Source organism: Rhipicephalus sanguineus, chromosome 1 (genome assembly GCF_013339695.2).
Source record: "Rhipicephalus sanguineus isolate Rsan-2018 chromosome 1, BIME_Rsan_1.4, whole genome shotgun sequence".
Lineage (NCBI taxonomy): Eukaryota > Metazoa > Arthropoda > Arachnida > Ixodida > Ixodidae > Rhipicephalus > Rhipicephalus sanguineus.
The window spans coordinates 179,408,085-179,480,173 of NC_051176.1; the positions used below are offsets into that span (position 1 = coordinate 179,408,085).

Here is a 72,089-nt window from a genome sequence, read left to right on the forward strand (position 1 = left end):
GCTTCTGCATCAACTTGTTCGTTCCCAGCTATGCCACAGTGACTGGGAATCGATTGCAATGTAACGGTATGTCTGAATTGAGACGCCTCAAATTAGCATATTCGTTATGTCGCATACCAGATGACTGTACGCAGTTCCTTGCTTCATGTAATTGCTGATTAGTTGAAGGCGGCCGCGGCGGCTGCATTTTCGATGGAGGCGAAAATGTCTGAGGCCCGTGTACTTAGATTTATGTGCACGTTAAAGAACCCCAGATGGTCGAAATTTCCGGTGCCCTCCACTACAGCGTCTCTTATAATCATATCGTGGCTTTGGGACGTTAACCCCAGAAAAGAAAAATTTAGTTGAAGTGCCGGCTTGCAGTCGCAAAATAATGCGCATTCCGCGGGGCTCTGCTGCCCTATGTAGCGGGCAGCTTGTCGGACGCCGGTCAGCTCATCGGCAGTAGACGATGTACAAGTCTTGAAGCGTTTCGTGATGCCCATGTAAGCTACCGTGAGAGCTGCTGCTGAGGAGGTCTGTGTGACAGCCATCAGCAAAAATGTGCACTGTACATCCGTACATATAGGAAATGTACGATAAAACGAAATGCAAAGTCCAGCGGTTGGTATTTTCGACTTCTTTGGTATCCCAGGGATTGAAAGCCGCGAGGTCGGCTTCGGCATCGTCCAGAGAGGTATTGCGGGTATCACTTGCGGTGCATAATTTGAAGGCTGACACAAAATTTCGCGGCCGAGATAGCCTGCGGAATGGATTCCCGTGAATACGCGTAAATCATCTACCAAACCTCAACAGCGAATACAGCTTGGAAGGTAATTTATATGAATTTTGAAGTTCACGAGAATATGGGCGCGAGGCCCACCACTGGAGACGTGGGCGCTGCAATCGCTGTCTAGACTAGACAATCCGGAAAAGAGCTGTAAAAGTTATCGATGGCATGGTACTTTTCTGCTCCGTGCCACAGTGCGCTACGTACGAAATGAGCCAGGCGTGAGCTTTCACCTTTACCCTTACCCTGCTTTGCAGGAGCATGATGCCGCTGTCACCTGTCTTTTAATATTACTTCAAGGCCATGGGGTTAATATGGACACCGACCACGCATGTTCACACAAAAGCAAAACGTTTCAGCTTCCGCACGGGAGCCTTGTTCACAACGAAAAATGAATGCGCAAACAATCCTGTTATGTATGTTAAAATATGACGTAGCAACATTCGTACACGTGTCGAAAGTTGCCATCATTACGCCTAACCGTGTGCGCCGTTGTCTGGATTGTCAGAGGTTCAAGGTAAAGCCGAGAAGTCCAGTTATTTTCTCTCTCCGTTATTTTGCTTCTGCGTGCTCGGTCACTGCTGTTCGAACAAAGCTTCTTTCTTACATCATACACGTGCTGCTTGAATCATTGCTGAATGTTACCTGTTACCGACGAAACTCCTACCACAGTCTGCGTACACCCCTCCCCCCCTCCCCGGGGTGTTCATTTTAATTGTCCTCATGTGTTTTCCCGACCACACGGGTTTTCGTCCGACTCTCGACTTCAGACCACGGCGTCCCTTGCTTATAGATTATGTGTGTAGAATGAGCCCATAGCCAGTGTCATTTGTTCTTTTTGTTGTTTTACGCCGCAGGCGAAAACGTGGTCAGCTTCAAACACGGATTCACCTTCTAACAGCCGCGGCGAAGTGTCATACTCCTTATCAATGAAGCCGTAAAAGCTGGAAGCTGGTACTTTCACTCAAACTTAATGTTGCCATTTAGACCACGGTAAGCCACACCTTGCAGCATGCTCATTCAAGTGCGGAAAGTAATACGTTCGGCTGGAACACGGTGCATTTGCTATCGAAATCGAGCCCGATCGGGACCGTATTTTTCGATCGCGATTGGCCTTTTTGTACTAGCTGGAGAACTGAGTTAACCATCGAAAATTTTCATCTCTATGTGGCTAGATGGCGATCGAAAGTGCACCCTGTGACAACCGTAGAAAATTTGCACAGTAAGGAGCAACAGGCAATATTAAGATCATGCCGCAGAGAAACTTGTGCGCATGTTACCTACACAGCTACAACTCCGAATGAGGCACGCGCGTGCGCATGGCTCTCTTGCGTTTGCCTCCAATCATATCAGGAACGTTGCGGTTGCATGCAGCTCTAAGCATGTTTCGTTGCATCGCGCGTCATGTGCGCTCTCTGCATCCGGATGCGCGAGTCGCATCGGGAACACCTCCGCGCGTACTTCCGAGGACTGGCCTCAACAGACGTGCGCGAGCGTTTCTTCTCCGGCTGCGCATCGGATGCAGCCGCACCGCCGATCGCCTCTTCCGGCTTTCTGGCAGCGGAAACCCAAAGTGTGTGCAGTGCCCAGCGGACGAGACCATCGACCACATCCTGCTGCAGTGCCCGGGATACGATGATCATCGCCGTCGTCTGTTCGAAGCCTTCAGCAGACTGGGCCTACCACACCTGTGCCTGGACGAACTCCTGTTCCCCAGCGCACAACATTCTAAAGTCCTGCAGGCGTTCCACGCGCTGTTGGATTTTTTCGGCGACGCCGACCTATTTACGCGCCTTTGAGGCCCGTTTCAAGCCGTCTCGGGACGGTTTGTTTACATTTCTGCGGCGCTCCCTCCTCGCACAGCCGGGCGCCCGTCACGTGATGTAGACATCCTTCTCGCCCTTGCCGACCTGCTTGACTGCTCCTCTCTGCGGCGGCCCGCCTCGCGGTCTCTGCTGCCGGCGGCTCGCGGGATCACAGTGCTCTTTTTTTTTTTTCCTTTTTTCCTCCCTTCTCCCTTCTACCTCTCTCCTTCCTCCCCCACCCCCCCAGCCCGTGCAGGGCCGTTGAGGTGTCCTCACTCGTAGAGACAGTTACAGCCTTGCACTTTTCTCTTCCTATCTTTATAAGAATCACTGTGTTCCCACAAAAACGGAGAATCCGCTTGCGTCGTGCTTCACAGAGATATGTGTGATAAACGGGAATGTAAATTTGTGCGTGTTTGTCGTGTCAATCGTGGTCAGTTTTTCGATGCAAACCTACAATTGATGAAGTTACACGGTTGCAGGCATTTCTCGGAGCAAAAATACTTGCATTTGCCGTAAGCACGCGCTAGAGCCCATTTGGTGCTTCAATTCAACACAAATGGTTCATCACCTCGTACAAAAGCAGTGCGCTCGGCCCCCGTGGCTTCCATTTAGGTGGCCGCCCGTAGCAGAGACGTCGGCAGTCAGGGCGTTGTCTACGGCATTATGAGGAGCGTAACATTTTTTCGGAGTAGTTATTTCGTACAGTCAGTGACGAGGCCGCCACAGTATTTTAGTGATTTCGTCGAAGTGAAGTGCCACAAGAATAATAAAAAATTGGGGGACCCTTAAGCTTCGCCTTTAAGAGTTGAACGCGATAGCGAAATCCGGCCTCTAGTGCGCACTTCAACCACTAAGTGCACACTTATTAATGTGTGTTGTTAGACACACACGCACGCGCGGACAGACACGCGCGCGCGACGTGGTCAGGCCAGGAAAGCGGAGGTCAAACGCCAACAATGCCATGAAGATGCCTTGCTGAGAGCCAGGGAAGCTGAAATGAAGCGTCGCCGTGATAACGATCACAGGCGTCAACAACGCCAAAATGACGCAGAGCTTCGAGCTCGAGAAGCGGAGGCCAAGCGTCAGCGTCGCCAAGACAACCCTGACATGAGAGCGACTACTTGACATGGATGTCCCGCCGGCACTCATCAATTAGCAAGGGCTTTGCTGTAGTCGCATGGCCTCCGAGATGGCGAGCACACGGCGCGTTTGCCATTTCGGAGGCTATAATGTTTGCTCTTTTTTTTATATGTTTTCCGCTAGATGGACATAGTTGTCTATTTTGGAGCTTTTAGGAACAAAACTTCAGCGCAAATGAAGACAGACCACGAAGACAAGAAAGACAAGGACTGGCGCTTCTTGTCTTTCTTGTCTTCGTGGTCCGTCTTCATTTGCGCTGAAGCTCTGTTCCTAAATGCTATGTACCAACTAGGCCCAACAAAAGTTTTTACTATTTTGGAGCTGTTTGTAATTGTGTGTGCGTGTGTGTGTGTGTCTTTAGCATGAACGTAGTTTGATGGCCTCGCCAATGCGCCTACAAATCCCGAATTGGCTCATTTTCATCGTGACACCTGCCGAACAAAATAAAAGAAGAATTTCTCAAGGCTGTGCTTAGTTTGCATGGCCCACGGCAAGAAGTCCGAGAGCCGATGTGAGTGCGAAAGATGTGAAGTTGGTCTTCACATGCCTGTGTACTTCAAAGTTTTTTACACACGAAAATCGCACTGAAACAATTGATGCAGTTAAGCGTCGCCTTGCGCGACTGTGCGCTTCTGCCATGCAACATTAAATGCGTTAAGGAGACTCCTTCCACTACATGGCATTGATGTAGTGTTTTTTTCGAAGCAATTGCAAGTAACATTGTGGCTTTGTGGTAGGACACATGCTTGCCACGCGAACGGCCCGGGTTCGATCCTCAATGGGACCGAAGACTTTTATTGTTTATTTTATTTGCTTCTTTCTCGATTTTCCGGTCACGGACGGTTTTTCGCTCACAACCAACGACGCCGTCACCGTCGCCGACACCGGAATTTCTGCGACACGAGCTCTCAAATGGCTCGTTCACACTTGGAAATCCGCCGTACACATCGACCGGAATGCTCCTGTCGCCGAAACACAGTGTCGTTCGCACTGCACGCGCACCGCGCCGCCGGATAGTCATATTGCACCATCTGTCGAGTAAACCATCAACCACGGGTGAGCGCTGGATGGATTCACAGTTGCCCGGATGTTGTCGCGGCTCGCAACTACGCCATGCAACGACCATGCTCGTTTCAACGCTCTTTGCGACTAGGGCGTGCAAGGCAGCTACATCGCAATGCTCAAACTGGTGCTCGCTACGTTAAACACAAAGCAACATAGACAGCAGTACTCGTACATACCAGTCAATCCAAGCTCGTTGCCAATTTTATTCAACAAATCGTCCTTCAGTAAACTGTCCTTGTGCTTCGGGTGGCGTTTGTCGTAAAGGACGAGGTAGTTCCGCACCATTTCGATTAGCAATTCCGCTATGTGGACGTTTTTCGACTGCGACGTGACGAGCGTGTCGGACTTGGGCGCCATTTTTTCAAGTTCCGCGGCGAGCGGATCCGGCGGCGGTTGCCGCAAAAATCGGCCCGGGAGCGATCGGCGCGGAGAGGGTCGATTCGGCGAATCTCGCCGCCGCCGGACCGGATTCTGCGGCTCTCCGGTCGCCGGAATGCTCACTGTGAACGAGCCATAACGCTATCGCGTTAAAACGGAGACGTGAAGCGGCTACGGGCTGTGCGGGAGAGGGCTGGCGTAGCAATCCAACCTTGCACGTCACAGGGATGCTTCCGCATGGTGGCGCCACAGTATGTCCTCGCGCCCAATACGCAGCACCTCGCAATATTGGCATCATCTAAGGTGACTTGAAGGTGAACCCCAACTTCCCAGACGTCACCACTGTGGCCGAGCTCCAAGCTGGCGCAGCTAGAATGATGAGGTCATAGTCATCACTGCGCTTTTGCCGCGCTCGCACCAGCAGGCCGTTCTTCGGCGGCAGGCACGCACGCGAGCCCATGCCCGTAACCAACGTGTGGAAAGTGTGGAAGCCTCAAGAAAGTCGTTGCCACCAGACGACGATGATAACGACGACGACTACGGCGACGATGACGGCGCAGCCCATGCAGCAGGCGAAAGAACGCCAGCAGACGATGCAGGCAGCGCGTAAGTGCGTGACAGTTTTGTGCGCCGTTTCACACGTTAGATGTCGTTAGTTGCACCCGGCGGTTTGTTCTCGGAGCTCTCTCAAACAGAAGCAGAGAATGATCGGTAATAAACATACTGTAATTAATTATTTGTCATGCGATGCAGCAAGTGATGTGCCGCGATTTAACTAATAGGCCCCCAGCAACGCACCGCCGCAAAAAAGAGAAAAAAACATGGCTGATCCCTCCGTCATAGGAATCGGTATAACACGAAAGTGAAACGTGTCTTCACAGAAGTAGTGCTTATGATATATGAGAGCTTGTACAATGTCTATTCGTGTTTGGCAGTTAGAGCACCGTTTGACGTGGATGCACCCATGTTGACAGCATGTCTCTATCGCGACGACTAACGCCCATGATCATGATAAAACCGTTGAGGTAGCTGACGGTGTGAACATATATTTGGACACAGCGAATCGTGAATCGCGCGTAAGGATGATATCAACAAGCTCATAATCAACACTGGTACCCGGTATGCACTTCTTCAAAGCGTCGTCAATTAAGGAGAGAAACGGCATGGTGTGCGCTTTCTAGGAATGGGTAGCCGACGCCTGTGCTCATGCATACATAACACACACTGCACTTCAGCAACGCGGGAGGTAGAGGTTTGTAGCCTGAGCCGCAAACGCGTGCGTCCCGCTGGCCTCTGTCTCGCAGGCGCTGCTCTCGCTCCACCAAGGCACGACATTCGCCCGTCGAAATCGCGTCCTTTCTGCAACGCATATTGCAGCAGTTTTGTTAGTCGGTGCTCTCGCACTTGAAGCAGTCGGCGGCAGAGAAATCCCGTTCGTGCACGTGGAAGCTGCACTACTCCGATGAGCCGACGCACGCTAACACGAATCCAAAGGCAAAGAACGTAACTGCGTCAAGGGTGCCTCGGCGACGCCAGCGCGGCCAGTCAACCTCTCTGGTATCGAGACGCTTTAACCATGACCTCCGATATCACGTGCAATCTCGGAATAAGCGCTAGTAGGTGTCGATCGTGAAGCATTACTTCTTTCCACCTCTCACAGACGGCGGCACCGCCCCGCTCCGCCCGCCGCGAAAGAGAATGTGTGAAAGATATAAGGCGCGTTCGCGCCGTGCCTAGCATCTACTGAGTTGGCTTAGTCGGTAGAGCGTCGGGCGCTTGCCGTCGCGGCCGCAACGTCGTGGGTTCGATTCCCAGCGGGGTATCTTTTTCTTGGTTTTTTCTTTCTCACCCGTTGGCGTCCATTTTATCAACGTCATATCCGTGACGGATGTACTTGGTGGACCCCGGCATAAAACACTTTCGTGTTAAAAAAAAACCATGCCAGACCAATATTTGCTAGGGCGCGTTCCGAGGGACCGAAATAAAGTTTATTCATCCATCCATACATCCATGCCAGACCAATATTTTTGTGTTAGTATACCCCTTGAGGTTAAAGGTGAATCAAACGTGAATTAAAGTCAATTAAGGTAGTAAGGTTATGCAAGTGAATCAAATGTCAATTAACAGAGAACCAAAATTAAAAAGTGATTTGAAGTGTAATGAAGGTGATTTGAATTTTAATCAACATCCCGGCTACCAAGTTTCAGCATGTAGAACCAGTAGTGATGTCTGAGCGACCGAAAGAGAAAAATAGCAATATAATCGACTGAGAACGTCAGATGAGTGTCTCGCGAGAGCATAGATTTCCGGCTGTGCTGCGCAGAGGACGCACACTTATTTATAATATGCATGACTAGCTTCCCACTCTGTAGGCTGCTGCTAAATGACACGTTACAGCCTTTCGGCTGTCTCAGGCGCACTCTTACACAACCCCAGGCTTGTACAGACCCGTCTACTTCTGCGTACAGTGCGCGAGCGCCCCGCTCCGCTCTACGGGGCGATACTTGGTGGTGGCTGCAGGATCGGAGACCGTGCGTTTTTGGGCATACGCAGCGTAACAGACCTGCAAAGCTTCGAAGCATGCGTGGCAACTTCGATAAGCGCCCTCGTTTGACCGAACATGCACTAGACTTTACGGCCCTCGCGGTCTCGCTGTACCGCGATGCCATGACATGCATTGACGCTTATGGGCTGATTACGCACGCATGGACATTTCGCAAAAAATCGCGCTCGATTACTGAATGCTCGAGATATGGTTTCTTTGCCAGTGTCATTCCAGGGGTTATGGCGAAGAATTTAGCGGAGGTGTTAGGGCAGTTCTACTACACGCGTTACGTATGCCTTATTGTCTGTTGACATTATGTGAAACCACTGAAATTTAGAATAACAGAGAGCTGAACTAGTTGGTAAGTATTCATTATAAAAAGACAGGGCGTGCAAACACGGACACAAGAAAGAAGTCAGGACACCACAAACGCCGTGGTGGTGTCGTTTGTGGCGTCCTGACTTCTTTCTTGTGTCCGTGTTTGCACGCCCTGTCTTTTTAGAATAAACACTGAAATTTGGTGCAATTGTCTCACACCTAATGTAATAATATCTGGGGTTTAACGTCCCAAAACCACGATATGATTATGAGAGACGCCGTAGTGGAGGGCTCCGGAAATTTCGACCACCTGGGGTTCTTTAACGTGCACCTAAAGCTAAGTACACAAGCCTCAAGCATTTTCGCCTCCATCGAAAATGCAGCCGCCGCGGCCGGGATTCGATCCCGCGACCTTCGGGAATTGTCTCACACCTAGCGACATGACAAATCTAGCACGTTACCAACCCATACGCGTGCTTTGGCTGCCTACTTATGCAAGTAGGCAGCCAAAGATGGAAACCATTCCAGTCTAGCTCAAATTTTTGGCTCTTCGTTTCCAAAATCGTAACACCAAGATGGAAAAAAAAATGAAAGTTGGAGGAAGGGGGGCAATTCTAGGCGCCCTATTTTTGTACTGAATCAGGCATAATATCGGCGCTGCGCGAGATGCTACACTTCTACAGTCTTGCTAGTTGAAAACTTCCACCGCTCCTTTCCGAACTCCGAAATGAATGCATGAAATCTATTCTATGAAGAGTGTGCTGCTGAGCCAGTGCACGGCTACTCTTCGTCGATTCGAGAGAATGGCTCCTTAAGTTGCCGTGATTGTGCACTGCCCATATATTCTAGTCCGCTGTAGCACAAGTCCTGCACAATTCGTAGTACACGAAATGCACTGCTGGTAACAACATAAAAGAAGGTTTATCACTGCACGATAGTTCCCAATCAACAACGTGGAAGAGCGTTCGGGTGCATAATGGTTATATAACTGGCAGTTGCCCATTATCAATGTTTATTTTGTGTGCTTTGAATGATGACCAAACAGCAGGTATTCTTTAATTTTTACAATAAACCGTATACATTTTCAGGCTTATTTTAGCTGCTTTGGCAACTTCTGCAAACACACACACACACACATTATATATATATATATATATATATATATATATATATATATATATATATATATCGGTACACCACGTGTACATCCGTTAAACATCTGGCGTCGTAGACGCAACGACACCACATGTAAGAAAATGCGAGACTTGTTCATTAAAAGCAGTTCTATAAAAACATTTATTACATATCAGGTAATAATACTAATATACAGGAGGGACGGAAACAATGGCAGTAGGCAGAGACTACTAATATACAAGCGTAATTAAGATACAATCGTAAGAATGCTTTAGTGACACCACCACGGTCCCTAAGCATATGGCGTGTAACCTAAAAGGGATTATCTTAAAAGCAACCTTCGATAGCCATTTGGTAATGTATTTAAGAAGAGTCCTTCGAATCAGCTTCATGCGGGAGTAGACAGAGCTACACGTTCTTTCGCCGAGAAGTCATGAAACCACGTGAAATCTCCGTAGAAACTGCAAGATGGAAGAAAACGTGCACAATCATTAAACATGATGACAAGTTCAATTTTCTTAAGCAACTCACAGCAGCTGGCAGTACGCTCGTCAAGTTATCAAGACGGTAACACGGGCCGCTAGCACTAATCAACGACAAAGTACTGCGTTCCTCGGAATGCACCAAAGTGCTGCGATGAAATTTGGGAGTCAGTACGTGAGCACGCGTGTTCAGAAAGGCTACCTCCATGGCCATGCTTGACACCCTTGTTATAACGCCGCTCCAAAACACCGCGAAGAGGTGTGGCATCACCACTTCGAGGTAATGTTTTCGATTTTGGTAAAATAAATCCTATTCGTGCATTTATTTTACAAGCGCTTTAACATAGCTTCCAAGCCATCGTCAGCCAGTGTTTCGTAGAAGTTAGTATATTAGAGGAATGGGGCCTTGGTCCGCGATAGTGCCTTAAAGCATGACACTGCGCTCCAGTGATTTTTTGCTTGGATTTTCATGTTTCACAAAAGAGAACCAGTTTGTACAGCGCTTATTAGAAGCCATATTTGTTAGAACCACACCTTTAGTATGAGGAGTCCCAGAGAACCAATTTCTAAAGTGACGCGATGACGCGAACACGCGCTCACTGAGGAGATCTGTACTGCAGGTAAAAACAAGTAACCTTAATTTATAACGTAATATGAAAGTAAATCCAACATTAAAAAGTAGAAAAATACTTACAATAGCGGAGCAGAAAAATTCCGAGTTAAAATGGACCGACTTTGTTCGTGTTCTTCTGGTAAGAGTCCCTCAGCGCCCTTCGAAGATTCTTTCCTGTATCAGATTTCGGAATGCTGGTCACAAACTCGATGCCTCCGTGAAGATGTTTATGAAAAGCCGCTTGGTCTGTAAGGCAACAGAAAAAAAAAAGAAAAGAACGAGGGCCATTTGACTGCCAAACCGAAGTGACCGCAGTAGAATGAGCTGTAAAAGCAGTCAGAAGGAAGCGTGCAAAAAGCACTTGTCCGACGATTGCCGAAGTACGCGCAACTATAGCACGGTCATTTCCTTCCGTGCTTCCTCTGGCTGTGCAAGCTAATTTTTGCCGTTAGGCACCTTGCCGTCGAGGCAGCATCACCGCACGTCAAATTCACGTCGGGTTGCCCGGAAACACCTCTAAGCCAAGTACTAACTTGTGACCTATAGTAATGAAATAGAAACAAAATTTTAACGTGTCTCAGGTCTGGTAGCCGACAGTGCGCTAAAAGTCGAGGAAGGTTTCTATGTAGATACGTTTTGAAGGGTGTGTTCATGCGTTTGCGCGCGTCAATATTTCAATCGGTTTCATGTGCGAACTCAACAAACGGCGAAAATGGCATGCTGGCGTATACTTCAGCACGCACTGCCTGACGCCACGCCATCGTAAGATATTAACATTGAGAACTAAGCTGAAGAAATCTGCCGAGAGGATACGTGAAATTTACGGTCGAGGTGAGGTGAAGGGAAGCTATATAAAACTTATTGCACCAGCCTATAGTTATGTTGCCACACGTCTTCGGTCATACTGAGGACACAGGTTAATAACATCTTTCATCCCCCACCGCTACGATAAGTTTATTCTGGAAATGGCAATGTTGAGACTCCGGGTCCAGGACAAATTTCGCTCCAGTCACGAAACCCGCAAGTAGAGAGTTGGCTTCCTAGACAATATTTTGTTGCGCATATGTGAACTTAATTTTCCGCACGGCCAAAGCAAGTTCCTTCCTGTGTAACTTCGTTGGCGGTAGTTATTTAGCAAATTTAGGAAGTAGCAAGGCAAGAAAATCTGGCACTTCACGAAGTGAACTATGTAGTAAACGCTTTTGACATGGTGCACGATTTGTTTATATGAATAGTCGTATAGAGGCACTAAACCTACCGGCAACCAGTTTTGCGAGCTCGTCCTTGAGTGTTTCGCTAGCGGCGTCTTCCTGGAAAAGCACGACGAATGCCCGTGCAGCTTCTCCATACTCGCGGTGAGGAACGCCGGTCACGACGACCTCCTTGACAGCATCGTGCTGCACGAGCAAGTCTTCAAGTTCCGCAGGCGCCACTTGCTGATCCATACACTTGATTAACTCCTTTATGCGGTCCACGACGTAGATTTTGCCGTCCTCCGTGTAGTAGCCCACGTCACCTGCAGGCAAGTGGCGCACATATCACATGTTGCGCCCGCTGGAATATGCTTTTCGAACGCGACAAAGCTGCCATTTGGAAGCGCACGTAAGCACAGAGGCTATGTGTACGATGCGCCCGAGCCCTGCAGTTTATGTACAGTAAATTTAATCCTGAAAATGCATACCTACACAAATGGACAAACTGTTACATATAGATGTAAAAACACGGGCAGGTAGGCTGCGTTAGAGCGGGCTATCCCAACATCATGAAATTGATATCAAATTAACAAACAGAGAGGGAAAAAAGTCAAAAGCATTATGTACGCATACAATAATCAGCCTGCGAAGAATGTTATTGAGGTCCGAGTCAAAAAAAAAAAAAAGATAGGGCGGTCACCCAGATCATCCAGATTACCGCGGATGGAGTCTATACAGATATTTTTTCACGCATTGACATGCAAAAGGACTATGAAATATATTAGTAAATATCACAACATGACGAAGAGAAACAGTAATGTCAGTTACAGGCAGTTGGCTTGTGTCAACTAAGAAATCACGAAGCACGCTACTGCACGCGCCTGGTTGCCAGAGCGCGGCCACGGTAAAAGCACTTCGCTCATAGTGAGAGGTCGTCCGAGTATGATCAAACGATCGGGCAGTTGAATACGCTGTTCCTTGTACTGCGGGCACTCCATGATGACATGCTCCACTGATGGGTCGAAATTATCGCAGAATGTGGCCCCAGAAACCATATGTGTTTGAGGGAGCTAAAGATATTTCGTGTAATATTGTGTTGTGTGGCAGGAATCGGAGTCTACAAGCCGGCTCAGTCGTCTGAAGGAAAAAATTGTAGCGCAAAGCAACACACGGACAGACAGAGAGGACGGGACTGGCGCTAGTCCCGTCCTCTCTGTCTTAGCGCCAGTCCCGTCCTCTCTGTCTGTCCGTGTGTTGCTTTGCGCTACAATTTTTTCCTTCAGAAGTCATGAACCAACTAGCCCAACAAAACGTATTGCCGGCTCAGTCGTCTTGCTTAGTGTTTAAGCACATGCTACTAATGAGAACAATACTGCCTACAGATCCAGATTGGGCGAGATATATGAATTCAAAAGGTGCCATTGAAAAGCACCTGTCTGAATGAAGCCATCATCGTCGTACAGGTTCCTTGTCGCCTCTGGCTTGTTCAGGTAGCCGAGGCAGCAGTATGGGCCCTTCACGCAGATTTCGCCGTTCTCGCGAGGTCCAAGCTTTTCGCGAGTTTCCACGTCGACGACCTAAGAGAGGGTGGCAGATGTGAGTTGAATTACACAGGGTAAAAAGAACCATAACAACAGCACGAAGATTCACGGAAGAAAGAGCTAAGCAAAAAAAAAAAAAAAACATAGATTGGGCTGTGAGAGAGCACAGTAGCTTTTAGCTAGGCCAGTTGGCTTACGTACTACATAATGGCAAAACAGCGTGAACGATGGGACAAAGGAAGACCCAGCAGGACAAAGTGCTGAAGTTGCAGTGGGCAGTGGCCTCCGTAATGGCCGTCACCAGGGGTCGGCAACCTGCGACCCGCATGCGGCCCTCGAGGCAGTAATACACGGCCCCCGGCACGACGTCAGAACCCCCACCCTCTACATGTTACTTCCTCTCTGAAGGCCGATATGGCAGTTCTGAACTCAAATAGGGTTAGACAGGAACAAAGAAAGATCGCTTCCACTTGGTCTCATCCCGCAGTCCCGCATCTACACACTTTGCCAGACAACGTCTTCAACTTCTTTCTTTGCACAGGTCCAAAAACGGGGAAGAAAGATTCTTTGTGGAAATACTAGGTCAGGGAATCCAAAATACGGCAGAAAGGGGAAGATGCAAGCTTGCGATGAAAAAATCCGTAAACAGGGGGTGGGTGCTCGAGTTGACGTTTCGACAAGTGGACTTGTCATCTTCAACCTCCTTCAGTTCCAGCCTTGTAGAAGACAAGTCCAGTTGTCGAAACGTAGGCTCGAGCACCCACCCCCGGTTTACGGATATTCTCATAGGTCAGGGAAGGACCTTCCGCCAAGAACCTCAAAGTGTATGCCAGTTTTGTACACTGTTGTCAATTTACCGAATTTTTCCTCTTTGCCTGCAAAGACACAGACACCAGTGTGTCGTCGTACGTTTATTTTCTGTTGTCCACGTCCTTTGCCGCGCTACAACGAAGCCTAAGAAATAATCATCTGTTCACGCCCACGCGCGCTAGCCCAGTATGAATAAAACGCACTGCCGTTTAAGTGAGGCACCGCTGCTCCATCGCAAGGGATGACGTTGAGCGCGGAAGGGAATGGCGCTCGTAGTGTCTCCGCTCATATCAGGTAATAAAATTTTTCTTCGGTAATATATTAAACGCGAAGCATTTCTGAGCGAACCAAATGCACGTTGACCGTTTCCATCCATCCATCCATCCATCCATCCATCCATCCATCCATCCATACATACATACATACATACATCCAGCCGCCTACGTCTTGGCACTCTCGTGGTCGTCTCCTTAACTTAGTACATACCAAATGACGAACACGATTCACAGGTCATGACATAAATAACGTGACTTCTCTGTCATGTACGTCATAAAATTGTTTCCACCAATCCCGGGCGGCACATACCCGCACACCGCGGCCCATGGTGTGTGCAGGCATGCGCCGCAGGTGATTCTCAGTCTAATCAACCCAGACTTTGTAAACCTTAACCCAACAGTGTGGAGAAGCCCGTGTCACAGAAAATGCGGTGCCGGGACGGCGGCGTTGTCGACGGGTCAAATATCCCTATGGAAGCAAAAAATTACACCATCTCCCGCTAAAGGGGACCATGAGGCGATGCGAAGCCGGAGCACTTGCTAGATCGCGTTCCGTTGGCGTTCGTTGGGCATGCTACCGACCTCGCGTCGTGGAACGCGAAGAGGGACTCTACGCGCGTTGTATTTTCCATCTAGCCTGGCCGTTAATTCTCAGAGGGCGAGCGGGGAACGCGGTCGACAGGCGGGCGAGAGGGGGGCAGCGTAGGAGAGGAGAGAGAAGGGGAGGGGACGCGCATGCGCTCGAGCTCATCGCGGCGTTGCGCAGGAGAGAATATCGGCATGCCTAGCCCGCATTTCAGAGGAAGAGTGGAAAGGGGGAGGAGAGGGGTATGGGAGAGGGGGAGGGGAGAGGGAAAGTGGAGAGGGGAAGGGTGAGGGTGGGTGGCGAGGAGGTGTGTGGAGAGGGTATGCGCATGCGCAGTAAGGGTGGTCACGCCGCACACCACCACCACCACCGGATTGAGCTCCGCCTTAAGATACTTCGCATCTAATAACATAAAATCACGGCTCGAGTCGGAATCGAACCCAGGCATACTGCATGGCAGTCAAGTATTCTACCACAGAGCCACGCCAGTGCTTCAAACAGTTTGGAAAAAGGCCCTATACAAGCGTCGTGTCAGGACAACGCCAACTGGGGAGTCAGTGTCGGCTATCCGTTTTTATAGCAATGTAACAAACATTACAAATCTTATGACTCCTCAAGCCATAGTCAAGCGTAGCGCGAACACGTACGCTACGTATGATGTGCACATCATCGCCCCGTAGCGCGCTCTTCATGACGTCTCTGCTCTGACGTCTGCTCTAACGTGAGTTACGATGTTACGTCGGACCATGACTTACCCTTTACATGCTAGTGTACTCGGCGTGCCTGGTAAGCACACGATGTGCGCATCACTACTCAATTTGCGTCGAACCATCTCGTAACGCTTGGCTCAAAGCGAAAAATCCGTCGTAGGCTGCTACTACCTGCCTGCCTCGCATGATATTGATTCCCACAATGCGTGTAATCTGCCGGATTTCTTAAAATTTATGAAATGCTCTTTACTCGTTCGGAAGCACTTTTGAGACTTCTAAAAGACGTGGCTGCAGTATAGTACCTTTTAACTTTACTGCACGGCCAAAAAAAGAAAAAGAAAGAAAAAGAGCAGAAAGAGTAAACGTGTTCCGTACAACTCTGCGAAGCCAGTTACCCAACGCAGCCACGCATGCAGCAGCGACAGGGAAGAAAAACTTGAGCGGTCAGCGACCTCGAGACAATCATGCAATGTACGAATAGAGAGGGCTTCGTAAGGAGTGTTCGCACAAACTCAGATCTGCAGCTTGAGAGCCGAAGTAAAACAATGTGCGCAAAGCGGCGGCACAGTTTTGAAAAAGCAAGATCCAACAGTGAAGAAAAAATCGCAACACACTTTAGCGTACCTTTATGTGCGTCATTGGAACAGGCTTCCCAACGCTCTCGTAGTCATCTATACCAGCTGGGGTAACCGTGACAGTGCCACACGTTTCGCTCATGCCGAAAACTTGTACAGAAAGGAAGATAACAAAAAGTTATTAAAAAAATAATCACTGCAGGCTCCACCTCTATGAAATATGTACAACGCAGCTAGAACCTTAGTTGGCAGAAGAGAGAAAACTCTATCGAACGAAGGGCATCACAGTACCGTCTAAAATCTTCGTCGAGAAGCTGCACGCAGGCCGGCGATCACGCACGCGCGCCGGCTGGAGCTCAGGCAGTTTATATACCTTTCAAATTGTTTCTTTACTCGTGAACAGGAGCATGGTTCGCCGCCCCTGCGGCTGAACGCTCGCTATCGTGACGTCGCTAATATCATCGCTACTCTCGCTTGTGCCACGGAAGGTGTCTGTCGCGTGCCAACTAAAAAACGGCTATAAGCGGCATCACGCAAACCAGTGTTCAGCAGCAGAAGCGTTGAACGGCGCTCCGACCCACGGGCGAAGAAGCCGATCGAAAGGTGTAAAACCGGCTATCGGAGCCCACCTGCGCGCATGCGTGGTCATATTTCTAGCTTGCGGTTGAGGCTGCTAAACGGCACTCTGATGACGTACGTTCGCAGCTCCCGCGTCTAATTGCCCTTGTGCCCTATACCTTTTAATTTCCTTCGATCCTAAACGGTAGAAACTGCAGATCTGGATGAAGAAAACACAACGCCGACCAAAGTAAAAATATATTCCTAAAAAGGCGTTTCGGCTCCAACACGGGAGCCTCGTTCACGAGTCTCCCGTGTGAACAATTGTGAACAAGGCTCCCGTGTAGAAGCCGAAACATCTTTTTAAGAATATTTTTTTCTTTGGTCGGCGCTGTGTTTTCCTCGTCCATGTCATTCCCCGGCAAGGCGGGATTCCGCCAAACTCTTGACTTCATAAACTGCAGAGGTACGGCAGACCACGTATCTATATAAATTTTTCGAAGCCTGTGACAATGTACCGCATGATCCCTTACTGTTTTAATAAAGTAAACATGCTTAAAAAATTTCACGTTATTGCCTCGTTGAAACTTTTTTTCCATAAAATGCATGCAGCCGGTCACAATTTCAAGAAGTGTAATTTTTTTTTTTTACGTTGAACGTCGATCGAAGAGAACGAAAAACCGCTCTGAAACCGGCTACCTCAAAATCCCAAGTGGTCTACTCTCGCAGGGATTAAAGAAAAAAAATCGGCAAGAAAAATTCAACCCGAACCAGACACACAATACACAAACGTGCAAGTACTGTCGATCGATGTATGAGCGTCATCAGCGGCTGCCATCAAGCAACGTTCGCAGAAAGTTCAATCATTTTCCCCAGCCTTTGTCGGGAGCTCCTGAAGGTCTTGTTCATGACCTAGGGTCAATTTTTCGCCACATTTGGGAGTTCGCCCTTCCATTAAGCATATCGAGGGTAAACGACTCTTACCGTAGAATTACGCCCATAACTGGCATATTGAAACAACAAGCATGACATCAAATGCCGTTACTGCGTAGCGTAAAGCCTGGTATGCAATGCTCAATGTAAACAATCCAAACGAGATATAAATTTAAGTGCAAATGGAGGCTTGAAGTGATGAGAATGAAGCCGTTCAACAAGGAACATCGCTGGAGCCAACGTCTCAACAAGGGTACTTGACTTCGTCAGAGCCTCTTGTCGGAACGTTGACTCCGGAGACACGCCTTGTTCAAAGACGTCGTTTCAACGTGGATACTTGAGCCAGTGCCCGTAACACAGAAAAACGCACGTCTGGTTCTGAACGAAAGAATGGAAATAGATCGAAGGGCCCTTTATTATTATTTTTTTTGTTAGACCCAACCACTTGAAGCCAACCGATAATGAAGCCGAGAAAAGCATGGGGACGCCGTTTGTAGTTTTCGATTGAAGTGCAGTAGTTTTTATTTAATGCGTCAATGAACCAAAGTGGCCTAAGCAAAACCCGCCGCCGGTGGGGACTGGACCCACAGCCTTCGCAACGCACACCACTGCTCTCCTTGGCTCCGTTATTTGTTCGCTTCATATGGTTACGTCCGGTTTTAGTTACACAGTGACCGGTGTTGTTCTTGAATCCGTGACTACGAATCTTTGGTGTCCTTGCACCCGCTAGCCTTCCGTGCGAGCCACACATTGATTATTCATCTAATGCTAAACGCATGAATACTCTTTAAAACGCACATTTTGCAATAGCGTGTCATTTCCTAAAAGGGGACATCAAAAAGTGCTTGTTAGCACCGAATAAAATATGTAGCTTGTATTCAGAATTCTGGCCTCTAATTGTCCGTTTTCGAATTTCGAAATGATGCAAAACTGTTTTCTTTAAGGTGCTTTGTTCACGAGATATTGGTGCCTGTAGAGAGAGCAGGCTATACTCCTCTCCTCCGAAGTGACATGTGTACCCGAGACCATGCTAATGTCTCAAGCAGAAATATAGGTGAAAAAGTAGCACGATGATTACCTGCTAAGAATTAACCGAATGGTACAGTGCTACGTAACTATCGCCGCACTCTTAGCGTTGCGTGCATGAAGTGGATCTTTCCCTAGCAAAAATTATCCCACCGAAGCCATACAGTGTTTATGCCTGCTGTACAAGCTCTTATCATGCACACCGCGTCTTGTTTCTGTTAATTAGATCATGGAAATTTTTGAGCAGTACTTACAAAAATGTCATTACATGAAAACTGTTTGCAAGAGCTTACGGCCGCCGATGGCATTGCTCGACATATTGTTAACGAAGGGGTTTGGCCATCGCCAAACAGTTAAGGAAAAACTTTGTGAATTCGGTTTGTAGATCCAATATTAGACCAATTTTGTACAGCACAAATCTGTTCTCTGTTTATTTCTTACTAAGTATTAACAAGTGGTACGGCTGGCCCGAGATAAATGGTTTTCATTCTTCATAACAGACTGTTAGGTTAGGTTTAGCGGCTGGAAATAACCGATTTAAAACGTGTGCGTTTGTACCATGAATGCTCCTTTGTTGCCTCTTATACGACACGGCGTGTATCAAGCCCAGAAGCTGTCGAGCTTTACGCGGCTACTATAACTGCGGCTATTATAATCGCGGCTCTATTTTCCTCGAGCGAAAGCTTTTGGGGTGAGTATGCAGTAGTTCTCAGGACAGAAGGCAATATAGCTCTTGAGTGAAGGTAATGTTCGCTACAGGTGAATAAAACCTATGCGTGATGCGATATTAAGCTCAAGTGCCATCAGCAAAGTAAAATGACCTTCACTCTTTAGGCTGTTCGCAAGGCGTATAGATACCATATATACGCCTTGATACCATATATACGCCATCCAAACAGATACCGTAAATACGCCACGCCTAATTAAAGATCCCCTCTCGTAACGGGGCCACATTTCTTGCTTTTTAGCCTAACAAAACGACACTGCAGAAATGCACTAAAAAGGAAAGCTAAAGTTAATCCATGGGTCCTACCACCGAAAGAACTATAAGACATCGGCGTCTTATAGTTCGAAGGCAGTTTGCAGCAATGGCACTTTGCAGCATATCGCAAAGGCAGTTTGCAGCATATCGAAGGCAGTTTGCAGCAATGCAAACTGCCTTCGATATTGACACAAGGCACTTGAGAAGCTACGTTAGCTGTTACGGCAGCACATTAGCGCAATAGTGGCGGTGCTGGGAACGACGAAAATGAACCTACTATGGCGGAAGGCTTTCAACTTCAACTTTTCAATGATGCCTTGTGCAACTAGGGTGGGAGTGGTGGATCCGCCAATTAGCACCTTGGTCATGCTGCTCACGTCGAGGTTGTCTATGCACTTGCACTGCACAAGCTTCTGCGCTTGTGTCGGAAACTGCAGCATCACTGTAGCCTGTAAGTGAAAGAAAAAAAAAACAACCAAAGGACAGGCTCTTAAAGCACAATTTAATAACTCAATGACACCAGCTTCGGAAGGGTACCTAGCTGTAATAGATTCGCTGACGGATGTACGTGCTGAGCTCACGAAGAAAAACACTGTCTATACTAGTTTCAAGGGCGGCCGCTATGAGGCAGTCGCTAACAGTCTCTCCCTACCTTGAGCACTACGAATTCAATTCATCGGCCCGTGTCGCGTTTAATATACAAGTACTCGGCAGAAAACTGACGCTAAACAGCATCGTGCCTGGTCAGTCACAGGGAAGACGGTAAGCTCAGAAAACAAAGGGCTGATGGCCCCTCTTCCACTCTGACGATCGGGCCATACTCCAACTCCATTTTTTTCGAACGTGAGACCTATGCAGTGTAGCGCACTTTCAATTTCAAAGCGATATTTATTTAACCGTTCCGGACGCTTGTGTAAGACCCGCTTTAACACGCAAGTTACGATTCTGGTGTTGTTAAGAACTGCTTGACAGACGGGGGAAGAGTTAAATGTGTTTCGCAGTTATGGCCGCCGGCTGTCAGTACACGTTGTGATCTATGGCACTTTTCACCATTTATGCCATTATTAGATTCCCGTGTGGCCGTGCACAGAAAAATACGCGATTGTAGCTTCATCTTTTATTAGTAGACAGTTATCGTACAGAGGGACGGCTTGGTTTATCGTCGACAACTGCTTGTTCCTAGCACATAACAGCGACAAGGTGCTGTATTAGAGCGAAGCTTTCTTGGCTGTACACAGCAGGGTCTGGCGCAGCGGTTGTTGCTGCTGAATTGTCTGGCAGGTTAGTGGACGTGTTTACGACGGTCATATGTGCACCGATTGCCAGCTACAGAGGCAACGTTCGATCGCATACTGGGAACTTGTCCGGGCCTTCACAAGGCCCGCACCCGCCACCTACGCGGCCTTGACTACCACTCCGGTCGACCACCTGACTTAACGCGCTGGACGCACGGTCCTCTGCGTCGACCGCTCCTGGATTTTAGCAAGGAACTATTCCTCTTTATTTAGCTTATGCCGTAGGGCATACTGGCGCCAATAAAAAAAAAAGAAAGTACCAACAAACGCGCTTACATAACCCCTGCATGCTGACTGACAAAGTCAGTAAGCAGCTACGTTCTGCGTAATAAACGTTATGTACATTACAGGTATACGTATACTTTCATCATATTCAGCCAGGCCCAATTAAAAAAAAAGGAGTCTGCTGAAAGTGCTCCTTCACGTTGACCGGTCATCGCTAATTATATAACCGATATTACGGTTGGATAGCATCTGTTCTTATGAAGGGCTTGCAGGTGGGACTATTTTTTATTAATATGGCAGGACTTTGACAGGACTCGTTCCTGAACTAGCTAGTTCATTACCTGAAGAAAATAGGCGTCCGTGTTGGTCGGTCCGAGTCCTCACTTGGTCCCCGTACTTTTAGCGCCATACCCATTTTCCCCAACACTGTTTGGTTTGCTTGATTTCATTGGTTGAGCCGTTCGACATGCGCCACTGAGTCTGTTCCGTACAAAGATGCAAATTGATAAGTGCGGCTTACATTTGTGTCGCATGTCGCAGTACATGCACCTGTCACCATCATTTTTTCGACAATCGTGCATCGCCCGAGCACTCGTGACATTTCTGCGGTGACCTGCGCGTTCACCTAATTTTGTGATTGAACGGCTGCTCAGGTTTTTAGCGGTGAAGTGGGTCAAATACTGAGTGGGCGTGTAAATGATAAAAGCAAACGCAATTATGATAAAAGCAAACGCAACTGTACGCAGAATCTGCTAAGTACGTTGGATAAGCATGATTCTTTTATTAGTTTACCAATTCGGCCACCAACCTTGTGTCTTTCGATGGCCTTAAGAACAGAAACTGGGTCAGTGGGAGCGATGACGATTACGCAAGCGCCAACCGTGAAACAGCAGCTGTAGAGCCAGAGGCCCGATACGTGTGTGAAAGGGGCAGTGCCGAGCATCCTGTCATTGGCAACGAAAAGTCGCGCTCCTTCGTCCCTGAAACAGAAATCGAAGCACCATATATGCCGACATGCTCTTTCGTACAGAATTTCCCCTTCTGTCTGTCCGCAGTATCCAGTTTCTTTCGTTGCTGTTGTCGGTGCTGGCAGCAGTGCGTATTTGCTCAGCTTAGCCTAATCTGCAACTATGTGGGCGGCACGTCCGGGCTTCACCACTGAACGAAGTAGAGACTGGAACCGTTGAAATCATCGATCCACATACGTGTGTGGAAACCATGGTGGGTTCAAAAATACGGCGAATAGTGCGAAAACATCTCTCACATGCTCGCAATCCTGTGTGTATAATTTCTTTCATCATCGCGTTCACGTGGAGCAGCATGATGCATGCATGTTAGGCGTGTCCGCCAGGTAAATGTCTTCATTTTTCATGTACAGGGCAGGGGCGTAGCCAAGGGGGGGGGGGTGGGGGGGTTCAACCCCCCCCCCCCGAAATTTTTCAGTTTTGCTTGCGTATATAGGCACGCACACATATCAAACGCACGCACGAACATACATAAAGTATGGTTGAACCCCCCCCCCCCCCCCCCCGAAAAAAATTTCTGGCTACGCTCCTGGTACAGGGCTATGCCGGAGCCCGGGAAACGTGAGAGTGGAGGCAATGACTTAAGCTTCTACCATAGGCGAATTGCCTTTAATGAATTAACTACAATTTACATTTTTCCTACTTTTATTCGCAAATTTGAATATAAAAAACACCTATCTTTCACACAACTGTCCACTATTAGTACTTAGTAGGAAACGACCTATATGTATCAGTGATTATTTCGAAGTTTGAGAATAGAATCTGACTCACTGCGCTGTTTTCAACTCTATGTCGACGGGGGTATAGGGGTCCTTCAGGCCGTTACTGTGGCAATAAATCAGTAAATAAATGCACAAATAAACTAAGACAGGTAAATTTACGAAGCTTGACCAGCTGAAATGAACGGATTAAAAAAAACAAGGCACATCTCATCGGCAAGTTGCAACGAACGCGTACCCAGACACAACGAGCTGAGTGATGAAGTTTCGGTGCGACACCATGACACCCTTTGGCAGTCCCGTCGTGCCGCTCGAATACATGATGGCCAGCACACCTCGGGGGTCAATGCCAGCAGCCGAATAGCCAGTTGTAGATTCCTTGAGCTCCGACAGGCGGATCATTCCTTCGTGTTGACCTATGGTTATCAGCGTCTGCACAGTGGGTGAGGCACGAACTGATATAGAGTACTGACATAGAGGCGAGACACGCCGGCTAAGCGATTTTCAAAAGGGAAGTGTACCCGCCGGCAAATTTCCGTAGCAGCACGTATTCGAGGATACAATTGTTAGTTATTCTAATCCTTGAATAGCGTTGTCAATCGGGTTTGTTAGCCTGACGCCTTGCAATAATAGTTCAGCGCCGTGTTTGTGCCTTGCGTGTGTCCGCGTACCTAACTACTATAATATTATTCCAATGGTTGACTCTCGCGTACAATCGAAATGTAAGCTGTCCAGTTCGCCCAATGAATTTTAAGAGCGGAGCTCTTTAAGCTTTTCTTTGCGCCGGGCAGTGCGAACACGAACTATCATCATCATGAACGGGCACGCGCTTCCTTCGCCCTCTTCTTCCTCTCAGTCCTCTTCTTCATCCTCTGCTTCGCTCCCAAAACACGTGCGCCGATTTCGCCAGCGCGGGATGGAATAACTCTGATGGGCCAGGGAATGAGTACAGAGAGAGAGAGAAAGAAAAATAAAGAAGCAGAGAGAGAGAGAGAAAGAAAGAAAGAAAGAAAGAAAAAAAATTTCTCTGCAAGGCGGGATTTGAACCCGCGTACCCACGATCCGAAGGCGAGCGTCCTAACCACTCGGCTATCCAGGCACGTTAGCATAGCATAGCCTTGTATAATATAGTATAGGAAGGTGGCGGGAAAGGGAAGTGAGAGATGTGAGGGTGATGAGGAAAAGGAGGAGGGGAGAGAGTAAGGCACAGCATAGATAGAAGGAGAAAGAGAAAGAGTGGAAGAAAGGGAACAAAGATAGAATGAGAAAGAAAGACAGAAAGAGAGAGAATCAAAGAAAGAAGCACACCATAGGAAGGAAGAGAAAAATAGAGAGAGAAAGGGAAGGAAGAGAGAAAAAGAAGGTAAGAGAGAAAGAAATAAAGAGAGAAAGAGATTGAAAGAAAAAGGAAGTAAGAAATAAAAAGAGAGAGGAAGAAGGGCGAGAAAGAGAGATAGAAAGAACTAGAAATAAACAGAGACAAGAAAGACAGAAAAAACAGAGATGAGAGAAAAAGAAACAGAGGAAGATAGGAAGAGAAAAACAAACAAAGAAGGCCGCCCAGCTCCGCAATTTCTTCAGGCTTGGCACCACTACTGCGAAGCTGCCTTCATTCTTTGTTATCTTTCGTGACAATAGCTTCGTTGAAATGGCAGCGAACATTTCGGTAAGCCATTACGGCCTCACAAATTTATACCCACAGGCTGTAATTGGATCACCGTGCGGAAGTGCTGCAATGCAATGTCAGCTGGGTTTCATATTTACAAAAGCGAGACGGACAGGTTTTCCATGCTTTTTTTTTCGTAACGGGTTTTAAAGGATGAACGTTTTATAGCAGAAAAAAAATGTCGACATATAGTTTATGTTCCCGTGTCGTTTGTACAGCTGACGAACATGTGCAGCTCTTAACGAAAATTGATAAATATACTGCGACGAGCAGATTACAGGAAGTGTATGAACTGTCTACGTGAAAAGTGCGCGTTCCGCGTTAGCGAAAATAAATAAAGGAATACCTTGACCGACGGCACAGCTTCGCAAGCAGCCTTTGTCTTTTCGGCATTTGCGTCGTCACAAAAGACCGTGACGTAAACCTTTCAACTTGGGTACACCCTTATTTCCCGTAAATACAACACAAAGTCCGCTTATTTGAAATAAGGGTGGATGAAGGGGATATGTTCAAATATAACACCCTAAATAACTGGTAGGGTGTGGGGGTGTTTCTGCACTTCGCCTGTAATTATAACATTCAATATTATGAGACGCAAAAGGAAAAGTACGACAACAAAGGGTTGTTCGTAACTCACTGACTATATAAGCGCCACTATTAGGGTATGTGTTAACGGGCGTATATTACGCGGCTATGCTGCACAACTATGGGTTGTATATGTATGAATGAATTGTGTATTGAATTAAGTGAGTGTGTGCTGGCTTACCAGTTAAGTTTTATTAGAATCCTCTGTAGCCTTCTGTTGTCGCCGTTTTTCATGGAGGGTCAGCGATTTTTTAATAGTGTGTTTAAGTTCTATGGAAGAAACTATGTGATTTGATTTAAGTGCTTCAAAGAGAAGCTTTATTATATTTTTGAAAGCGAGGATGGTGGCCTAGATGGTGCTACTGACCCGCAGTTCGCGGGATATCCCGGCCGCGGGGGCCCTGTCAAGAATGTTTGACCCGGGAAGTCTATCGTCTCTCATAATCATATCATTTACAACATTATTATTAATATTTTTGGAATGATGTTGGCTTAAACACCCCATTTCACTTTTTAGGTGTTTCATATTAACTTAATGTCATAAAGGGTGTAAGTCCGTGAAGAACGCCCATAAGGAGGGTTACCTGCCTGCCCTTTCCGTGGGGTGTAAGGGTGTGAGTTATGACACCAAAAAACACCTATATGGGTGTGATATGGTTTACAGTGTCACACGACGAAAAGAAAAATTTTAAAATGATGACCATGACCTCAGCCCTCGTGAGCCGAGACTTTGGGAGAAACAAATCTATTAAAACTTGCATTTAATATGCGCATATCCTCGAAAATAATTTTTTATCACAAGAAACGTGCTCCCAGAAATAAACGCAGCCGTTTTACACAACTTGCCAACTCGAAAACCAACATGGCCGACGGTATGTCTCCGCGTGAGTACAGTGAACTGAAGCGTAGGAGCACGACTGACACCCCGGCTGCAGAAATGAGACGGCGGCAGCTAATTCGTGTAGTCACCACCTTGATCAGCAAAACACCGTGCAATCGGACGATCAACACCCGCGATACAGGCAACAGCGACAACAGAGCACAAATGAAACATGGCCGGCGTCCAGCCGCTGTAGTTAAAAGTAGCTTTCTTTTAGAAACTTTCGCGCGTGCTATTAAGTCATCAAACTAGTAATAAGTTAATCTAGTAAAGAATAAGATATTTACGAATGACAAAAGTTACGTATACATAAGTTAACAGCCATCTCCCTAAAAGGTCCCTGGCGTCGAGACTACGCATTCGGTCCGAAATCGAATGCGAATGCGTTCCGTGAACTCATTCGACAGGAAATGTCGTTTCACTCTAATGGCATTAGTTTACCCGTGTGACAGCAAACAAATGACATTCGCTGTAAATAGCATTAGGTTTGCCGTGTGACAGGGGTATAAGATTTCCTCCTTTAAAAAGACCCTACTGATTAAGAGACTGATTAACCCCTAGGAGGAGTGTCCAGTGAGACGGAATATGTCTACGTACGGAACAAATGTCTGCGTATTTGCGAGTATTGACCGGCATGGGTTTCGGTCTCTAGTGACCAGAAGCCGGCAACATTCGCTCGCACGTAAATGGAGCTGTGAGTGCAAACCACAGTTTCCACTGCCAGGCCCCGAGGGATAATAATAATAATAATAATAATAATAATAATAATAATAATAATAATAATAATAATAATAATAATAATAATAATAATATCTGGGGTTTGACGTCCCAAAACCACGATATGATTATGAGGGACGCCGTAGTGGAGGGCTCCGGAAATTTCTACCATCTGGGGTTCTTCAACGTGCACCTAAATCTAAGTACACGGGCCTCAAACATTTACGCCTCCATCGAAAATGCAGCCGCCGTGGCCGGGATTCGATCCCGTGACCTTCGGGTCAGCTGTCGAGCGCCACAACCACTAGACCACCGTGGTGGGGCAGGCCCCGAGGGAAGTGTTAAATTAAGCAAGCAGTAAGTGTAAAACAAAGTAAAATTAGTATACTTTGGCGGCTTCTGCATGACACCAAAGCTGCAACCTGGACACCGAAACTGCAAACGGGACCAGTTATATAGGATTCACTCATTGCCTTCCCAGTTCCATTGAGATCCACAACCACCCGCCTTTTTACAATTTCGTGCATTCTCCTAGGCTTCCATTTGCCGGTTACATGTGTCCTCTAGGAAATTGTCGCTGTAAAAAAGAAATAAAACAAGAAAAACAAACAAACAAACAGTGGGTCGTGTTACGTACGGGTCGAACAGACCTGGAAGACGGAATGTCCGGCTAGCCTGAACGTCGAATCTATATAGTAACGGGCTGAACTGCGCTTTCTCAATAAAATTTAGTTGGTAGCGAGCGCGCGTACCATGTCTTCTTTGTGTCCGTATTTCTTCGCGCTACGTTACTGCACGTCGAATCAAACAATGCCTAATTGAGATGGAACCTATAACGTGCCTTAGTGTCCAGTATTCGATATTCCGTCTCGCTGGATATTCATGCCACACGGAGACCTTATGCTTACTACAGTAAAATGCCATTAATTTAGATTCCACAGAACCGGAAAAAATGTCCGGACTAACCGAATTTCAGATTATCGAAAGTACCAAGAAAACAATAAACAAGTGTCTATTACATCAATGCATTTTCATTTTCTTGATGAATACGTAAATCCAGTACTTATTTTACGAAATAGCAGTGTAAAGCCGCAATTTTCGTGATGCATGACTTCGTTCACAATGTGACCGCGGCTCAAGACCCCCGTGTCTTAAAGGGGTCATGAACCACTTTTCCAAGTAATGATCTAATGGCCTCAGTATCAGAGTGTACTGCCTCCCGAATCGACTCCCGCAAAAATTTCTCGAATCCGTCAAGAATCAGCGGAGTTACGGGGGTTTGGCGCACGCTCCCAGCGCTTTCTCTCTTTTCTCGTGCCGGCGAGCGCACGGGAAGCTAGACAGGGAGGGATGGCATGGGGGAAAGAAGTTACGCCAGCGCGCGTCATGAAACGCGATCGCTCTCCCGCTGTGATTCGCTTGCGCGAGTGCGGCTACCGTGTACTGAGGAGTGCGGCGCCGGCAAGTGGCGGCACCCCGCGGCAAGAAGCGCATCTGATCCGAACGCGCTCTCGATTTACGTCGGCTATCGGCCAATAAGCATGCTATGTCTCTTGCGACGTACAGCGGACAGACGCCCCGCCCACCGACGAGAGTGAGAACCGGCCTCTGTTTGAAAAGAGGGTGCCTGGGGAAACGGCAACTTCGCGCTCCGCTTGTGGCCATTACGCGGCGCGCACGACTGTAATATTTGGCAGAGCAGTTCATAGCCGTGTCAGCTTTCCGCAGGATGTGTTTTTTCAATCAGCCCAATGGGTGCTTCATGACCCCTTTAAGCCGAAACGTGCTCTGAACCCATTCCTTAATTCGTACCACCACCAGCACCACGCGCAAGTGACGATAATTTTTAATGACTGCAGTTGATCGTTCGTCCATCACAGTGTAGCAAGGAAGTTTTATACAATGTAGAAGCAGTGTAGAAGCAATTTAAAGCAAGCGAGCTTCAGCCGCTGACCGCGGCTGAAGCTCTGCAAGCGCTTTTACCATGTTTGAGTTTTGCGACATTGCACGCGCATCGCCCGAAGTCAAGACAAAGCTACTGAGCGCCGCATCCGCTGTGGACATCGTGATCGCTAAAGGCACGGTGTAGCGTCCACGCAGTTCAGAAGGCACGCGCGCGGCCTACGTCCAGAGTCGAAACGAAACTGCTGACCACAGCGTGTGCTGCTGAATGAACCTGGCTCGCTAATGCACAGTCATGGATGGCGACTACGTAGTTCTGAAGGCATGCGGCGAAAACGAAACTACTGCTTTGACCCCAGTCGCTATCGACGCGATCTTGCATGGAGCCCACGCAGACTGCGTGCGCCCAGTAAAATCGAAAACGAAACAAGTTTGCCGCAGCCGCTGAAGCCCTGATCAACAACGCGATTGTGGCTAGATTAGGGATGACGACCACGCCTTTTTGGAGGCCCGCGGCCGTTTCAGCTCCTTTGCGTCGCACATTTGCGGCGCTTCGTGCTTGGCGTGCTCCGAGGATCCTTCGAACTAACTGGGTGCGGCCAAATGGGACCGAATTAACGAGACTTTCGTCATTAAACAATATTAAACAATTGACTTAGGTCATTAAACAACATTAAACAATTGCCATTAAACAATACATATGCTTGCCGGGACTACAGGACACGTCCGAATTATGCGATTTTACGAATAAGTGGGGGTCGAATTAACGAGCTTTTACTGTACTATATAATCTAGATAAGAAGGGAAAATGAGAAAAGTGTCTTGCAGTACAATACATCAAAATACGCACAAACAGATGGGCACTGCACGGTAGAGCCGAGCCCTCCAACCGAAAGTAATTTCATAATAGATAATTGGGGGGGGGGGGGGGGCTTATATATCGACTTGAAGCTCGACCTTTGGTAATGAAGCTCGCGAATGATAGGAAAACAAGAGAAAAATGACTGCAACTAGGTAACCTCAGGCCTATATCGCTAACGCCAAGCGCTGACAACAGCGCGTGATACTCACACCTCTAACAAGATACACGGCTGATAACCGCTACTTTCAGCACACGATGATCAGCTTCAGATCAATCTTTCTCCACAAGACATGTTACAAATCCAACATGAAATCATGGAAGCAGGGGCAAAAACAGCAGACAACAGGGTCATATTAGTTCTTGATCTCGAGAAAGCCTTTGACAACATCACGCATAAGGTCATTCTAGACAAACATCAAGGAATGCAAGTAGGAAAACGAAATTTCGCATGCATCAAAGACTTACTCTCGAACAGAACAGCACGGATCATGAATGGTAAGAGCCAATCTGAAGACATCAAACTAGGTAGAAAGAGCATACCACTGGGATTCTTTAACACAGCTATGCTGGGTCTGCCGGCGTAGCTGGATGCTACAGCAGATTTGCATCAAAGCTGATATGCGGATGACATTACGCCTTGGGTCAGGGGAAGCAGCGATGGCTACATTGAAAATACTTTCCAGACGTCCATACTCCATAGTTGAGGATTATCTCGAGAAAAGAGGACTAAAATGCTCATCGCAGAAATCGGAACTCCTAATCTAGAGATAGCTAGGCAGAAATAATAGGAAAAAAAAACGCAAGACGAATCAAATATAATGCTCGTCGCGGACGGCAGTCCAATAACTGTAGTGAACTGCATTCATATTTTAGAAGTGCGAGTACAGTCGAATGAAGCAACGGAGAGACGGTGACATTGCTAGAGAATGGCATTTAACAGACGATGCGAATAATACTGAGAATAGTGAACCGACGGTACGAAATAAGGGAGGCAGACCAGATACGCCTGGTGCAGGCTTTTGACATCAGCCGTATAATGTATGTAGCTCCCCACTTAAACCTCCGCACCATCGTAAAGGCTAAAATAGAGTCCATGATAAGGTGTGCATACAAACATCGACAAAAATCTGCTCGCTTTGGGAGTGCATAATACCTGTCGAACTCGTAGAAGCCCGGCGGATGGCATCGTACGAACGTCTGGCTTAGTCCACTACGGGCGGTTGAATACTCAGTGTTCTGGATATGCGATACGCAACGCAATATGGGACAGACTTACCCACGAAATACGGAAACACCTCCTAGTATTACTACCTCCTAAAAACATGCATCCGGATTATTAGAATAAATAATGAGGGAAATGCCATAAAGACCAGATACCAGAACTCCAAGGACGAGGTCGACGTTGATGCTCCGGAATACCGGAATATACTAAACATGAATATTGCGGCAGTTGATAAGGACGGCGATGACAGGGTCAGTGGCTCAGACAGACGGCGTGATTCGGACATTAGCGGCTCCAAAGCAGCAGTCAGAGGTGAGGCATACGGGCGAATCTTGCCAAAAGCGCAAAGAATTCTGGCCAACTTTATACTGACTAAAGAATGATTCAAAGTATACGGGCCCTGCGCACCCCTGTCCCCGGCAATGAGGCGGCTCACACCGTAGCTTAAGTACTCTCACGCCTAGCTGCGTAGGCGTCTGGGCTAGGGTCGTAGAGAGGCAGCATAGTTAGCTACAAAGAAGTTACACATTACCGACTAGAAAGCATTCGGTATCCACCGCGCACTCATATTCAATCAATCAACAAACGGTGGCCTGGCGCCTTCGTAATGCCTGTCTGAAACTGGTGACGGACAACCACTACCATCCGGAACAACGTACCTATCGATGTAGGATATGTATGTACAGAGAGGACGTATCGCACGTATTACGGGCAAGCACTCAGGAGACCTGCATGGATTGCCCAATAACTAACGAGAAGCAGTGCAGACCGTACTACGAAACGGGAAGCACGCAAACAAGTGTGTTCTGAATGAACATTTCGTTAAAGCAAGCTGACCTCCTTATTCTAATATGCACGAAAAAAAGGTCATTTATCCGCGTATATATTGTATCTAAAACGCAGCGAAATTCTGTAAAGGAAGCGTACCGCAAAAAATGAACAAGCGTTCATTTTTCTTTATTTGTCAAAAAGCCTCGTGATATGATCCGAGCGGGTACATCTTTGTAACAATATGGAAAAAAAAAAAAACGTTACGAGCTGGCTGTAAAAGCTAGCTATCCCCTCCCCCGCTCATCTTTTGTATAAATAATGTAGTCCTGATTATGTCCTGAACTCAAATAATGTCTTAGATCGTATGTGCAAAGGAAGAAAGAAAAGCTGAGAGAAGCTGGCACTGACGTTGGGTGAGGTTGCCCTTGGCGAAGACCATGCGGCCACCGGCGAGAACAGTGCTGTAAAATGCCACGATCAAGTCGGCGGCGACGGCACTGTGGATGCCCGCCAGGTCTCCCGTTTGGAAGCCCAGATTTCGCAGACCAGCCGCAACGCGCCGGCACACGTCCTCCATCTTCCGGTAGGAGTAAGTCTCACCCGTAGCGTCGTCCACCTGCGAATGTTAAGAGAGCGCTTACTGGAGTTTCCTGGGTGGACGACGCTGAAAGGAAGCTGTGATGTCCACCTTCTACTATCAATCAATCAATCAATCAATCAATCAATCAATCAATCAATCAATCAATCAATCAATCAATCAATCAATCAATCAATCAATCAATCAATCAATCAATCAATCAATCAATCAGTACGATTGAATGTCCCACATGGTAACTGCCCCATCACGTTTCATTGTTTGGTCAGAACGCACCTCAGATAATGACGCAATTTTTTCACGAAAAAAAACAAACACTAATCCTAAAGCAAGAAGGAGGTGGTAGGCAGGGGCGTAGCCAGAAATTTTTTTCGGGGGGGGGGGGGTTCAACCATACTTTATGTATGTTCGTGCGTGCGTTTGTATGTGTGCGTGTATATATACGCAAGCAAAACTGAAAAATTTCGGGGGGGTTTGAACCCCCCCAACCCCCCCCTTGGCTACGCCCCTGGTGGTAGGCTTGAGAATTCTGGAATATTGGCAAGATTTCATAGGACATGTGATCCTCTAAGCGCAGATAGCTTCGCGGCTGTTGTCCTGAACAAAATATGCAATAGCTCTATTAAGAGCCCATTTTGTCTATTTGATTCACTCCACATTGAATTTATTATGTCACGCTACAGAATAGATTTTGAGAATTGCACCATTGCCTATTCAAGGCTCGGAGTTTTTTTTGCATTGCGCGCGGCACACGCGGAGTTGATCGTGCGATCTCGGACTAACTGCAGAAGAGCAGGAATAAACTTTATTGGTGATAAATGAGTGGGAATGGGGGAGCCAGTCTTGACGGGGGGACCCAGGGGCGGAAACGCGCAATTTGCGTAATGTGTTGCCATCTGAGGGACGATGGGCAAACCAGCGCTCCTGCAACTTCTTTTGCGTGCCTACAGGCGTCGCGCGCGTCAAGCGCACGCCGGAGACTTGTTTTATGCGGAGCGATTTCATAAAACGGGCGGTCGGAAAACGATGTGCTTAATCGTGGACTGAAAAATATCGGAAGACGATGACCTGAGGAGACGGATTTCTCACCATTTATATTTGTTGGGGGTCACAACATCGTTATGAACATTATGACATATGAGAAATTTTTTCGCTGTTCTGCAACGGCCATAGCACAGCTACGTGTCCCGTTTAGCAGGGACGCTCACTGCCTGGATATGACAATGTTAAAATACGGAGCTAGCATGGTACACATTAAATAAACGAACATAGGGTTCTACGAAGAGTGGCATAAGGTTATACGCTTGATTAGAGGGTCAACAAATCAAGAAATGACAACATAGCAAATGATGAGATGATATGAAGCAAACGACACTCTTGAACACCATGAGCATGCAGAAAACTAGAAAACATAACAAAACAAAACAAAGACAGCATTTCCGAAGCACGCCAGTAAGTCTTGCTGCGGAGCAAATTCGTTGTAATCGACACAACGCTTTTCAGCTCTAGAATGTCCGATTTCCAAAGCACATGTTCAAACTGTAGGGAAAACGAAGCGGACAATGAGTATTAGGCAATTAAATGCGGTTTTTACGAGTGCGTTTACTTCACCTTACGCATCCCATAATACTATGAGTAAACAACGCGATGGTCACAACTTTGACCTCATGTAATGTATTTAGACTACACTGCAAAACGGACACGCCGAGAACAAATTCACAGCGGTTTAACAAATGATGCCAAGAGCATGAAGGCGACGTAGAAAGTTTTGCCAAAAAAAAAAAAGAAAAAAAGTAGCAGGCCCACCGAGGTAGCCAGGTGATCATGACATTGCATTGATGAACACGGGGTCGAGGAACCTGTCCGAGCCGCGTCGGCCACCTTTCCATGGGGAAGATCGTGTATCTGCAGGTTTAGGTGCGCCCTAAAGAAACCTTCGTGGTGGTCGAAATTAATCCAGAGTCTCTCACTAATACATGCCCATCAATCATTTTGTTGCATTGGCACAATTTTTATCGAGACTATGAGGTCAAGCTGAAAACATTCTGTGAGAACTGCACTCGACTTTCAGAAGCAGTACATGACCGCTCGAAAACAACAACAACAAAGAACATTGTTTTCAGGGAGGCTGTGGTGAAAAAAAAAATACCCGAGAAATGAGGATATGAGCACCATCATAAATCCATAATGAAGATGAAAGGCAAAACAGATGATTAAATATTGTGAAATAACTCTCCTTTGGGAAGCTTTACTGACTAAGTGAATAGTGAGAGGGTCCAGGACCTTCTCGTCACCTAGTGCTGGACATGCCGGCACGGGGTACGCACGCCCACGCCCACGCGATTTCGTAACTCTAGCGAGCCAATGAAAATAAATACCGTGAAATAAAAAAAAAAAAGAGAAAGAGATCCGCTACAGAATTCGCCCTCCGTTATAAAGTAGCAACAGCACCTTAGAAACGCACCACTGTGTTCAGGTCATACGGGCAGCTGTCAGAAAAGTAGGCTTTTATGACATTGGGGAGAATAAAAATAAAGAAATCGCAAATGGCTCCTGAAAGCACCAAATATTATCGTGTTGTAACAACAAAGGCGAATGTTAGACGTAAACATCACTTCTGATATTCTTAGTGGCTTGGATTGGCAAACTGCTCAACAATGTTTAGGAAACGAAGAGCGAGACCCCGAGACAGCCCATTTCCGAAGCTCATTTCCACCGTACCGGGTTTTCTCCTTCATTTCATTCTTTTTCCATGAACATTTCTAACTTCCCCGAGAAATCATTTCAAAAGGCGCACCCTTTGCTTTTCATTTGCATACGCGCATGTTGAAGTTGCGCAATCAATGTCGACCGTCGACTGAAAGGAAGCCGCGCACATTAGCAGAAGGTACACGCAACCCATTCTAAGAGCTTTCGTTTGTTGTCAGCTTGTATGATTGTTTCGTTGAGCACGCGAAGAAAGAAAAAGAAAGAAAGAAAGAAAGAAAGAAAGAAAGAAAGAAAGAAAGAAAGAAAGAAAGAAAGAAAGAAAGAAAGAAAGAAAGAGGAAACGAGGCAGTGATTTTAACGGCGCGTGCTTCTCGCCCCAGATCATTTCAGTACGCGCCCTGCTTACCTCTGCACAGAGAATGTCCAGAGATAAAGTTTAGGCTGTCAAGGGGCATCATATTTAGATAGCATGTGTACAACCCCAATAAGTGGTCTTCAAATTCACACATTCGTTGGTCGAGGCGAGCTTTAATCCTTTCAGCCCTGAATTTTTAAATTTTTGTCAGATACATTTTAATACGTATTTTCCTGATAGGACCTCAGAAGACCACAAACAAGAAATTGAGCAAGTGGTGTAAGTATTTATGTATTTACAGACATGGCCTCAAATTAGGTCATCAGGGCTCAGTGGTCATGATTACAGTGTTGGCGGTAACGCGTTACAAGTAACGGCGTTACCGGTAACGCGTTACTTTTTTCAGTAACTAAGTAACGTACTGGTTACTATTTCGGAACTGTAACGGGTAACGTACTTTTGTTACCATTTTTCAATAACGTGAGGTGACACGTTACTCGTTACTTTTCATTCCAATTATACTCCCAGTCTTACAAAAATTCATTAGTCTTGTAGGAGCGCCTTTCATAGAGCTCGGCCCGAAGTTATTTTGCCGCTGCGGCAGACTGCTGTCGGCCCGCCAAGCGTTGACATAGCGATAGTGCATGGGGTCCTTATTTGCGCGGGGGAAATGGCAATGGGGAGCAAGGTGCCGAAATTTTTTTAATGCATTTGCTATAGTTTCGGCTACCTTGCTATCGCGGTTCAAGTTGTCGTTGATTGTTGATGAAACGAAGCGTAATGCGGTCCTTGTAGCCGTCAAAAGCGAGCTTGCGGACATCAAGACACGGTGTGAGCTCCAGCACAACGGAGGATGACTTATTTGCAAATGCCTTCTGAACATAATCGCCGACTGAAGATGGTCGACTGTCTCGGTACCTTTGGTGCCGCATGGCATCGCCATGAGCGGGCTCAAGAAAAACCTCAAGAAAAAGCTCAAGAAAAACCAGCTCTTCCTGAAAGGGAATACAGGAGTACCGTATATATAGTGCGTCCGTCGAGCTCCTATTTAGCATATATAGGTGTGGCCGTATTCGCTAATAAGTGAGTCAAGCTGTGCGATTGAAGCTTTGAAACGCAGCTGTTGCTTATATTCAGCGGTTTGTAGATACATTACAAAACTGTTCCTGTACTACACTAGCACTGTATATAAACTTCGTGTTCAAAATTAGTTTTGCTTCTTGCTATATGCAACTGCACCTGTGTTTCTGTTTATTGAACTCCTGAGCAAGCGAGGATGACCTTGAAAACTTTCACGTACGCAGTCGCAATATTTGCGACAATTATGCAGGTCAAATGGGTAAGAAAAAAAAAGACTTGTTTATGTGCGCTAAGGCTTTTTCCCCCAATTATGCCAATTTAAGAATTCCTTTATTGCTGTAAAATTTGCGCACTGATTTTGGTAGTAGAAGCATGCCGTCATAATTCTGCAAGTTTGTTCACTGATGTTTTCATTTCGGAAAGCGTTGATGATGAAATCGATTACTTTGTGTTCAATGACCAATTCCGAAAGCTTCCCCATGTGCCACAGAGTTAGAAGCCATCTCATGTAACTATACAGGCAACTTTAGGAGCTACGGCACATTTGTGCAAATTATTCTTGCTTAATCAGTATTTGGGGTAAAATTTTCGTTTCGGTGACAACTTTAAAGGGGTCATGAACCACTTTTCCAAGTAATGATCTAATGGCCTCAGTATCGGAGTGTACTGCCTCCCGAATCGATTGCCGCAAAAATTTCTCGAATCCGTCAAGAATCAGCGGAGTTACGGGGGTTTGGCGCACGCTCCCAGCGCTTTCTCTCTTTTCTTGTGCCGGCGAGCGCACTGGAAGCTAGACGGGGAGGGATGGCATGGGGGAAAGAAGTTACGCCAGCGCGCGTCATGAAACGCGATCGCTCTCCCGCTGTGATTCGCTTGCGCGAGTGCGGCTACCGTGTACTGAGGAGTGCGGCGCCGGCAAGTGGCGGCACCCCGCGGCAAGAAGCGCATCTGATCCGAACGCCGCTCTCGATTTACGTCGGCTATCGGCCAATAAGCATGCTATGTCTCTTGCGACGTACAGCGGACAGACGCCCCGCCCACCGACGAGAGTGAGAACCGGCCTCTGTTTGAAAAGAGGGTGCCTGGGGAAACGGCAACTTCGCGTTCCGCTTGTGGCCATTACGCGGCGCGCACGACTGTAATATTTGGCAGAGCAGTTCATAGCCGTGTCAGCTTTCCGCAGGATGTGTTTTTTCAATCAGCCCAAGGGGTGCTTCATGACCCCTTTAATGTCAGATATAAATATGAGTTTTATAAAGCAGGTATTGTAGGTTCTTGAGGCGAAGACGCACTGATTAAGATTTGGGACTATGAAGTAACGGCGAAAGTAACGTCCGTTACTTTATTTCGGTAACGGTAACGCGTTAACTTTAACATGAAAGTGTTTTATGCCAGGGTCCACCACGGCTCCATTGACGCATTTCCGTCACGGATATGACGTTGTAAAATATAAAGACTATAAAGAAGACTATAAAGACTAAAATATAAAGAAAAAACTATAAGAAGAAGTTCCGTCACAGGGAGTCGAACTTACGACCTCTGGATCGCCAGCGCGCAGCGCGAAACGACTTCGCCACAGACGGAATGTTCTCCGCTACGCTAACGGCGAGCTATTTCAGTACACCATCTGCCGGTGGCGGTACTCAGAGATCGGCGGTACAGCGTGTTTTCGTTATCACTAGCAAAATGGCGCGAAGGGCTCGAACAGCGCGCTTTAAAAGTCGTCCCCCCGCGGATTAGCGCGCGCCTCGACAGGGCGCGGTCGCTCGTGCGGGCGCTTATCTCGTGAATCTCGGTGGTTTGTACGTCTTGCGCTCTGCCTGCAAGTTTCCGTTGAGAGCACGAAGGTCACCTCGCTCACTGCAGCGGCCGCTTTTGCGAAAGGAGCGCGCTGCTAACACAGAAATAAGTTACAACTGTGACAGTTCGCGCTCATCCTGTGTATGTTCGTTCCGCGCGTCCTTTCTGCTTGAGCAGCGTATTGCAAGTTTCGAGCGGCTTGCCGTTCTTCGCGTAACATTACAATTTGATGCTGTAGCATTCATTCCTTCGCACTTGGGGCGAAATAATGCACAACAAACGCTCAACTACGTCTATGAAGACACGTTTCACTTTCGTGTTATACCGATTCCTATGACAGAGGGATCAGCCATGTTTTTTATTGGTAACGCAGGGCGGTAACGTGTTCTTTTTTCTATAGCGTAACGAGTAACGTATTTAGTTACTTTTTTTTTTTCGGTAACGCATACAACACTGGTCATGAAATGTGAAAATGGCTTTTTATTCCTGCTTCTCGATAGAGCACACAAAATCTGAACCAACGTCGTATTTGATAGTGTGGAATCCTTGAAATGACTTCAGGACTTCGTCCGAAAAACGGCGCTTACCCGCCTAAGCTTGCCCCCCTCGGCGTCACCCATGACTTCATTAAAGCTTCCTCTTCTTTACGGCCCCCAACTCCGGAAAAATGCCCCAATGGCGGTGTCCATCGCAGTGGGGATCGTTGAAGAAATACTACCCCAAGAATTAGCAGCTTTGGTTTGGTTTCCGATGTGCTAGGGGAAATTTTGTGTGGTGTCGTCAAATGACGACGCCAGGGCCGAAATGGTTAAGTAAGAGAGAGAAAGAAAGTGGGAGATAAATGAATGTTCGCGAGTAGCGCGTATAGGCAGGACAAGTAGGTGGAACAGCAATCCTGCATTGGGGTAAGCAGAAAAATTAAGGGAACGAGAGAGAGACAGACAGTTTATTAGAAGAAGGCAGAGAGGTCGGCCTTAGCTTGTACGCTCTGGCCTGCTACTTTGAGCAGGGGCTTCGAAAAAAAGAAAGGGAAAACACGAGTGATGAAGTATGATAATGGGGACAGGAAGAGATGATGAGTATATAGAACAACCACGTAGAAAGCAGTGCTGATGTCCCGAACGCAGTTGAAATCTGAGCGCAATATCACAGACGATCGCTCGGTCCGGTTTCCCTTAAGATAACGCTGCTGTTGCTTTCTGCAGCTGTGACATAAGAGGGCATGGTCCCAAGATGTTCTTAATCAGAGACGTCCTTCGTCTAGAGTGCTTTAGAGTGGTGTGGATTGCGAGCGTTTGATTTTCGACTATAGGAGACGAGCAAGAAAGGTGTTCCTACGTTTCTTTTTGCGATAGAGGTATTGGATTCAGCGCTGTTGGTAATTCCGATGAAGAATGAGCATGCGCAGATGAGTATTCATTCTAAAAAGACAGGGCGTGCAAACACGGACACAAGAAAGAAGTCAGGACACCACAAACGCCGACTAACAACTGAAGAGACGCACAACGGCTGAAAAGAAAGAAGGCACGAAAACTTATCTGCGCATGCCCATGCAACAGGCGAACCTATCAATCCGGCACGCGTGGTGGTCTACGTGGAAGATAACTGTTAAGGCATTTGATTTCATCTTTATGCAAGTTAATCGACGGTTGGCTCACGCATGCACTACCACTATTCTCGATATGCCATGCTTCAATCATCAGGCGCGTTTCTTCATTTCTATGCCGGTACAACACTGCGCATTCATAAAATTTTGGCGTGCACTTACAATCTCGACAATGTAAAGACAGATTAGAAGGTGAGCCTCCTGTAAGCGATCTCTTATGTTCCAACAATCTCTGGTTGATGCATCGGCCCGTCTGTCCTACGTAGAAGCGGCCGCAGCTGAAAGGTGCGGCTGCTTCTACGTGGTGCCGGATTGGTGCCGGATTGATAGGTTCGCCTGTTGCATGGGCATGCGCAGATAAGTTTTCGTGCCTTCTTTCTTTTCAGCCGTTGTGCGTCTCTTCAGTTGTTAGTCGGCGTTTGTGGTGTCCTGACTTCTTTCTTCTGTCCGTGTTTGCACGCCCTGTCTTTTTAGAATGAATACTTACCAACTAGCTCAGCTCTCTGTTATTCTAAACGCAGGTGAGTGTAATAATCAGACATAAGGAGTAGAATGCTGTTCCTTCACTTGGGGAAAAACCAGGAAAAAAAAAAGCTACATTCTTCAGTTTCACTTGCCGACCATAAGATCATAAGACACGGCGTTGTGAAGGAGTTCGGATTAACTCTGATCATTGGGGTGCTTTAGCATGCACCTATATTTCACTAGACGGTCGTTCTCGCATTTCTCCCTCATCGAAATGCGGTCGCTGTGACCTGGACTCGAACCCACGCCTTGTACTAAACCGGGTAACGCCGCCGCCACTAAGCCACCACGTCGGAGGGAAACCAGGTAACAGGTCAATTGCATAGAAGGGTCAAGTGCAACCGATAGCGAGTTGAGTCAAGTGCATAGGTCGGCAAAAAATGTGGAGCTCACTCAGACTCACTCATGAAATATATTTTGCCCTTATAAATAATAAAATGCCCTATAAATAAATAAATAAATAAATAAATAAATAAATAAATAAATAAATAAATAAATAAATAAATAAATAAATAAATAAATAAATAAATAAATAAGACGACGGATGTTTGCACGAATTCGTTGGGTGTTTTTCAAGGAGCCCTGCCTACAGACTCGCTGTTTATGTAATTGCTTCCGTGACATACAAGTAATAAACAACCCTAGAGAAGTTTCCCGAGCTTTGGATACGACTGGTGTTGCATTTCCATGTCGTAGGCAGAGAAGCGGTGAGTGTGCCTCGTTTTTACGCAGGGTTATGCACAACCGAGGTCCGTTCAAACAGGCCGCGAAGGTCAGGGCGAGATGCTGTCCGCAACAAATTGCCAGTGATGTCAACTTCTCTGGTGCAGTTACGGGAAAAATTTCCCAGAGTGCGAAGTTCATCTTCCTGAGCCGCCGGCAGAGCCACAGACAGCATATAGGCAGGCCAGGCATTGGAAAAAAAAAAAAAAACCTTACGGCACATCGCTACACCATTAAAAACGTTCAAGTAGAATGCGAGCTGGCTACTGCAGAGTAGTATTTCACATTGCTCGTCTGCTTTGGGGCTAGCTGCATTAAAATGATAGAAATACAAGTAGGAATTTGTTTCGCGTGGCTGAATAATTAGACCAATATATCTGTTTGCCGAAACAATTTCAAAGAAATGCTATAGGAAATACATAATTGAGATGCGCTACCTTGTGAATGCTCTTGCGAGCCGCAGTGATTTACTGTTGCCTCTAACGCCATGTATACAGGGTTTTTCAGAAAAGTAATGTCAGTGATTATGTTGTGAAGCGCCTGTAAGTCGCAGGGCGCAAAGAACGGTTTGGATTAGCGGAGCGGGCAGTTAGCTTTCACATGTGTGGTAGCTTAGTTGTGTGCGACAATCTGGAGAATAAGGACCGCATTTTACGTAAAAATTCTTTTCATTTCCCGCGCAAACCTTAATGCAGCGCTCGTGGGAACAAAGGATTAGTTGTGTGAAACTCGGCAAGTCCGCAGTGGAAAGCTTTCCTATGATAAAGACGGCCTTTTAAAGGTAAAGTTTTGCTATGCGAGCACAGCTAACACGTCAAGCGTCTCAAACTGCAGGAATGCAGGATAAAGATTCCCAAGGGTGCTTCATTCCGCGTATCTAGGCATGCGTCCTTAGCCTAATGGCTAGAACATCCCAATTTTCGTTTGGAATAAAAAAAAAAAAGCACAATGTACACTTGCACTCGTACTTCACGAGATGTTTTACCGAGACTGTATACAGCATTAGAAGACGGCTGTTTTTAAAAAGCGAGACTAGTGCACATTCATCTGAGCTAGGAGATTTAGCAGCCCTACGCCCACATTACTCATATTTACAAGAAATGCACAAGTTCCTTTTTGGTGAAAAACACTTTTAGCTAAGAGCTCACAGAACACGACGTGAAACCCACAGCGAATAGAGACCATATTTGATTAGAGTACGTTTCTTTGCAGCAGACGCGCCGCGAAAGCCGTTACATCGTTCCACAAAATTGCGCTCGTTCGTTTTAAATGATGACGAAAGCGCAAAGAAATTGTCTGCAAGCTATTTATTGTTCAAGCTCTCTATCCGGCAAGAACGTAAATCAAACTATTCCACTTGTTTAAAAAACAAATACCTTGGCGCCTGAAGGATAGCTTATGCTGCGACGTAACGTCGGCACTATAGCGTTAGAGCACGGACGTCAGCGTTACTGAAACGCAGGGCACATTATTGTGCCCTGATGTGCATATCATAAGCAGCGTTCGTTGGCTTATTCCTGCGGGTAAAGCAAAGCTCGGCTTGCTTATATGAGCACACACGTTATGTTCATTACATCGTTATAAGAACGGTAGGCAACACTGCAACACCACTTGGCGTTAGACAAGCATCACTATACCGCAGCTGATGTTAAGTAACGGCCACCCCAACTGCTTATCTATAATACATTTACTTGCGAGTTATACCGGGTGGCTGGAGGCCGAGGGTCGTTGCAACTCGTTTGTCTGCTACATTAAAATCGCCATTCATAATAAACAGCATGTCTTCCTTTTGTTAAACACACGCACAGTGTCTTACAGTACAAACTGCCGTGATAGCCTCGCACGTAAGGTGTCGTGCGGCTAACGCCAAGTGCGAGGGTTCTATTGCCGGCCATGGCGGTCGCATTTAGATGGGGGCGAAATGACAGAAACACCTATGTGCTTTGATCTCGGTGCACGTTAAAGAACCCAAGGTGGTCGAAATTAACCTGCAGTTCACCCGCCACGACGTGCCTCATGGTAATTTCGTGGTCTTGTCGCCTAAAACAAGCTTTTCAGTGTATTTCCACTGTGCTTGGATTTCGCCTGTGGTGCATGCCCGCATACCACTGGCTGTGGTATGCGCCACACGTGATTGAAAGTTTATATCTACCCAGGAACAGCGAAAATAGAACGTGTAAATGCGACGTATTTATTTATTTATTTATTTATTTATTTATTTATTTATTTATTTATTTAATACCTCAAAGGCCCCTAAATGATGTCAGGTTGAAGAATGAGGAGGCATGGGAGACAGTGTGAGCTTGAGGGGGGTATACGGTCTTTTCGTGGTTGGTCCGGCTTCGCTTGCGGCCTGAATGTCCAACGAGACGGAATGTACAACGAGACTGAATGTCCAATAGTGGACATTCCGTCTCGTTGGACATTCAGTCTCGTTGGACATTCAGTCTCGTTGGACATTCCGTCTCGTTGGACATTCCGTCTCGTTGGACATTCCGTCTCGTTGGACATTCCGTCTCGTTGGACATTCCGCCCCGGTCACAAATTTCGCTTTTCCGTTTGGCAGTGTCTAGCGTTACGTCTAGACGTAACGATAGGAGCCGTTGCAGTTACGTCTGGACGCCCCAGTGATACGGGTACACCACGGACGCTGGCACGGACGGGCGCCTGCCCCGAAAGGACAGGCGCGTGGGCTAAACAGCGCGTGGCCGCGACAGCGGCCAGTAGCGCGTGACGGAGACCCTGCCAACTGGCCATTGAGCGTTAGCGAAATGGCCGCACTCGCGAAGCGAGGGCGAAGCCACGTTTAGTTTTCCGCGCCCGAAGGGCGCAGATGGCCTTCACTGAGCAACAGGAAAATAATGTACTCTATCCATCTTAACCCAATGAATGAGTTGTCCGAGAAATTTTAAACTAGGCCGCGTTTATCTCATCTAAATTGGACATTCCGTCCTATTGGACACTCAGTCTCGCTTGGACGTTCCGTCTCGCTTGGACGTTCCGTCTCGATTGAACCTTCAGTCTCGATTGAACCTTCAGTCTCGATTGAACCTTCAGTCTCGATTGAACCTTCAGTCTCGATTGAACCTTCAGTCTCGATTGAACCTTCAGTCTCGACTGAACATTCAGTCTCGATTGAACATTCAGTCTCGTTGAACCTTCAGTCTCGTTGAACCTTCAGTCTCGGTTGGACATTCCGTCTCGGTTGGACATTCCGTCTCGGTTGGACATTCCGTCTCGCCGGTCACGTGACCCATTGGACATTGTCTCGTTGGACATTCCGTCTCGTTGGACATTCAGGCTCTGAATCGTCCGGCTTGAGTGGCGATGTGCGGGAGCAATCAGATCGGCTTGGGGTGACTTGTGAAATAACTTATGAAAGAGAGAAAGGCGGGCAACTCGACGGCGTGATACAAGGCTGGCAAGGTTGGCTTGGGATTTGAGTTTCGATGAGCTAGAGTTGTAGGAATAGTCCGAAAATATGAAACGGTTCTGTACTGATTCAAGCATGGTAATGTGGTTAAGTTGGTATGGGTCCCACAGGGCACATGCATATTCGAGCTTCGGACTTGCTAAGGAGCAGTAGGTTAGAAGTTTGACTGAGGGGGGTGCTCATCGGATATTACGTCGCAGGAAACCAAGAACGCGATTAGCAGAATTTGTTATGCTGGTTATGTGGGTGTGCCATGATAGGTCAGATGTGAGATTAATTCCTCAATACTTGTAGGCGTTAACAGCGGATATTAAAGAGCCATATATTATATAATCGCGAGCAGGTATTACTTCTTTCGATGAAAAGAGAGAAGGGAGGTTTTTGATGCGTTTAATGACATGACCCACTTGCGGCACCAATCTTCAATTTGACTGAGGTCAGATTGTAGGGATAGAACATCGTTATTGTTAATAGGGCGGTATAGCACGCAGTCTTCTGCAAACAATCGAATTTGGAAGATCGTTAATGTGTATGAGAAAGGGCAGGGGTCCGAGGACTGTTCTCTGAGGAACCCCGGATGTAACAGGTGTGAGAAAAGAGTAGTGTTCGTTAACGTAGACAAATTGCTGACGGTTATACAGAAAATCACGTATCCAGTGAAAAACAAGATAATGAAGGCTTAGGCGAGACAGCTTTAGGAATAGGCGGTTATGGGGTATTTTACTCAAAAGCTTTTTCAAAGTCCAAAAATAGCGCGTCAACGGGGGTGTTATCAAGGCTAGAACTGATGTCGTTAATGAAGAGAGCCAGTTGTGCGTCACAGGAAAGGCCCTTCTGGAAGCCATGTTGAGTGGGATGAAAGAAATTAACAGAGCTAAGAAGCTTCGCTATATGTGAATGAAAAATGTGCTTCATTAATTTTCAACATGCACTCGTTAGTGAGATCGGACGATAGTTTCTCGAACCAAAGGCACTTCAGTCGCATCTATTTACAAGAGCGTCCAGATCCACCTGCATCTGGGCGCTCTTGTGGTTGCCTCATTTAACTTGGTATGCACCAAAATAGGTATTCACTGGTCACGACATGAAGAACGTGAATTGCCTGCCGCGTGTGTCATGAAACACTTTCCAGCAGTTACGTGAGGCCCATACCCGCATAACACGGCCCGTGGTACACGCGTATGCGCCAAAGGTGATTGACAGTATTTATCAACCCAGGAAGAGAGAGAAGGCAGAGTGAGGAGGAGACAGAAAGTTAGGTGGGTTGTCACGTATCGGGTTTGTACAGATGGAATTTGGAGTTGGAGAAATGGGTCGAAGCGGTGAAGGCGGGTGTGTAGTAATCCAGTCTGGGCGGAATGTCTGTCGGAAATCTACTGCGATTACACGTTGGGGTGTCATTTGTAACGCAGGCCAAGCTTTCGCAGCTGTATTTTCAGTGACCTTGTACTTCACAATCCTTTCCGCAGTTCCAAGAGCTTTCAGAGAGGTGGAAATTATGATTTATAGGAAGTGGCAAACGCGTCGATGAGGCATCTGCTTTCCTTGAAGAAAGACGGCGACGGGAACGTAGCCTACTGACTTTAGCGGCTGCTTCCCGTTAAGTGATCTCGCACCGTCTCCTCCAGGGTGGCCATTTTCTGAATAGTACGTGGGCACTTCTTCACTGTAACCGCTAAAGACTCGTCGCAGATTAAGCATTTCCTGATAGTGGCGGCCCATGTATCTGCAGCACTGGGTTCGACGCAGCGTTGGAAAACCTACTGTCCTGGCAGACGCCGCACAGGTGTAGCAGTTTCATGCAGCAGCGGCATTGGAAAGTCTGAGGTTTCCCACCAGAAAAAAGCAAGAAGAGAGGGACTTGCTCTTGAATGCAATCCTCACGCAGTGTAAACTGCCCAGCCGGGAAATCACAATGACAATCATTTGTCGTTTGACAAGAATCGGCTAATTTTGACAGCGGAGCTCTTTATGCCGGCCGTAAAAACTTTGGTGTGCGCACAAAACCACGGGTGGGCATGCGCCACAGGAATTGGGCAAGCACCCCTACCGAGTACAGCAGTTGCGAGCGTTAAACGAAAACTCTGCTCGTGAAAGAGAGAGAGAAAGAGAGAAGGCGATGGAAAGAAAGAGAAAAATAGAGATAACTAAAGGAAATAAAGACATAAAAAGATAGAAAGACAGAGAAAGGCATAAACAGAGAGGAAGAAACAAAGAGAAAGAAAGAGAAATGAAGAGAAATAGAGAGAGAAGGAAAGAAATAGAAATAAAAATAGAAAGCAAAAGGTACAAAAATAGACACAAGAAACAGAGAGAAGGAGGAAGAAAGAAAAAAAAATAAAGAGAAACAAGAAAGCCCACTCCGCTCCGCCGTTCCTTCAGGCTTGGCACCACTAGTGTGAATCTTCCATAATTTTTTTTTATAGGGGAAAGAACACACATACGTCGCCGATAATACTGGTGACTACATTAGATCGCAGGGTGGTGTGAGAGACCACTTGCAAGCCGTCAGTCTCCAGTACATTGCTTAAAATGCTCGGTCGCGACATGGATACATTCGCTATCGCTCTGTTGACCGAAACGTGTCCTAGAGGCGGCCGCCGCTGACACCGCCTCTAGAATTAAACTATTACTAAAAAATAAACCGGAATTTGAAACAACAGCGCTGTTCAAAGAGGCACTTCGCCGTCCCAAAAGAGTGAGAGCCCATATAGAAGGAGAGAGAGGGAGCACAATAGAAGCACATATGAGCGACAGAATCCATGGAGTGTATGGTTACTAGGGTGGGCGATAGAATAACATACAATCGAAATATGGCCTATTTACTTCGAACAAACCTTTACTGAAACAGTCCCCGGCGCATCATCAACGCACAAAACAGACGCATCAGCACACGTTAGAATGCACGAAAGAGAGCGGCGACAAGGACTCTCCTCAAGTGATCGCAGCACGCCGAACGACACCTGTTCTACAATACATGCACGATGGCGAAGTTGTCACAAATGAGACGAAGCAAACTCTGCGGAGAGTTCGCTCGCAAAGGTGCGCCGGTTAGAACCCACTTCGACAAGCCGAGCAGCGTGAGCGGTGGAAGAGAGAGCTTTCATTACCGTATTATTTTTTCCTACAGTCAATTCGATTTACCGACACCTGGTACAGATGGTTAGCTAACAAGGCCAGGTTTGTCCAAGAGAGCCGATGTGCGTACACACGCGAGACGAGAATAGGGTCCCGCCGCCCCTCACGCATTCAGCGCACGTGCGTGAAACCTTAGAAATTGAATGGCGGGCGCATTTGCACGGCGCGGGTCGATCGCGGCTCGTCAGGCCGCCCGATTGTGCGGCGCGCTCGCATTAGCAATTTCCCACCGGCGCGCCACGCACCGCCGTGGAACGGTGATAAATGCGCCGGCCAAGCCCAGCTCGAAGAATCGTGGCGGCACACAGCGTGGAAGAGAACGTTTTCCTTCCGGCCCGGCGCACCTTTCGCGTTGCGCGCGTAAGGGAGACTTCATTACGCGAGCGCTCGCAGATGAAGCAGCACTGCTTGCTGGAGCGCGCAACGAGGAAGACGATCGCACTTCCGCAACAAGAAAACCAATCGCGGCAGCACCACCTCTCAGCTTGATGGGAAAAAAAAAGCCACGCCGGTTTGCCCACGGAGAGCGCGATGGACTTTGCTTGTGCATATACTTTCATAGGCGTAAAACTTTCGGAACGTGCATTCCGCCACTGGGTTTCCATCGAACGGGCATACATATGTTCCTGCGACTGATTTCGAGCACGCGCACTAGAGAATAAGAACGCATTTGAAGGAATTGTCACGACAGCAAAAAAAAAAAAGTGCACTGCGATGGAAGGAGCTCTTACGTCAGGGCATGACGCAGGATCATATATCCTACACGTCAAGATATAGTGTACAACAGCTGACGCCGGTGCTTGCGCACCTTTTGGTTTCTTGCGCCGTGACGGCGCAGCCAAAATCAAGGCGGGTACTTCGCACTAACAGAAATCTTTATATTACACACTATCGGCGCTTACTGTGATACCAGCCCTGGCAGGCACCAGGTGCACAAGCACCTGGAAAACCAACGCAATGAAATAAAAATTAATTTTTCTCCTCGTCATTATCCCTATTACGGAAGGGTGTCTTTCCGCCACGCACGAGCAGGCGGAAGTTGGCTGGGGTAATGACTCCATACAGCGTTACATTGCCAGGCGGCATTACCAGGCTAAGTAAATGATTTTTCATTGTGTCTGTGCTGCGGAAATTTCTGTGCGGCATCCAGGTGAAAAAAAAAAGCAGCAAGAAAACGTATTTAACTTTTCGCATTCGTCACTCGGTGCGACACCTGTGCGATTCAGCCACCGGTACTTACATCTAAGGCTACAGTGCGTTCAGAGGTGGGTCACGTCGCGGCCACATATGGCTGCATGAGGCAAGTACACAAAATAAGTGTTTTATGCTTTTGTTTTCGCGTTCGACGTGACAGTACGCTCCTACACAAATGTAATCGCATAGTTCTAGCGCCCTAACGGTCGTTCTTCAAATCGAAGTGGTGCCCACGAGGAGTGACAATCATCGAAGCGGCTTCGTTATTCTAAAGCATGGTGGGTCGGGTGAGTTGATTGGTGTTATATAGTGTGTGTGTGTGTGTGTGTGTGTGTGTGTGTGTGTGTGTGTGTGTGTGTGGAAATGATCGCCGGAGCTTTGCGTGGCAAAACCACGGTTTGATTATGAGGCACTCCGCGGTGGGAGACTCCGGATTGATTTCGACCACACGGGGTTCTTTAGCATGCACCTAAATCTAAGCACACGGGTGTTCTTGCACTTGGCCCCCATCGTGATTCGGTGGCCGCGACTGCATTAATTAGGGCAACCCAGCGTAGAACAGACGTTACACAGGGCCGGAGAATCGCAGTGGACGTGTCCTGCGGATTTCTCCGGCTTTGTGCTACGCCATGGGGCTCCGGAGAGCGCTAAGTGCTGGAACAGACGTGCATGCGGGGGCGTTATGCTTAAGCACACGTTACTTACATCACAATTTCACATACCATGGCAATGCGATCCTTGTACTTCCTGCAGCATCCTCTGAAGAAAGTGCCGAGATCGACGTCCGGAATGTACACGTCCTGAACAGACGACCTGACAACGCCGTCTTCGATGACTGCGTCCATTCTGTTCGCGGTGGTAGTGGTGGCACCTGCTGCTCGAGCGGTCTGACTTGCGTCTTCGCATGGGACCGGCATGCCTCGGCCTTTCTTTCCTGCGAGTGACGCACAATCATCAATGATAAAACCTAGTTTAGGGCGGAAACGGCGGCCACAGCAGCTCGATTAAGCAGCCACGGTCGGCAGCTAAGTGAGCACCGTCACGCAAGAGTCATTGTGTAAGCAGCGGCCGAACACAAATACAGGAGTGCGCATGTGAGTAGTCAAGGACTTGCCGTAGCTTAGGGCACTAAAGAAAAACAAAAGTAATGTGCACGCCACAACTATAATCGAAATAAGGCTCTGGTATCTTAGATATTTTATGACCTTTATGACTTACAGCTTTGCTGACAACTTGTATGCGCTTCTACAAGGACGTCAGATAACGGAGGCAACAAATGAAAAAAGAAAAAGAAAAAAAGAAACGGTGTAGGAGGTGCGCAGGTGCGCGGTGTAGGAGGTGCCAAGCAATCGTATAATCTATTTCGGATTCATTAGCAATGGCTGTAATATCTCACGCTCAATTAGTATCGCACCTTCGAGACCTGCTTGGCGCCCGGAGCTGTTTGAGTACAGTTTGCATGATTGCACTTCAACATGTGGGAAACATTCTGCGCGCTATTTGATTAAGGTGTAGCGTTGGGCTTGTTGGTACGTAATTATGGCACACTGCAGCGCAAAAAACACACAACGGACGGTACACTAACGACGACGACGAGCGCTGAACTTGCAACAACCTTTATTGGAAAAAATTCACACATATTTATGCTGTCCGACGCAGACGTCATTCACTACACATGCGTAGGTGACGTGACGTCGGACAGCATAAATATGTGTGAATTTTTTCCAATAAAGGTTGTTGCAAGTTCAGCGCTCGTCGTCGTCGTTAGTATACCGTCCGTTGTGTGGTTTTTGCGCTGCAGTGTGCCATAACTGCGTGCTATGTTCCGCCCCCTCATTTTTTTCCCCACGCGACTGTGAAAAGCGGAGGCGGCGCCTACGCGGTGGGTTAACACAAAGTAGGACAAGAGCAGCGCTTACCCTTGCAAATACGACACTTTGTAACCCACGAACCTAGTTTCTATAGTCTTTTGCGAAATAGTCATGTGGCATAATCTAGTGAGTTTAATATTGCGATAGCGTAAAACCGGCGCAACGAAAAAACAAAACAAAACACGTACATGTAACATTATTCCTAGTAATCCTTTCAAAGAGGGGCGTCCTCCCACGTGCCGAGCACGATCGCAATGACGCATGACGCTGTGCTTGCGACCGCAGTTGACACTTGTCTGTCTACCTTCGTGGTAGCAGAAACAAAAACTGCTGTTCATAAGCCTTAGCTCTGGCTGCCAACGGAAGGTCTTGCTTAATATTTTCAGTGCAGATGGAGAGAGAGAGAGAGAGAGAGAGAGAGAGAGAGAGAGAGAGAGAGAGAGAGAGAGAGAGAGAGAGAGAGATCCACTCGTAAAAAAAAAGGAGGAAAAAAAAGCCTGAGTATAAATGACATAATAATATGATGTCATGTGATAAAAAGGAGAACGTATTCTATTTTCTCTGTATGGAGCTGCCGACCTCACGGATTCTGCTGTAAGAGGCCATCGTAACATTTTTCAAATAACTTAATACTGAAGGACAGTACCTTAAATTACAAGCCAATATATTTAACCAGTCTATACCCGGAAACTTCTCGAACACATCATTTATTCTAACTTCGTATCTTTTCTTGGATAAAACTTTTTTTTCTCCTCGTCAACACGGTATCAGGAAACACTCCTGTTGTGAAACGCAGTTGTTCTCTTTTACTAAGAACTTTCCCGGAGCTTCCGCCTATAATTTGATAACTGACTGCAGCCGTTTAAGATTACTCGAAAGCCTTCGACACTGTATCACACACTCTCCTCCTAAAAATGAGCAAGCTCAGTATAGATCTTAATATCCTAGACTGCATTCAATGCTTTCTAACTAACCGATTACATACGTCCGCGCTGATGATTTATGACTCTCCTACTGTTCTTGTTACCACAGGTGTTGTACCACAGTTATCGGTTTTCGGCCCATTACTTTTTCTTATTTATATAAATGACTGACCTGTGGGTACTAACTCCAGCTTAATATGTACTGATGGTCTAGTTGGTGAGCCATCATATTTGATGAAGCAGCGCCGCTATTTATAGCTTGTGCGACAAATTGCTCATGAATCTAAGTACCTTTAAATATGAGGTCATGGAAGCAATGCATCACAATAAAATTAACGACGACATTGCTTATATCCTTAATAAACCCGCTTTAAACGCTGTTACAAGTTACCGTTATAATGGCGTACGTATAACTCACGTCTCTTGAAATATGCACGTTGAACGTATAATTAACAACGCTACCATGCTTGGATTTCTGTGCCGAAATCTTTCATCAGTTCCCTCCGATTTAAAGATTAAATAACTCTAGTTAGACCTAAATTATAATATACTTGTTCTATTTGAGATCCACCTAGTTCCGCGTTAATCACCGCCCTTGAATCCTTCAGAACAGCGCTGCCCGTTATGTGCTCTCTAATTACTCCGGTTACGCCAGCGTTGCTTCAATGAAAGCTAACTTAAGTCTACCGACGCTTAAGTCATGCCGTACGTGGTTCCGCTTAAACCTTTTTCACAAAAATTTTTTACGCTGACCTAATACTTATAAATGATCTTTTCCTTGGCCTAGATTACGTATAGCTCCTGATGCATCATGAACTCTAGGTTAAAATTCTCCTATGACGCACTAACTCTTGCTATGCTTCACTTTTTTCGCAAACAAGCAGTGACTGGAAGCACTTTCCCCCCTTCGTTGCTGCAGTCGAAGACTCTGCCGGCTTCAAAGTAGCAATTAATAATTTATTGTTAGACCACTGCTCTCTGTAATGGCCTCGGACACTGAGAGTATGGAAACAAACAAACAAACAAACAAACAAACAAACAAACAAACAAACAAACAAACAAATAAATAAATAAATAAATATGTTTTGTAATCGACTCTATATCTTTGAAACCGCAAACACTGCAGCAACTGTCGCCAGAGATGAAGTGGAGGAGTATACTTGTTCATTAACAAAAGATGACGATAAAAACTAAATTCTGCGAATTCACGTGCCAAAGCCACGACATTACTACGAGGCACGCCGCAGTGTTGAGCGGGGCTCCGGAATAATTTTCATCAGCGTGTGTCTTTAACTTGTATACCTAAAGTTGTGTATTAGAACTACAAGGGGTTCTCAGTCGAAAAAATACAAAACGTCGTAACAACGTAACCGTTGACGCCTTTTCCTATGCCGCTATGGGGGAATGTAGCCAGACATGGAGGGTTACGATTGCACTCTCCGCCGTGGATCGAAGCATGCGCCGCATGCGCCGGAGAGAGTAGACGCTCTTATAAAGAGCGCCGTCCAATATGCGGGCACAAAAGATCAGTCGCGACTGTCGCTGCTGTGGGGCCCCTGGTGTTATTCGCATGTAGATGCGTTACACACACAGTGATTACATCCAAGCTGCAGCGAATATTTGCCTTGAGCACAGATACAGCGCAAAGGGGCAGGGTATAAGAAAGGCACATGGTGCGGCCCTGTTATACGTTCCTTTCTTATGCCCTGCCCCTAGGAGCGGTTTCTATACTGAAGGCACGAACCAACTAGCCCCAAACACATACGCTTCCGTAGTTCGTGATTCGCTGGTTAGGCTGTTCGGACGCAAAAAAAAAGAAGGGGCGGGGGGTGTTAGGAGCTCCAGGGGGCCCATGGGGTACTGGTTCGAGGCAGCAGGGATAGATTAGAAGATTTTGGGCTCTAGGCCGGTGAAGCTCTGCTCGGGCGGGCATGCAGGTCTGCCCTTTCCTTGCCCTGTACAGTGGAATCTCGTTGATACGTTTTTCACGGGAACCGGAAAATAAAACGTGTTACGCGAACATCGTATAAACCGAGGAGGTTAAAAAAAAGGAGGAAAATACAGATTCTCATAACTCATATTTTTTTCATATGAAACGTTTCGTTCATATGAAATATGAATAAAAAAGTCACAGTTTCGCCGCAAGGGCGAAGCAATGAATGCGATAGCAAGAAAAGCGGCCCGTGATGGCCGCGCTGCTACGCTGCAGAAAGATCTGCCCCCCGGCAGCAACTACCGCGCGAGCAGACAGCGGAAGGGCAAGGCTCTCCCTGCGCAAATATTAGAAGAAGCGAGCAAGCTGGCCGACGACTTTTAAATGCCCCCGTTGCGCTCCTCGCGCCATCTCGCTGGTAATGAAGAAACGCTTATAAGCGCCTGCCGTCTCGGAGTACTGCCAGCTGTAAAGGGTGTATATATAACGCTCGCCGTTAGCTACCTGAAGGATGTGCGCTTTGTGGCGTAGTGGTTAGCGCCACGCGCTGCGGAGCGAGTGGTCGCTGGTTCGATTCCGCGCTTCGGAAGCATTTTTCTGAAGTACTTTTCTTTGGGACTTTATATATATATACTTAAACATATATGGTGCATGACGACGGCGGCAAAAACCAGCCGAGACTGTCCATATAATTCCTATCGCAATAAAAGTTTCGCTAGATGGCGCGGTGCATCACCTGGCGCATTATCATCACTGGACGCAGCGGCCGCGCCTGGCAGCGATCTTTTGGCCGCAACACCGAAGCTGCTGCGGGTTCAGCCAGCTCAGCGGCTCTTCCACGTGCACATCGTGGCTTGTTGGAACGCGGTATTAACTCGCCTACAACGCAGGATGTCTAGTTGTATCGGTCAAAATTCACTTTCGCGGCCGTATTATCAGATTTAGGGCAAAAATGTGATCGTATTAAACGCATGAAAATGTCTTATTTCCAAGAGACGATGGCTGGGAATAAAAAAAAAAACGTATTAGGCCGAAAAACGTATGATGCAGAGTCGTATCTACGAGATTCTGCTGTATATGGTGAATTCAGACGACTTTAACAATTTCGTTTAGGCAACGCCTCCTAGAACAATTTTTCAGGTCAGCGCTCAAAATTTCGACCTCACTTATGGCCGGCTTGACCTTGCTACGTGTTCGTTGCTGCGGGCGTATAGGTCCCCTTGCAGAATCATCACGCGCCATGTCTTTACTGGTGCATGAACTGCGTAGAGTTGAAAGGTGCCGATGTAGGGATAGAAAACGCGATTGCTCTTGAATCCTAGAATGTGGGAGCACTCGGATCCGCATCATTCCTCGAAAAATATTTTGGACGACAGCGTACGCTAACCGCTTGAGACTTTATTGTTTTGTTTTTTGCAGTTTACTACATCTGTGAGGGCTCATTATCGTCACTCAGCATTGTCCTCTTTGCGTGCAGTGCTTTATTACTATGCCATAATCAGTTGTTTCCGGGAAACTTTCGTTTATGTTAGCGTCCCATGTGTATGAAGTCACATAAATTAGCGGCAGCCTCGTGCAAGCCAGGGATGAAGGAAATGAAGTGCGAAGGAAACGCAGGAAATGAGCAACGATGCAATGTCAGACGAGCGCACTTTAACGTAGCGACTGAAATAGGGGGAGTGATATCGCAGGAAGAACAAAAACGGCCATATAACACTGCTAAATCGTTGCCCGCCTAACACGTGTTGTGGTATAGCGCAGGTCTGTGCCATTAATTCCCCCGCTTTTTATTAGGAACGGAGAGAGCATCGCAGTTGATTCTTTGATATGGTGGATAGCTGGCTTGCACTGACGTTATTGAAGCCACTATGTTGCAATGCCAACACGGTGCGAAGCTGAGTCCGCGAGGTCACGTGAATGTTATCAATACATCGCACGCAGGTTCTGTAGTTAAAGGGACATTAAAGAGCAAAATGATTTTTCTCGAATTAGTAAAGTACTCTTTCACGATACCAATAACACCACACTTGCGGTGAGAAGACGCTTAGTAAGCGAGAAAACGCGAAAAACAAAATTTGGGTGGCGACGCCACCTAGAAGCTTCTGCACCATTCGCCGTGACGTCACATGTTTTGACGGCGCCTACTAGAGACTACGTAGTTCCTAATCGGCAAAAACGAAGTACATTGTCCTCTGAGGGGGCCATAGACTTAACATACTAAGTTTGGGGTAATTTTGTGGAGCCAATCGCGCCAAAATACGATAAATACACTTTGAAATCCGTGACGTCAGCGGGGAGATTAAAAATGAAACTTTGAACTTGATTTTCACCTCTATTAGTAAACCTATGATGGCGAAATTAACGACATTAGAGTTCTCAGAGCCCAATTTAACGATCTAAACCGATTCATTGTTTATCTTTAGTGACCCTTTAAGGCACCGAGACCAATAACGTTCCGTCTGCGCCTTTACCACATCGAAGCAGATTGACGCAAAAACTAAATATAAAAATAATAAAAAAAAACAACACAGCATAGTTATTGTTTCTGAGCACTGTTAAGGAGAACAGATCTGGAGTCAAAGCTTTTATGACCACTGTCGATATTTTACAGGCAGCGCATGCTATTAGGGAACTCAGATCAGCGAAGTATGCGATCGGTTGTTTCGCCTGCTCTTTAGGATGTGTATTAATTCCTGTGTATTTCCACGCGCATGTTTAGAATATTAAGAAATATATGTGTGTCATTCACCACAAAACCTTTCCTCGCCTATTGGATATGAAGTATTGCACCTTTTGAAGAAGCCTGTGCTGATTATATATATTTCCGCGCGTCTTATGTTTCATGAGTTGAAGCTACACCCCCCAAGACTGTCAGCAACGCTCAGCGCAAACCACGCCACATTGTTCGCGAAGCTTCCCGATCATTGTAGATCGTTTTGTTAAGATTGCGCGCCGCACGCGAATGTTCCAGCTTTGTCGAGAGAAAACGCCGCCACCAGCGATATCGCTGGAAAGTTCGATAGCGCCTGTATAAAAGCCGACACGCTTGACCGCTTGTCAGTTGATCGACGGTCGACGCTCTATTCGCCGTTATCAGCGTATTGCTGTAGTTTGACTTTCAGTTTCTCGGCCACAAGTTCGGCCAAATAAACAGTTTCATCTCGCACGTGCTGACTGTTGTCTTCGTCGACGTCACGACCACGTGACAATATATATAAATAAATAAATAAATAAATAAATAAATAAATAAATAATAATATATATATATATATAATATATATATATATATATATATATATATATATATATATATATATATATATATATATATATATATATAGCCAGCTTTGTACTAGTGGAGCCAAGCCCGAAGGACCAGCAGAGCCGGGCGGTCGTCCTTGTCTGTCTTTATTTGTCTCTTTCTTTCTTCCTCTCGTTTTCTTTCTATTTCTGTGTGTTTTGTCTATCTCCTTTCTGTGTATGTTTCTTTGTCTCTATTTACTTCTTTCTCTTTATCGCTGTTTCTGTATTTTGTATATCATCCCTTTCTTTCTCTCTTGAGAAAGAGAAATTGAGGGTATGCTAACACAGTTGTTTTTTTGCGATAGCAGCAATATCAATGATAATTCTTGTTTTTTCATTCAAATGCTTGGCCACAGGCGTGTCTTCCTTTTTTTTTTTTAGTTATGGGGCGCAGCCCTAATTTCTACCATGAATGAACAGAAAGAAATCATTTTCTTTCTGCACTTTTTCAGTTATGCGTCCGTATAACCGTACATTTCAGCGCCTACTCTTTTGCGTGTCATACTTTTGGCCACATTTTGACCATTAGGGGGCAAAGCTTCATCGCAGCTTCCCCCCCCTCCCCTCCCCCGTTGGTCGGGTGCAGACTTGTACACATTACAGAAAATAAGTAACCGATTAGAATTACAATTGCTTTCTTTAAAATGGAATTGATTACAGTGGTCAATTACAGCCCCAGAAAAGTAACTGAGCAATTATAGAAGCGCAATCGATTACTTTTGCGTTGCTTTCCCTCAAAATTTTATTGCCGCAACACAATAAGAAAATTTTACTAAAACTCCAACGAACTACTGTGGCTTGCATGGTAGACAGAAGGCTGGAGGCCTACGTGAATGCCGGGACGTTTACAGTGGCTTCTGTGATATCCTGTTGCACGTTGTTAACTTTCAACAGGAGTTGTTTTTCAAGGTTCTCGTCGCTGATTCTTCCACGTTTCCTCGTTAAGAGGCCAGTTGTTACACTGAACACTCTTTCAATGCATGCGCTGGAGTGAAGGGTGGTATTATAAAGTAGAAACAACTTGCGCACCGGCTCGTAGTTGCGTAGTGCTTCGATACTAGTGTCCATGTCCTCTATGAAGCGTCGCTGTTGCTGGTGCTCGGGTAAGGCGTTGCTGGTAAGGCCAAGGAAAGGGGAAGAAAATACGTTCTGTTGGGACCCCCCATTCTGATGGGACTCGCATAGTTTTCAGGACGAGAACTGCCGTAGAAGACTGATTAGAACTTGATTTAAAAAAAAAAGTAATTGATTACCGGTAATCAATTACAAGAAAATATAATAGAATTACCGGGAACGTTACAGTTTCGAAAAAGTAATCTATTATATTACGAAATTAGAAGAAAGTGTAATTCATTACAAGTAATCGATTACTTGTAAAGCGTTACGTACAACTCTGGTCTAGTGCAAAAGACATTATGCTCCACTATGGAGAAAAAAAAAAAAGTCACAGTTTCGCCGCGAGGGCGAAGCGATGAATGCGATATCAAGAAATTGTAATGTTATATTAAGTAAGGCTAGCAGCGAACTCTTTTGGATCCGATCTCGCGTAGCTCTGCAATTTATGCGAGGCTTTAACTGACTAAACGCCGTAAAGGCCAATGCACTGCGGAGCTGAGCGGAAGCCTCAGCGATGAAATGTAAAGTGATGCGAAGCTAGGTGAACATGGACATGGTTTAGCACTGAAGGAACCTTCTCCCTGCTTTACCACTTTCATGTCTCCAACCTCCAACTGGCCTCCCTTCTCCGCTTGACCCCGTTATACTATGCTATACCCTCCCCTTTCCTTTCCCTCCTCCTCACCTTCACTTCTCTTTCCCACCCCCTATACTATACCTTAAATGGTTATGCTATGCTTTGCCCGTTCTCCGTCCTCCTTTCCATCCTCCTAAGCCTCACATCACTCCTCACCTCACTTCCCTTTCCTACCCCTTCCTATATTATTCTGTAGATGGCTATGCTATACTGTTACCCTCTCCTCTCCTCACCCTCACATCATTCCTTCTCATCCTCACTTCTCTTTCCCATCCCCTTGCTTTACACTCTCCCCCTTCTCTTTTCCATCCTCCTCACCCTCACATCACTCCTCCTCACCTTCACTTATCTTTCCCTCACCTTCCTCCTCCACGCATTTACTAGCAGCATAAGAAGCTGTTTCGTGCAGTCTGTTGTCTCAACGTGAAGCGGTGAGAGCACCGCACGTAGAAGGGTATACGAGCCGTTTGGTGATGTCTGCCGAGAGAGCGCGCGCGCCAGCGTTCGCGACCGCGCCCGTATGACCAAAATTCATACTTGCTGCTCGAGCGAAGCCGCCGCTCGCGTCCCCCTGGCGTCTATGCTCCTTCGCCTGAAGAAAAACTGGCGGACCGTTTCCTCTCTGCTTGATGAGCAATCGACGGCAGGCCTCGCACGCGGCCTGATGTTATCGCATGCGCCCTCCCTTCGACGGACATGGCCGGCTCGCTTCATCTCTGCTTCATCCGCGTTCGTGACGCCCGCTCGTACGCTTTTGGTCGCGGGTAGATCATACAGTGCGCGGGGCGGTATTATCAATTTGGACTTTATACGGAACGTGACGGCGACGACCAAAACCCGTCAAGAGTGTCCATATAATTGCTATCGCAATAAAATGAATATGAGACGATGACGTACTTTTCAAGGTAACCTGAATTCAGTCCCTGGCTTTGCGGGAGTAAAGATAGGAAATAAACAGTTTTTGCAATGCAAGATCAGGGCCCTTTGGTTGCCATTATCGTCAAAAACCTACGTGGCCATATCCCTGCCCTTTAAACGATGACGGGACAGACAGGTATAACTGAGTAACAGTATGGGGAGACTTCGCGCCCCTCTTTACGTGATTAAAGGGGGCGACCCCCCCCCCCCTGCCCCTCCCTCCCTCCTTCCCGTGCGCACGCCTATGCTTTGGGCTACGGGCGAGCGGAACATCATACATGGCGGTTTTCACACATTCCAAGAGTGGGTTCCTGTGCCTGACTGTAATTACGCGAATCCTTTTGAACTAAACACGTTCCAAAAAGGTATTCTGGCACAAAGAAAATCACGGAAACACCTGCCCGTTGTCCGATTTTTCTCAGCCTATGGGACATGCTATGAATGAATGGGGTCACAGCTACATTTTTTCGTTTTGGGCGCTCGCATATCAGAAATGCCGTCGGTATTTTTAGCTTTCTGCGCAGCAGGCCTCTGGCACAATGCATTTAGTAAGTGGCGTGGGTAGCCAGACGCTTCAAGACAGGAAATCTGTATACTAAAGTGTGACGTAACGATAACGCTGTGCAAAGCCATGCACACGCTTATCACAGCAGCAATATACGCCCCCTTTCTTGGGCCTATATAATCTGCGCCTTTCTGCAACAAAACGTTCTTTCCACCCGCACCCGTCTCGAGCGTGCTACATGGTGGCAGCGATAGTCATGATCGGCAGCAGCGAAGCAAGCGGATAGCAGGCCATCCCGGACCGTTTCCAGCTGCAAAGGACTGCCGGCATGCCAGACACGGAACCAGCGCCTGCCCGCCAGCAGAGTGCCCCGGTCACCACGCTACTGCCACCCCCAAGGGCCTTGGATACCAGAGGCGACGTTTGGCAGAGCTGGGGAACATGGAGGCAAGAATTCGACCTCTACGCCACGGCTACCTATCTCAGTCAACAGCCAAAAGAGGTACAAGCTGCTACTTTTCTTATGGTCATAGGCGAGGACGCACGCAGGACTTGCAACACTTTTGTCTTCAATGAAGGGGAGGATAAGTCAGACATAGAAGTCCTTAAACGGAAATTCGAAGCATTTTACAAGCCGTCGTTGAACCTAGCCTACCACGAATTCCGTTTCGGCTCGCGGGACCAGAAGGAAGGAGAAAGCTTTAATGAGTGGCTAACTGAGCTACGAATATTGGCGAAGAGTTGTGAGTTTGCTGAAATGGAAGAGCGCATGCTGAGGAGCAGAATTATTCTTGGCTTAAAGGATAAAAAGCTTCAAGAAAAGCTGATTTCGGAGAATCCGTCCTTTGCCAAGACGGTAGAAATCTGCCGCGCTCGCGAACAAGGGAAAGAACAGTGCGAGCAAATACAAGCAGGCAACAAAATCCATGAGGAAATTTGCGCAGTTGCCGAACTTCGGCGCTGTGGAAAGTGTGCCAGAAGTCATGAGGCTAGCAATTGCCCAGCTAAAGGACGCACCTGTAAAAAATGTGGCAAGCGAAATCACTTTGCAGTAGCGTGCCGTACCAAAAACGAAAGGCCTCGCAAACTCGAGCAGAACATCTCAGTGGTAGATGCCCAAGAGCAAAGCTTTTGGATAGAAGCCCTATCTAGGAGCGTCAAGAACGATGAACGCTGGTCAGCAACTGTAAATGTAGAAGGAACTCCCGTGCTTTGTAAGCTTGACACAGGCGCAAATTGCTCGGTGATAGCACGAAGCAAGCTGCAACAGATAACAACCAAAGAAGACGAGCGCTGTGACGTCATGCTACACACCTTTTTTGGTCATCAAAAAGCAGCTACAGGGCGCGTCCACCTTCGCGTTAGCGGAACTGATGCTTCATATGAAACAGACTTTTTTGTTGTAGAAGAGGACGTTCCGCTAACATTAAGCGGATCAGTCGCCGAGCAACTGGGTCTACTACTCAGACTAGCCTCGGTGGAGCCGAATGAGCTCTATGAAGCCGCGAAACATTATGCTGATATTTTCGACGGACTAGGCAGCCTGAAAGGTGTCTTCTACCATATGAAGCTTAAACCAGGTTCCCAAGGAATCGTTAGACCGGCACGGCGAATTCCACTCGCACTGAAAGACAAGGCCAAGAGGGAACTAGATCGCATGGAAGCCGAGCAGGTGATAAAGGTGACTGAGCCAACAGAATGGGCGAGCTACATGGTCGTGGTGAACAAAAATGAGAAAGTGCGCATCTGTCTCGACCCGAGTGAGTTGAACAAAGCGCTGCTAAGGGAACACTACCCTATGCCGACCCTAGAAGACATTGCACCTTCTCTAGCGGGAGCACAGTACTTCTCGACGCTAGACGCTGCTTCGGGCTTCTGGCAGATTAAGCTCGACGAAGAAAGCTCTAAAGTTTGCACAATGAGCACCCCTTTTGGCCGGTACAGATTCCTGCGTATGCCGTTCGGCATAGCGTCGGCGCCAGAAATTTTCCAGCGAGCAATGCACAGAGTAATGGAAGGCCTCGAAGGTACTGCCGTTGTGATGGACGATATTCTCGTGTGGGGCAAGTCAAAGGAGGAGCACGACCGCAACCTTGTAAACGTGCTTGACCGATGCCGGGAATACAACTTGAAGTTAAACCGCGCAAAATGTTATTTTTTGCAGAAGTCTGTCAAGTACCTCGGTCATGTTTTGACACGTGAGGGACTATGCCTGGATCAGGAGCGGCTCGCAGACATACTTCAAGTTCCACCCCCAGGCAACAAGAAGGAACTGCAAACGTTCCTAGGTATGGTCACCTTTGTCTCCCGTTTCATCCCACATATGTCTGAAACCACAGCCCCACTCCGCGAGCTTCTCAAAAAGGACGCAGCATGGATCTGGGAAGACCGACACCAGGCTAGTTTTGAAGCTCTTCGTGAAGCTTTAGCAAAAGCCCCCGTTCTCGCATACTACCAGAAGAACAGGCCCATCACGCTCTCGGTAGATGCCAGCCAAAACGGGATCGGTGCAGTGATAATGCAGAACGGTCACCCACTAGCATACTCATCGCGCTCTCTCTCGAAACCACAACAGATACGCGCAGATAGAAAAAGAAATGCTAGCGATCGTGCATGGTTGTGAAAAGTTTCGGGACTACCTGTTTGGGCAGCCTGAGGTCACGGTGGAGTCCGATCACAAACCACTTGAGATGATCTTTAAGAAACCTTTGTGTGAATGCCCACTTCAACTTCAGCGCATGCGCCTCAACCTGCAGAAGTATCACCTAACAGTGAAATACAAGCCGGGAAAAGAGCTTTTTCTTGCCGACGCATTATCTCGATTCGCAAGCCCAACAATTTTGAGTGAATACGGCGAGCATTTTCATGTCAATTCAATGGCTTATCTTCCAGTTTCAGACAAACGCCTGAACAAAGTTCTGCAAGAAACAGAAAAAGACGCAACCATGCGCCAACTTCGTGAATACGCAAGCACTAGCTGGCCCGATACCAAAGATGACGTCACTCCGGAGTTGCGCAGCTACTGGAACTTTCGTGACGAACTGCACACGGAAAATGGCATGGTGCTACGCAGCAACAGGCTCGTTATCCCTCCGAAGATGCGTGGTGACATTCTTTCTTGTCTGCATGCTGCGCACGCGGGAGGTGAAAAGATGAAAGCACGTGCTCGTTTGTCTTTTTTGGCCAGGCATGAATAGTGACATAGAAGAAACAGTAAGACGCTGTCAGTTGTGCCAGCGGCATAAACCTAGAAATGCCAGACTGCCATTGCATAGCCATTAAACACCAAGTTTACCGTGGGAAGTCGTTGGAGCAGACCTTTGCTACCATAACGGAAATGAGTACTTGGTCGTTGTTGACCCTTATTCCTTTTTCTTTGAAATCAGGGCTGTGCAGTCTTCATCAGCGAGCAAAGTGATCTCTGCCTTCACGGATGTCTTTGCTACGCATGGTTTCCCGAGCCGACTCGTCACGGACAATGGACCGCCGTTCAGCAGTCAACAGTTTCAAGACTTCATGAGTAAGATTGGGACAAACCACGTTCGATCAAGTCCTTACCATCCTCGCTCGAACGGCATGGCCGAGCGAGCAGTGCAGGACGCTAAAAATTATTACAGAAGTGTCAATTTGGCTCTGTTGACTTTTGTGCCGCCTTGTTAGAGTGGCGGAACACTCCACGTGACAACTGTTTAAAGTCTCCTTCGCAGCGGCTCATGGGACGGCTGACCAGGACCCTTCTACCGGTTCCGGCTACTCACCTGCAGCCTAAGACGGTGAAACCAAAGGACGTCCAGCAGCGACTGCGAGACATCCGTCGCAAGCAACGTACCTACTACAACAGGGGTTCCAAACCTCTACCTGAGCTACCACTGGGCGCCAGGGTCACTGTGTACAACGTGCCCTCGGGAACATGGTCCCCTGCCACAATCATCCAGAGAGGCGACAGTTCGCGCTCCTACGTACTTAAAGGCGAGGATGGACGACGGTTACAGCGGACGAGAGAATACCTGAGGCCGTCGCACACACCCATCGGGCAATATGCAGCGGTACCTGTCCCTCCAGTCTCCGGGACATCCGAGTCTGCTACGCAACAACCGTTGCGAAGAAGCCATCGAACGCGTCATCAACCAACAAGATACCCTGAGCCAGAACGGTATTAAACTTCGGACACTGGCTCAATAAACAAAAAAAGGGAGATGTGACGTAACGATAACGCTGTGCAAAGCCATGCACACGCTTATCACAGCAGCAATATACGCCCCCTTTCTTGGGCCTATATAATCTGCGCCTTTCTGCAATAAAACGTTCTTTCCACCCGCACCCGTCTCGAGCGTGCATCTTCGACTCGAACTGTTTTTGGAGTTTCGTGACTTTCTGGACTCAATGCCGCCCGCTCCCTGCGCAAAGGCGCTTAGCGCGGCATATCACGCTAAGTTAATCGACTCAACGCGCGCTCGACGCAAAGACAAGGTGCGAATGAGCGACGGTGTCGACCAGCACACGTTGAGACCGGGCGCCGACACGTCGACGGACGTTAATGGTCTACCTCAAGTGACGCCCAGAGACATCCTCAACTACTTCGTCTACTTCCTGAGCTTCGTGACCCTGGAAAAGACGAAATAGTTCAAGTCCCCTGAGAAGGCTAAAAACCAGGCTCATTTTCTTCCGTGCAAATTTCGTCGTCTGGTGGGGGCTGGCTTTCCGCGGCGTCGCCGCTCCCGGTGGCGACTGACTCCGAGACTGCCGCCGCCGCCTAATAAGCCTATCTTTCTGCAGGCGTCGTTTCTTCATGTGGTGGTAGCGCACAGGGTCTTCATGATGCGTGATATCCGAGCAGAAGCGTCGGTGCCCAATTGGATTGCCCGTTAGATGGCGTGCCTGCGGATGCAATTTGTGCCGTTCTTTCGTCGTGCCCCACCAATTCAATAGCTAAACAAAAAGTTTTCGAGCTCACATGAAACGAAGTGTCGAGATCGGTGTGCCTGATCCGTGCCAGCCACAAACTGCGCCGCTACGTGCTTAGCGTCTTCGTGCGGTCGCACTGATTGTGGACGACACTTCGCAGGCGGAACAGATTTGCGTTCACTGACTCCAGTCTTTTCCTCGTTTTGTTGCAGTTAGAGCACCCAAATACAGCGCACAGCATCCTTGCTTGAGCGATCGCAGAAAAGTTTCCGCATGTTCACTATATAATAAATTAACTTCCACGGGTGATCCCAGTGTAGGTATCCCAGAATTCCTGACAATGATGTGGGTGCAAGGCATGTATACCACACCTGACGAGATGACTGTGCGCTGATTCAGAAAGGCAACAGAGGGTTATTGACTCGAGGCTCATATCTCCACTATACGGCGCACAGTAAACTGGCTCAGTAAGCGACAGGAAGTTTCTCCAATTCTTCAAGATGGACAAACAACTGCTACAAGACAAGCAAATGAACTGTGGGCGCAAATAACAAGTTTAGCTAACGATGCTTAAAAGAAGCTGGCGGAGAGTCAACGCTCTGATGTGATATCACCAGTCAGATCAAAAGAAATTCAGACTCGTTAAAGATAGTGGATGAGAAGATGTTCCATCCAATCCCCTTCCACCTCAACCCCTCAACTCACTCCGAGCCCGTAAAGGTTTTCTCCGGCAGGATACACGTGCCCTTATTCCACCGTGTGTCTGCTCCCCCTCCACCTTACTAGGGCGGAGGAAGTCGGCAGGGGTGGCCCTTACACCGGCTGTGATCTCAACGTGGAACTGGTCGCATTTACCACTGGATGCTACGTGTCCGTACTGCTCCAATCCAGTGATGTAAGCAGACGAATACCATCTCATATGGACATGCTAAAGGTTACAAACGGAACGCTCCTGTCACCTCCTGCAGGCCGGCCTTCGGTACAGTGACACGACCGGTTATGACCGCTGGATACATGGTAACATATTTCACAAGACATGCACTGCTTCACTTCATACACAACACCGGTCTTACGGAGCACTTCTAGTACACATATACACACAAAATATTATGCCTTAAGTGCCAGTCTATGTCGCAATAAAAAAAAAGAAAGAAAAATAGATGGAATAGCCTATAATACCCGAATTAGTTGGCAGAGAGTAAGCATTAAAGATAACAGGTGCTTTCGATAACATACATACGTTTTCCGGCAGGCAGCGCAGAAAAGAGCGAGGAAGAGGGAGCAACCCACCGGTAGTCACGCTGCTGGGCAGCCGCAGCAACAGTAACAGTGATGCTGCCAACGTTGTGATATAATGAAGTTTGATTCCGATAATATTAAGTGGCCGATATTTCGAAGGCGATTTGAAAGACACATTCCCGCATGTATCCGCTCGACAGTAAGTAAGAAATTTATATATAAGGACTGTCTCGTCACTGACAGGAAAAGCGGCAGCTGCGGTTGCAGGGCTGCAGTTTTCCAACAGCGATCCTGGGAAAGCCATGCTGCTCAATCAGCAGTGCGGGAAAGATGACGTGATAGTAGAAATAAATATGAAAAAAGCTAAGTGGCCGCAGTTACAAAAGTGCAATGACTATGGCGGTTTAAGAAAAAACCACGAAAGGTGCAAGTGCACATCTATGAATGCATCACTGTTGCTTGCAGCTATACGGAAATCAACGCTCGGTGAGATCCAGTTAAAACAATGAGACGTGGTGGCGGCGGTACATCGGGTTTAACGTCCTAAAGAGACTCAAGCTATGAGAGACGCCGTAGTGGAAGGATCCGGATAATTTAGACCCTCTGGTGTTCTTTAACACGCCCTTACGTTGCCCAATACACGGGCCTCTAGCATTTCGCCTCATTCGAAATGCCACCGCTGCGGCCGGGATCAAACCCGCGTCTCTCGGGTCAGCTGCCGAGCACCGTAATCACTAAGCCGCCGCGGCGGCTATAACAGTGCGAATTGGTGAGTTCAATGTTCAATCTATGCAGGCGACGTCGCCCTTTAGATGAGTGCACCTCGAAAGAAATAAAAGGTCTCCAGGTGCCATGGTCCCCTTTTTCACGACGTTGGCCTCTTCGTGCCTTCTACCATGTCTGAAGCACTGCTCATACATACCAGGGTAGCACTTCGCAGCAGGAACGGGTGGGGATGAAAGGAGGTGGACCTTCACTGAAGAACCTCGAGTACTTCTTGCAGTGGGGATCGGTCTACCCACGTGATTATTACGGTGACGTACGCTTTTGCCCATACAATAGATGAAGTATACATCACTGTTTGGCTGCATAACTAGGTCTACACAACGGCGGCGTGCCTTTGCCTTCGGGAGGCCAGTATTTGGCTAGATCGATATTTTACCGTACAACTCCCCTCCGCTAACAGTCCGTACCAACAGCGCCTTCCGTTCTTTCTCAACGGCATAATTGCAAATACGTGGTAGCGCTCGCACTAGCCTTTCTACGTTACTTCTCCCTTTAATAGGCTGGTAACAGCTACCCTTCGTATCTCTCCGCTTTCTCTCCGCTTTTCTTTTCCCTTACAGGATCTGGTCATGCATTGGTTAGGGAAGCATAAATAGCTCCTTTCCTTATATGCACTCTTTCTCTCTCTCTCGCTCTCTGTCACCTTTCTAGAAGCTGCGCTAGCGTTAGCGGCGGGGATAAAGGCAATCATGTCACTGTCGTGTTCTGCTGGATATGAAGCCAAGGGTCATTCATTCTGAGATGACGATATAAGATACTTGGCTGCTGTGATCGAGGATGTTGGATGTTGTGACCTTTAGAGCAGATGGAAATGAAAGAGCGATGAAATTAGCTGAAGTTAAGCAGAAAAGTGCATACAGTAATAATGTCCTCCGAGGCGCTGTAGGTACACTACAGAGTGCCCCAGCTAACGCTAGCCAGAATTTAAAAATAGGCCGCCACTCTTTACGACGACGCGACCACGCGTCGTCAAACTTTTTTCCTGCTTAATTAGGCAAAATACATTCTAGCCTCGAAAGGAACAAATCTGGGGAAGAAATTTCAATTAGAAAGTTGTAGTTCGGTTCGCAAAACGTCCGATAAAACCGTTTCTTAATTTCTATCCATCAGGTATTAGTGTATTTCTGCTTACCGCGGGTGCCATAAAAAAGAAAAAAAGAAACCCAGCTTGCGCGCCATATACTTGCTGTGCTCCCTAACGTTCCGCGTCCAAACGATATGCTTCCCTTACGGCGGTTCATGACAGCGATAAGCGGACGTAGAGGTCATCGCTTGTGCGTCGTCAAACAACAGGTTCATTATCGCACATCCACCACAATCGTCGCTGTCCTGTCGCCTTTTAAGCGGCAGCACACGCGTTCGAATGCCTTGGTCATTTGCGTGAGGAAGGTTAGTAAGCACTGTTGCTACGGCGTGCAAGCGTGCATGTCACGTGATATTTATTTTAAATGCGAATTTTTTTAGCGAACTTCTGCGACTTTGAGCGTATCTATCTAGCCGCCTACGACTTTGAGCTCTCCTGGCCGTTTCGTTAATCGGATGTATACCAAAATTGGTGTGGCCTAACATGACCTTATTACGAACATAAATTACAGGTCATAAAACAAAAATCATGACATGCATGTCATACACAGCATGATTTACATTCCACGGCCATGGCACTCTTGCGGCCGTTCCGTTAATTTCATATATACCAAAATTAATATGGCGTGACAAGAGTTCATGACGAACATAATGAAAGGTCCTAACGTGCAAATCATGACACGCATGTAATGTGCAGCATAATTTACATGACATGGTCTCGAGGCGCTCGCGGCCGTTTAAATGAGTGGATATATAAGAAACGTGGTATGACGAGACATTTCTGTATGACGAACGCAAATGAGAGTTGGTAACATGGAAACCATGACATGCAAGTCATGTACGACATGATAAACATGCCATGCTCATGGCACACTCGTGGCAGTTTCACTTGCTTGATATACACCAAAATTGGTATTGCTCGACGAGACTGTATGACGAAAGTAAATGAGAGGTGGTAACCTGAAAACCATAACATTCATGTCATGTAGGTTGTGATTTACAAGCCACGCTCATGGTGCATTCGCGGCCGTTTCGCTAGCTTGATATGCACCAAAACTGGACGCGACTGTATGACGAACGCATATGAGAGGTGGTAACATAAAAATCATGACATGCAAGTCATGTACGACATGATTTACATGCCCTGCTCATGGTGCATTCGCGGCCGTTTCGCTAGCTTGATATACACCAAAATTGGTGTTGCGCGACGAGACTGTATGACGAACGTAAATGAGAGGTGGTAACATGAAAATCATGACATGCAAGTCATATACGACATGATTTACATGCCACGCTCATGGTGCGCTTGCGGCCGCTTGGCTCACTTGATATACACCAAAATTGGTATTGCTCGACGAGACTGTATGACGAAAGTAAATGAGAGGTGGTAACATGAAAACCATGACATGCATCTCATGTACGTCGTGATTTACATGCCACGCTCATTGTGCATTCGCGGCCGTTTCGCTGGCTTGATATACACCAAAACTGGTACTGCGCGATGTGACTTTAACGCGAACACAAGTGACAGGTGGCAACATGAAAACCATGATGTGCATGCCATGTATGGCATGAATTACATGCCATACTCATGGTGCACTAGCGGCCATTTCGCTCGTTTGATATACACCAAAATTGGTATTACGCGACGTCACTGTGTGACGAACATAAATCACAGGTCTTAACGTGCGAATCATGTTGTGCATGTCATGTACGGTGTGATTTACATAACACTGTCTTGGTGCGCTTCCGGCCGTTTTGTTAACTGGATATATACTAAAAATTGGGGGGACGCTTAAGCTTCGCCTTTAAGAGTTGAACGCGATAGGAATATCCTGCCCCTAGTGCGCACTTCGAACACTACAAGTGTTTAACAGAATGCGCGCACTAAGGTGTGTGCCTTATGTAATGGGTAGCATGCTTTAAACCAGGGGCAATTATGCGCGAGAAACTTTTCGAAGTTGCGATGCACCCACTACGTGCTCTTAAAGGAATACGCGCAGTAATGTGCCTTCTGTAATGGGTGGCTGTCTTTAAACCACAAAGTCGTTATGATGATGACATGGTGGGACGCCCGATGGCAATGTACGCTTGTACCACGCAATATTACTGCGATATTGCATCTCCTACTGTGACACCTGTATACAGGACGCGTATTTTTGGGAAGCATGAAAGTTACTTTCAATGCTGCTGCAAGCAGAGGCGTGGCTGTGTGGTAGAACACCTGCTTGCCACACAGACGGCCTGGGTTCGATTCTCACTCGGACCCAATATTTTTATTATTTATTTTATTTGCAGCTTTTTCGATTTTTCGGTCACGGACAAGATGATGATTTTTCGCTCACAACCAACCGTGCCGACGCCGACAGCGGAATTTCTGCGATACGAGCTCTTTAACGCTATCACGTTAAAATTGGTATGGCATGACACGAGTGCGTTATGAACATAAATGACAGGTCATGCATTGTATATACCAGAATATACGTTTTATTGGCATGGTATATACCAGATTGTGCATGCATGTGTGCATGCATGTGTGCATGGCAGAAATGCGATATATGGTGAACTAGATGCCGTGGCATGAATGATTTCATTTGGCTCAAAGACAAACAAGGCGATGTATGCAGCTCTTTGCTGGCTGCTTCGCATTACAGCGATTCCCACAGTGCGTGGGATCTGCCGGATTTTTTTTTTTTGTATTTCGCGGGCACCTGCAGTACGCAGAAGAACACTCATGCTTATTAGGTAAAATGTTAGAGGCTGTCTAATCAGACGTTTTGCAAACCGATCTACCACTTTCTGATTGGAATTTTCTGCCCAGCTTCGTTGCTGTAGAAACTACTTAATTAATCTTGCCTAATTAAGCAATTAGCCACAACACAAATATAGTGTGCCTTACTCCATGCAATAATCAGCAACATGCATTTGGTCGCGTCGTCATAGAGTTCGTCGAAATATTTTGAAACTCTGGCTTGAGTTAGCTGGGGCACCCTGTACATATGCGCTATTTTAAAAGAGAGAACACCGTTCCTGCCAATCGCATTAGCAAAGGAGTATGACCACGGTAGTTTATGTAGAAACACAGCATGCATGGACGTTGAGATACTCACAGGACCTCACCCGTATTGCAAAGTAATGACCTCTAGTATTCGTTAGATAATGAGAGGTTGTCAGCTGCAGAAACCATATTTCGGTGCGCAGTACAAGGTCCAGCTAAGACAGCCACAACATTAATGAAAAAGTAAACAACAATGGTACTTAACATGGAAACTCTGATATTGAGACATGACTCCAAAGTTAATGAGCTTCGCACTGTGGGCTCGTTGGTTGATCATTAGAAGCAACAAGAGAAGACTAGTTATTCTGGCAAGGCTAGATTTGCTGCGGCCAACAAAGTCATTTTCTTAAAGGTCTTATAGTTGGCGCACGATAGAAATGATTTTAGGGCGCGCAAAAGACACGGCAAAATAATTTCTTTTTCAGTACTCTTCCTCGGCCTGCTGCAGATTCTTGAGTAAAACGTGTCCGTGCTCCGGCACGCAGCTCACTGAACATGTCAATGCCAAAGTTGGTTCCGAGATCGTCCAGGGCTGTCGTGATCTTAAAGTGTTAGACATAGTCACTACTATTTGCTATAAGAAAATCGATTGCTTCGTTTAACCAGCCGTGGAACAGAGCGTTTTTCTCTTAAATTTGCCGGTTTTAGTGGCATTGACTTTAGCGCTAAAAAAGACGAATACACAAGAGAAGACAGGACGTGTTCGTCTTTCTTTTGCTCTAGAATCAAGATGTCTTCAAGTGTTCACCAACTCGCCCAGCAACACATTCTTATTAGACAAGCATATAGTCGGTGACGCTATAGCTGGTCTTCCCAGTTGCATGTTCCTTATTCAAGGTACGTAGGTTGTAACAGAAATGAAGATGAACTTGAAACAATAAGCACTTGACGCAAGTTTTCCACTTCTTTGCTATTCAAGTACAGGGCGGCAAAATGTGGTCTGCGTGCTACAGCGCATGCGCGTACGAACACTTAAAACACATGATGGCAACGTGAAGCCGTCCTCTGCATACGCGTGCGTCACGGTTCGAAGGACCGCGTTGCTTTGACGCCGAGAGAATAATTTGTTGGCTGGTGCATTCATTAGCTTACCGCGTTGCTGCGAAGCAGTTTCTCTCTTGTCACGGACGCTGCCTGCGCAGGCTGTCATTAATCATTGGTCTTGACATTGGAATCGTCCATGTCTGGCATGAAAGTCATTCTCTTGAGGATTATACGAAGGCCACGGTTACACACTCAGGAAGTCGTCAGCTCGTAGGGTATAAAGTCTGAATAAAAATAAAAGCTTGGATAAATATTTCGTTTCGCATATGGGAGCTATAAGAACGCGTGTAAGCCGAGGTG

At 47.1% G+C, this 72,089-nt stretch overlaps 1 protein-coding gene across 1 annotated transcript; it reads right to left on the bottom strand.

The window, feature by feature from the left end:
* Nucleotides 1-9,248: 9,248 nt before the first annotated feature.
* Nucleotides 9,249-49,537, bottom strand: LOC119403300 (probable 4-coumarate--CoA ligase 1). The gene is made up of 11 exons (XM_037670246.2): nt 49,191-49,537; nt 31,672-31,926; nt 24,718-24,795; nt 22,944-23,137; nt 21,770-21,941; nt 19,719-19,890; nt 15,992-16,092; nt 12,878-13,022; nt 11,511-11,768; nt 10,334-10,498; nt 9,249-9,618 (listed from the first exon to the last, which is right to left on the bottom strand). Exons 1-10 carry the CDS (start codon nt 49,383-49,385, stop codon nt 10,359-10,361), a joined length of 1,710 nt encoding a protein of 569 aa, XP_037526174.2. The 5' UTR covers nt 49,386-49,537; the 3' UTR covers nt 9,249-9,618; nt 10,334-10,358.
* Between the last annotated feature and the right edge of the window lie 22,552 nt (nt 49,538-72,089).

Coding starts and splice junctions, on each gene's coding strand:
- LOC119403300 (XM_037670246.2), bottom strand. CDS start 49,385: ATGCCGGTCCCATGCGAAGACGCAAGTCAGACCGCTCGAGCAGCAGGT. Junction 31,927..49,190: donor ACAAGGATCGCATTGCCATG/GTATGTGAAATT, acceptor TAACATTCGCAG/GTGGACGACGCTACGGGTGA. Junction 19,891..21,769: donor AGGCCATCGAAAGACACAAG/GTTGGTGGCCGA, acceptor TTTCACTTACAG/GCTACAGTGATGCTGCAGTT.